This window comes from Glandiceps talaboti, chromosome 6 (assembly GCF_964340395.1).
Source record: "Glandiceps talaboti chromosome 6, keGlaTala1.1, whole genome shotgun sequence".
NCBI classification, from domain to species: domain Eukaryota; kingdom Metazoa; phylum Hemichordata; class Enteropneusta; family Spengelidae; genus Glandiceps; species Glandiceps talaboti.
Genome location: NC_135554.1, coordinates 8,280,729 through 8,345,474, shown reverse-complemented (window position 1 = coordinate 8,345,474; position 64,746 = coordinate 8,280,729). Strand labels below are relative to the sequence as shown.

Sequence of the window (64,746 nt, the reverse complement as noted above, 5' to 3'; positions counted from 1 at the left end):
AAGGGTTTTTGTTGTTTTTCTTTTGTTTAGCCTATGGATTGTCCGTACTCAGTGTAGCAAACTTTTGCACTTTCATTCAAGGGAATGTTATTCTGACGAATGATTCAGCGCATTCTTAAACAACCCCCTTTGTTCCTTATTTACACGTCGCCATTTTTCTCAATGCATACAATGACTTTATTGCTAGTTTTGTCTCGAACAAGAAGTCTGGTGTATCCCAGCAAATTCCGCCTGAGACTATTTCGACCAGAACCGTTCTTTTAGAATACTACATTTTTTATTCAAATATAATAATAAGACCATTTAACATTTCTCAATGGTGTTATGGGTGGAAGGCCCAGATGATGTCAAATTTATGAATGTAATGGCAACCACGCTTGAGAATGTATGCAATGAAGAAAATGGATCACAACTTCTGAATGATGCGTATGACGTCTTAAACAAAGCCACAATTCTTCCTGTCAACGGCAAGAATAATTTCCTGTATGCCAAATTTTGTGATGACCTATCAGTTCCCAAGGCTGCTGTCTGTGATTTTGATGCCTTATTACCAAAGAAGCACGAGAAAGCTATCCTGGAAACATTCAAGAGCCAAGGTGTAACTATGGAACTAGGCAAATATGCTCAAAAGCTGGACACAGCCAGTGCAGCAAAATATTTGCCAAACGATGAAGACACATTTGAAGAATTAAAGTCTTGCCGTACCATTGAACAACTACTCAATTTTTATGAAGAACACAATCTATATGCATGGAGTTGTACTGGTCGCGGTGATATTGAGAGTGTCATAACACTTGTGGAAAACTGTAGCAAAGGGAAGATTGCGGATTCGAGTTATGAAGATATGGTTGATATATGTACCAAGTTAATCTTGAATGAAGCTGATAAAATGAAAAGATTCATCAAGTTCGTTGCAAAATTTCAGCGACGTATATAGACGAGGAAGAACGCATTTTCCCAAGTTGAGAGACTAAAGGCCGTTTGTACAATGTAAAACAGTTCTGTCATCTTGGTGATTCAGGAGAAAATGAAGAATTGATCCTGATGTATGACCGATTGACACAATGTTAAAACGAGAATTGTTCGATACAACCGAATACTAGTATATATAGCCAAGCTCCTTTATTCGCAACAACTTGTGTGACCAATTCACACACTCTACATTGCGAACATTACGAACTTACACCCAGAGTCCCAAGAACCAGACTTAAATAACCCATGGCAATCGATCGGACATTCAGCTATATACAGTTGCTATTCTTTTAGATATCAGTTGTTATCTGAACTCCAGCAAGTATTTGAACCTAAAAAAAACCCCTGAAGATCTACTATATCAAGACTGTTTATTTTAATATACTCATGCTATCTGTATAGCTTGTAAACAATTACATATAGTGCTGTAGATCTAGAAATCAGTATAATATTGTATCGTATCGCAGCACACTTTCACCCCTGGAAACTGATTTTAGATTACTGACTTAAACCTGTTGGCAAATCAACTCATCTTTAAATGTTATCTTTCTGTGGACTTACTTAATATTAGGCTTCCCCTTTTGATCACGAGATGTTAAATGTACAGAGTTCTTTTAGGTATGATGAAAGTATACTCCACCGCCTTTTGAAATTATTTGGAAAACAAATATATTCGCATTCAAGGTAAAAGTATTTTTCTCAAAGACATTATTGATTTTGGAATTGTATATATATCAGATATTTTCACCAGAAATAGTAAAATTGTTGATTTTGGAATTGTATATATTTCAGATATTTTCACCAGAAATAGTAAAATTAAGAATTGGGGGACTAAAGCGCCTCACTTATCATTTCGTGCGCCTTAAAGCAAAGGGACCATAGTCAAGAGTCTGGCAACAAGACTAGGGAGGACCTTGATTGGGACTTCATTTATACTTTACCATTCAAACTTTCTATTTGTAGATACGCTTTGTGAATGTCAATGGAACGTAAGCCACCACATTCTATATATAAACTCAATGCTTTTCAAGATGAAGTCATCGTGAATACAGACTCTTGTACATCTTGTCATAGAACATCTGAGACTTTGGTCCACCTTTTTGTTGACTGTGAATTTATGAAAGCCATCTGGACTGACCTAGTAAACACTTTCCTTGGGTATTTTTTTATTGTCCGAGGAACCCTTCATCCGAGCAAATTATTTTAGGTGAGAAAACCTGGTCCAATTTAATGAATAATATTGTTATTATCTATAAAAAAAAGTATGTTTATAAGACCAAATGTTTAACATGTTAAAAGTAGAGGTTAAACAAGTACAGAAATTAGAACATTTTATTTCAGTGAGAAAGGGCACAATGCCTATTTACCTGGCTAAACCATAGCCCCTACACGTGTAGGCTAAATCATAGCCCCTACACGTGTAGGTCTATCACTAAATGGGGAGAATTTAAATATACTTTACCCTTTGTTTGTTCTATTGTAATTTTCCTCTCTGTAGTAGATATGACAAAGTTCAATTGTTTTGCCTGCTTTTGTTCGTTAGAGTGTTGTTATCCAATAAAGTTAATATATAAAAAAAACCTTCCAGTGTAACTCTTTTCTGTTTTCAATTGCATTAATTAATTATAGAATTGTTTGATAAGTCTATCTATTGGTTTGACTAATTGTAATGCTGTATATAATAAACATAGTTCTTTCCCTTGTTTAAAATCTTGGTATAAGTTCAATTCTTCATTGTTGTGCAAGTCAGAGTTCTTCTCCTTTCATTGAGGGACCGGTCATTTTCTTCAGCCGGGGGGGGGGGGTTAGTGGAATTTTCCATCGGGCCGTTAAAAAGTCACTGACCCCCCTATCTGTAAAACCGAAAACAGGCTAACGCCCATCATTTAATTCTAAAGCATGATATATATACCATATATCATATTCACATGACAGTTAATTTTTGATCGTGACTCAGTGTGGACTGCTTGACAGTCTTGCAAATACTTTATTATATCTCGGAATAGCACTTTCATATAGGTATTGACTACACAGAGTAAATATATTCCAAAAGGAGTTTAATATCATATTGACAGTGAAAGTGAAAGGTAGGGGTAAAGCTTGAGAAGGGATTATGTACACCTCTCATGGGGGGTCGGAGGGGCTCTCCCCATAGAAGTCCTGGAGGATTTTTACTCTTAAAAGTCAATTTTGAGACTATTCAGACACTTACAGACAATCGTTTCCATGCTTTACAACACAACACAACACAACACAACACAACACAACACAACACAACACAACACCAACATAGGGTTGAAATATTTTTGAATAAAGTTTTTTAGCACCTTGACAGTAAGAGGTAGGGGGAGGAACTTGAGACTGGGATATGTTCATCTGTTGTGGGGGACCTAGGGGGTCTGCCCGTAGAAGCCCTTTGTTTTTTTACTCTGAAAAGTCAATTTTGAGACTATTCAGACAATCATTTCCAAGACAGCAATAACATGTAAAAAGCAACTACATATTTATAGGGTTGAAACATTTTTGAAATGTAGTTTGGTACAGTAAGAGGTAGGGGGAAGAGCTTGAAACTGAGATATGTTCATCTCTTGTGGGGGTCCTCGGGGGTCTTCCCCTAGGGGTTTTACTATGAAAAGTCAATTTTGAGACTATTTAGACACTTTCAGACAATAATTTCCAAGCTTTTCAAGACAGCACCGACATGTAAAAAGCAACTACATAGGGTGGAAATATTTTTGAAATGTAGGTTGATAGCATCTTCACAGTAAGCGGGAGGGGAAGAGTTGAGACTGGGATATGTCCATCCCAGCACCATCAAGTATCAGAAACTATTCTTTATAACTTATAAAAAAACATAGGGTTGAAATAGGTTCTTAAAAAGTTAAATGGTATCAATATAGTAAAGGTCTACACATCTAATGGTAGTATCATTGTTAGGGGAGTTAAAGCAATTTTCGACTAGCTTGGCAAACATTTCACATCTTCAAAAAGACAATATCATCTCAGATTAGCATAGGGTGAAAATATTTAACAAAGGTTTAATAAAATGCCAAAGGTCCTTTCCATTCAGAACCCCCCCCCCTCCACCTCCACCCATCTACCCTATCCCAAAACGCATACCTCCTGTTCTCCTTGCTATAGGGCGTCAACCACTGTCAATTCACGTATTAACATATCAAAACATACACATGAACAGTGTACATCACAAGTCAGTCCAGTCTGTTTTAATGCCCAAATTAATAATGCTTTATTGTTAACGGATACAAGTATTTTGTACAGCAGTGTTTTCAACAATACACATTTTGGTTTTGTACAGTGTTAACCTCTTACAGTTTCTGAGCACAACATTTCCAATCACCTCCCCCTACTCTATTTACTTTTTTTTGTAACCTTGGAATCCTCAATATTGGTGATTTTGCTCATCAGCGTGTTGGAAGAGTGGTTTTAGCTGCTCATCTGTTGTCTTCTCACTCTGCTGTACTAGATCCCTACTACCAGCAGTGACTCCCCAGCTGTCTGGTTTGGACAAACTGGCAGAATATGGCCGACCAGAGCCAGGGTTCAGATTCTCCCAGTAACTGCGACGTGCTCTGAATATCAAACAGAATGGAAACATTATCAAACTACTCTTGTTTTTTTTTGTACGTAGTTGGAGACTGAGACAGTAAGGTATGCTTGACAATGTGTCTTTCAGCCAGCTGGCTGATAGGTTAGCACAATACCCATCTCGCAGACTACTTGAGACCATCATCTCATGAGACACTTCTTAGAACAAGCAGGCAAGATTATTTACTACAAAACGCTATTTTGGATTACTATGACAATTTCACACCTAAAGTGCGGTAAACAGTAAAATGTAGTTGTGAGAGAGCTTTGGTAATCTTAATGGATTGAAAGATAGGTGTTGCTCCACCCTCAAGGGTTTGACCGATGCATGAGGGCGCCCCAGGATGCTGTACCTTAAATTTCTATACTAGTCTCTGCTACCTGAGTAAACTATCAGGCCTTCATCCACAACAGAGTTACTGTATGTAACAGTCTACAATTGCAATAGACACTGCAATTTCTACATATAGCTAAATAGACACTGTAGTTCCATAGACTCACTATTTACAGTTCGTTGATTGAATTTCACACATTAATTTTGATAAATCGTTAAAAAAATATTTCTCATAAAAAAATTCAACGAACTCCTGGATAAAATTATCAATATTTAGCAAGATAGCAAATATAAAAATGTGCAAGGTAATTTGCCACACCGACATTACATTTCACAAGTGTTCTTACCTTGCTCTAACCCATGGTTTGGTATGTATTCTAAGACCATCTCCCCACTGACCGTGCTTCTTAGAACCCTCGGGCAAGAAACCTCTTTCTGGTGCCAGTTCTTCAGAGATGGCTCTAATGTGATAAGGTTCAAATCCACAACATCCACCAATATAACGGACACCCATGCAGTAAGCCTGGCGCGCGTAGTCTTGAATTTCCCATCGGGTGCAGACACGTGGTTCCAAAGCTGTAGAAAGATCATTTTGAAAAAATATGACACTTAAAAAAATCAGACATTTAACCGTGATAAAGCCTAAACAAGTCATGTAATATCCTTTGAAGTGGTCTCTATACCACTATAACCAATCGCCTCGTAATATCAATTCTTATAAATTACCGAGGACACACAGGGTTTAAATGTGGTGTTTTCACATGGGCCATAGACTGTAAAATACACTTGTCTTCTGCTCTCACCGGCCTCATGCACTCTCCTCTATGGGAGAGGTTGACCGATGTGTGAGGGCGCCATGTCACAACGTACACACATGTACCTAACAAACTGCATGGGCTGCTGTTTTTGGCAGATTACTCTAAACTGTCAATAATACACAATTCTACTACTATATCATGGGCGAAGCTCTATAACATTTCCACTGTATGGTGGAGATAGGAATGTCCTACATTACCAGTTTTTTGGCGCCTCAATACAATTCTAGAATCAAAAGGACTGCCTTGGGTGATACACTAAGGCATAATTTAATACAAAGTAAGGGTACTAGACATATATGCATGTAATCAACAAATGATGAAACTCAACCCATTAAATGGGATAATGAAATACTATTTTGTGCTGCAAGCGATGAAACTTAACTCTCAAATGGAAACAACTACATGAAACTATGGGATTGGATTACCTGCAAATTAATAAACAATGTAATTGACCGAATGGAAACTGTGAAAGATCGATGGACCCAAGTTTAATTAGCAAAATTACAAAATTCAACTCACCAAATGGGAACTCAGGTAGATCGATGAAACCCTGTCTACTGGCGTCGGGAGTACGGTATCCCAATGGTTGGATCATAAGGTGAGGTTTGAGACCGGTCTCACGCAAAGCGTCTCTCATTTTAAGGATAGCGGCTAAGCTTTCAGTTGGGCCAAAATGACAATTGACTCCAACAATATCAGCTCCTGAAATTCAGAGACGATGACACAGAATTGTCATGGATACCTATAAACAGCTGCCAAATATGTGTCATCATGCCTTAACACAAGCAGAAGTCTAAAGTGTCTTTCGCAATAATTTGTGAAAAATATTTCAATACTGACAATTCTTTCAACCCCTCAATAGGCAATGATTATACACCCTCAACGCTAGCACAGACACATCCCCAGACACACAGCCCAAACACACACCCATACACATACACAACCACACATGGAAAGATTCCACCACCAAAGCAAGTTTTAAGAGACATCCTTGTAAAAATATGTTTGATGTATCAATTTCTTACCAGCTTGGGCCATCCTGACGGCACATTCACCAGTTGAGACACCATGCAAATCTCCATCAGGTCCAATACATAGTGAACAAGCCACTGGTTTGCCTGACTCCTTACATACTTCAATAGCCCACTCAGCTTCTTCTACATGCTCAAAATACTACAACAAAAGACATTCTTCAGATGATTATTCTATAAATTTTATCTATTTTCCAAATTTTAACAGGAATTATTGGCCTCAAAATTAAAAAAATATCTCAACAAAAGACAAACAAGGTGAGATTCTTACCTCAGCGATCACGAAATCAACATCATTAGAAATAAATACGTCCATTTGTTTACGGAATTCCACCTGTGTAAGTTCTTTTCCCTTGCCACTCAGGTAGGCAGGGGTCTGTGACACTCCTCCAGCCACTAAAGCACCTCCCTCTGATGCAACTTCTCTGGCTATTAAGCATGCATAGTTGTTCACAGCGCCACCCTACAGAAATCAAAGTAATACTTTCTTTGTGTCTGCTTTTCTCCAAATTGTGTCTTCTTTTTAAAATTGAAAGTAAAAGTTGAAGTTTTATTGTTTAGGGTGGTCAGTAAAACTGATGTTTTCCTCCAAGGTTGGCCAAGGTAAATATGCTTCCTTCCCCTAGGTAAGTATATACGATGTACTCAATTGCACAAACTATCTATAGTTCCCCTAGGCAAGTAGGTTAAATGTACTGGAAGAGTTAAACTCCTATAGATATGTATATGGTATGCTAATTCCCCTAGGTACATAGCTAAAATATGTTAGTTCCCCTAGGTACATAGATAAACCATATGCTAGTTCCCCTGGGTACTTAGATCAAACATGCTAGTTCCCCTAGGTACATAGACAAAACATATCTTAGTTCCCCTAGGTACATAGATAAAGCATATGGTAGTAAGTCAAGGTATATGGGTTGTTAAAACGTACTTCATATTTTATACACTGTTGAAAAAAAACCCCTATAAATATCAATAGTTGAAAGCACAATACTGGTACTTCCGCAAATAAATGAATTCAAAATGTTCTTAGTAAAACATGTGGATATTTACTACCAGCATTTATATCGCTAAAGTCATCGTACTGGTTTCTGGTGGTATATACACGAATGATTGCATCTACTCACTGCACTAGATGTTATCATACTGGTGCCAACACTAAGTACATACACGAATGATCGCATCTACTCACTGCACTAGATGTTATCATACTGGTGCCAACACTAAGTACATCCATGTATGTTGGCACCTACTCATTACACTAGATTAATTGCTAATTAGCCTCTCCTCAAGGAGAGTATCAATCTGCTAAGAGAGTGCTCTATACCGCAGTGGCAGAGCGTAATAGTTTTGGTAGTACTGGAACTCTTTCTTGGTTGTAACTCGGAGTTTGTGCGATCATTAGACTGATGATCGCACAATGCGTGAAACTCCGAGTTACAACCAATAAATAGTTCCAGTACTACCAAAACTATATATATATATATATATATATATATATATATATACATACATACATACATACATACATACATACATACATACATATACATATGTAGGGTTTGGAATTAACAATAGTTCAGGGCACATACACTACAAAACATCATATCTAGACTACCAAGTTTATATTAGGTGGTAGTCGTGCAGTTAGATCAATGAAAATCAATAGAAATTTTCCAGAAGCTAGCTGAAACAATTCACTGGGCTTAATCTGGCTACCAGGTAAACTTACGGACATTCTTTCGGTGTCGATGTTACCCCTGTTTTCAAGCTTGTCATCACTGCCATAGAAGGTGAAGGTTTGCATAACATCGGAGCCTGCACGTAAAAACTCACGATGCAGTTGAAGAACTGTAAGACAAGATACAATGTATACCTATCAGCCCTTTACATCTCTGAAATGTATATCTACTCTCCCAGTGAGGAAGTAAATAGTTGAACTGGTGAAAAAGTGACAAATGAAAATTGCAACAAACAAACTTGTCTAAAAAAGTGGAATTCACTGAGGATTACACTTTGTATTTCGTGTTATTGTCATGCAAATTGTTTTGTTTGACAGCGTGAATGGAGAGGTGCTGTACATACCACATCCACTTTTTTTTACCAGTTTTATGGTTACCAATTCTAATAGAAACCTTTATGAGTACCCAATAACAAAACTCTCAGGAAAAAAGACACCTTTGGAAAACCTATTGATATAAAAGTTAATCTATTGAAAGTGGCCCTGTTGAAAATAAATTTATACAGGAATGATCAATGAAAGTATGCTTAATAGAAATTGAAAATACCATTGAAATGTATTATTTGCTGTCATTAATTAAGTCCAATTGTTTCATTGAGGTCTTCTCATTTGTCAAATTTTGTTTTCAACATGTCAACACATGTACGAAACTAATTCATGCTATTGTTCTTACTCGCATGTTTATTACTTGCGCTAGTTTTCTTTTCAATATACTCAACCATATCTTACATAAACCCATCCCCCACCTTTTGTACTGTTTTATTGGGTACATTGAAACCACAACAAAGGAACTTCCTCCAGGTGAATAGCATATGGGTTTCTCTCATCCTTAACACATACATGTGCAGTTCGAGTTCACTTTGATTGGCCGACAACCCTTTTCTCTTACCTACTCTAACAAATCATACAACAAACTCATAGCTTTGTCTTATATAATCCTGTGCTAGCTATGTTATCACATGTAACCAATCTGTCTTTTAGGACCACAGCCCTAATAAAAGTTCAGATCACTTACCAGTGAAACGATTGCTAATTTTCCTCAGGTTGAGCAACCTGTCATTACTTACTTACTTACTTACTTACTTACTTACTTACATACATTTTTAGACAAAAGCAAAAGCAAAAAAATCTCCACGAAATGAAAATATCACAAGTCATTATAGGAAGTATAGAAACATTTTAACAAAACGTTTGAAACAAAGCAAAGAAACTGTTTAAAAAAAAAAAATTTACTAAGTCACAGGGCAACTTGAGTTTATATTCAACTTTGTTCTACTTATTTATATCCGATTGAATAAAGATTCACAACAATTACTTAGGTTTACTTAGGTGTATTCCGAACGCAGGCTTTCCAGCCTATAGATATGTTCAGATACGACTGGTCTGGATTCTACTCTGATTGAATTTATTAGCCTCGCGGTTTGTGAAGGAGTATTTGCTGATGTCATATTGTGCATACTGATTTGAGAGCTTGAGGGAATGCCCACGGGTTCTATCTGATGTGTTCATTACTTTTGGTGCATATATACTTGATCAAACCTATTTGCACAATATCACAATGGCACGATACTCACTGGAGAGGGCTTAGAAACAATATCTCCTTTAATTAAAATTAACGACCCATTTAAAATCCAACTGGGGCAATCGGACGGAACTGGATATACAAGTTCCTGTCTATTTTGATTAAATAAGCAAAGTTAACTTACAATTCCTCCAAAAAACACATATCTTACCTGCTTCTGGGTTCTCTACAGTTGCTTCAGGTGTCCAAGGACCAGCTTTCACATACCCTCTCTTTTCTAAGGCAAACACAAAGCCACCATCTCCGACCACAACCTCACCATTATCCAAGCGTTCGAGGATCCCTCTGGGCTAAATGCAATTTAGAACAAGTGATTTTTAACTCATTTTTTACTTATTCATGAACAATAAGAACTTTTTTCAGTAAAAAAAAATATCGCCATACATACCCTATCTCCACGACTCATTGTGTAGGTTCTGCTCTGCTAGGAAGCTATAGAAGAAATTGATCAGTTTCAGATAACCTTGGGGGTATTTATAGTATGTATGCCAGGGGGTGCTACACTAACCTTGTCAATGTTTCACATTTCAAGGACAACCACAGCCAGCTGCCAGGTATAAGATATATCACTATGCACCACACACCATGACACCGGACATGAACACTGGACATATTCATGCTAATCAGGAACACCGGACATATTTTGCATAGGCCACCTCAGCACTGTCAATCACAGAAAACACTGTTGGAAACATCTGGACAGTGTATATGCAAATATGTCCGGTGTTCCTGAATAGCATGAATAATGATACTCTGCACTTTACCAACTTTTTTTTTTAAGTTTTAAAGTTTTAAAGTTCACATTTCGCTCACGTCTTCCTCAGTCAGTCCTTTGTAAAGGGTTTTCGGCTAGAGCTAGGTTTCCATACGTGGTTCGTGGTATCCGCTTCGGCACGGAAATTGTGCTATCGTAAATGAGTTGTTTGCTCTCTCGTCAAATATTTTAAAGAATCTTGGTAAATGGTTTATTGTCAATCAAAATGGGTATATTTCAAAGAAAGTTTTCTTTCTGTTTGAGTACACGGCGTAGTGTCTGAGACCGTACGCCGTTTTTCGTAACTGACACAATTCCGCATTCAGCGTGGTAGCGAAAACAAGGCGCTCATATACTAGATAAAATATGCTAATTTGGTACCCTCCGTTCAAGCAGTTTCATGTACAATATCTTACCCACAACTCTCTCTGATTGGTATGCTTGGAGGTTCCTTATTTTATAACTTCTTCAATAACCCATATTTCTCAACATAAGCATAATAATCACATTTGATTAATATGTAACAAAAGTACGCTTAGGAAAATAAAGTTCTAAATTTTGTATAAAAATTACACTGTACTTTGAATAAAACACTTTTCAATGTCAAAGTATCACTAACTTAGGTAGTCAGTTTGTTTGGAGAGTTTAAACATGTAAATTTATATTGTTATACCTATTCAAATAAATCTATATCTTTGGCAGAGTCATAACTAGGTACATATATTAGTTTCCATATCAAAAGTCTAGAAAAAAATAAATAGTGGAACATGGTGAAAAATGACGTTCCTTAATTAGTATGATTAGTGAAAAAAATAGTATTCATGAAATATCACTTGTTCAAAAACCAATGCAAGTAACATGTGTCTATGGGTAGGTCTGAAGGCATGAAATACTTTGGACTGTATGATTGTACAAACATTCCTATTGAATTTAAACAGACTTAATGTGTGTAATTTAATCACGAAGTAATTGTAATCTATCCTACGGAACTTGCTGTTATTTTGAATGGCAACAGTTTCACGTCCTATCCTGGACGCTTCCTCAAGTCGATTGATGATCTGATGACAGATGGTTGGTGACACCTGACAGAGTAGGATTATCATGTGATGGTGAAAACCGTCGAGGAATTTTACTAATCACAGTGTTGTACGCGCCTGCCAAGTTATGACGCAGTATCCCTCCCCTGTAAGAGAAGGCTCCTCCCGTTTAACAACAGCAAGTCCAGTAGGAATGATTATAATTACTTCGTTATTAACTTTATACCTGGATGATTGAAAACATTCATAGACCCACTTTTTTGTGTGTTTATAAACTTTTTATTCGAGTCCCAAAAAGGAGAAAGAAAAGGTTACAAATACTGTACCCACAAACCCTTAACACAAGACCAGCCATTCGATTTGCCTTAGAGACAATAGTTTGTATATGATGACCCCAAGATCTTTCATTGTCTCGACCCTATCACTTTTACAGTATTGTTCCCCATCATCCCCTTTCATCATTGAATATCTCCATTGTTAGATAAACATGCATGTTAAACAAGTGTTAATTAGTGAAATTAACATGTAAAACAATACATTAGTAAGCCTACTTATTTGTTGTTCATAAATAGTTATTGACGCTCGATTTTGAGTGTACTTTTCAATCATCAAACCATTCCAAAGTAATGCAGATTACATGTAATGTACAATAAGTATACATTTTTTTAAATACCACTGTGAGTAGTATGTCTGACAATAGGTATTGTAGTACTTGAATACATCCCTTTCATCATCAAATACCTCCCTAGATAACTATGCATAATAAAACAATATAGATAAAACAAAGGTATTAATATTTAATAGAAATGATAGATTATTAAAACATCAATTGGATATCGAGATCGTACATAGCTATAAGTATCTAGGGATAGAATTTCAACCCAATGGTAAATTTGATCTAGCAAACGACAAACTTTAAAAAAGGCAACAAATGCGTTCGACTCTATTAGAAAATTAATCACTTCTTCCACTAATATAAACATTCCAACATGGATCAAAATTTTTGATCACGTTATTAGACCCATACTAACATATGGCTGTGAATTTTTTGTAGCAGAGAAATACACTGATAAAAACACCAATAGAGAAACTAAACTTCAAATTATGGAAAATGTTATGCCAAGTTAACTCATGTGCAACAAATTTAGTGGTATTAAAGGAGGGGAAGTAGGTAGGCAACCACTGTCAAATTTTGTTAATAATACGATGGTGAAATACTGCCATAGAATGTGTCCGAAAAAAGAAAACAACTGATGAGGCTATCAAATATAACATAGTTAACAAAATAGCCTGCATACTCCTCTACAAACCATAAGTGTATCTGAGAACATAGAAAATTACTGGAATAATAGAAACAGACATAACATGAATAACATAATAGATCAATCAGAAAGAATGAATTTCAACCCGAAATTCGATCTGTCTGTTTGGAGAGACATAGGGGTAGCTGACTGCCTTTCTTTCTGTCTGCTTGTTCGGGTTGATTCAAACAGAAAGAACGAATTGCAACCCGAAATTCAGTCTTTCTGATTGAAAACACATAGGAGTTTTAACCCTAACCCTAACCGGTCATGCCTTGTGTCATTCTACTGCGCATGCGCAGGTCTAATATGGGGGGGGGGGGAAATTGTAATGCAATCAGAAAGAACGAATTTCAACCCGAAATTCGGTCTTTCTGATCGAAAACACATAGGGGTTTTAACCCTACCCCTAACCGGTCATGCCTTGTGCCATTCCACTGCGCATGTGCAGGTCTAATATCGGTTCTGGGTCTGACAACGTTGACTGCACACCCGTACCACAGCTTGTTGCTAGTGCCCCCCCCTCCCCCCCCAGGGTACGGATTGAGACGCCATGCAACGAAGTTTTGCAAGCAGAACTATTCAACATTGTGATTTTTTGTATGGTTGAAATGTTTCATCGAAAGACAACATCTGTATCTTCGAACAAAGTGTTACACTGAAATTTTAAAAGAACATTCTCTTTTGAACCTAGTATAACCGTCGCCTCAGCTAAGAATTGGGCACAGGTGTGACAAGGCTAAGCCCAACTTGTGATTGTACCAGTATGATGTAATGTTACAACGCTGAATTTGGTAGCTGCAACGTTGACCCGTATTCAGCGGTAAACTTTGGACTCGCCCGGATAGCAATCTGAGAGGTACCGATTTCACGAAACAGTGCTCTGTAAAAAGAAGAAACTCACAAGGACACAAATATTACTTTTGTGTTGAATGACTTATACGATTTGCAGCATAGGGAGCTATTCGCCTCAGTTCCAGTCAATTACAGTTAATTGTCAAAGTTCTTTCAAGTAATTTCAGCTCAGCTCACAATTTCTCAAGAACCCGCTGGTATCGCTCTTCACTTCAGTCGCCAACTCACTTAATCTCCGGAATAGCGAATTCCACAGCTACTTCAAACGCATACGTCATCAACATTTTTATTTAAAACATCGTTCATTCCGTATTACAAATATGGTTAACAAACAAATTGTTTACAACAAAAGATTCTCTCTTAACCTTATTTAGTAAATGTTTATTAATATAATTAATTCAATTCAGCAATAGCCAGTTTATTGACCCGTGCTAAATAATTCTAGCTAGACAGCTGTTGATTCAATTGGGACACAATTTATCACTCTAAGATGACATGTGACCTCTACTCATTAGGATAGAATAACATTACTTGACCCGGCTCTGTCTCATTAATCAATGTGACCTTATCACTTGTGTCTTTTGTCAACAGAGGAATTATCAAATCTTAAATGTTTATTTTGTGACTCGTAACACCATTCCCCCCGTCAAAATATGTTTTGTCCCCAAAACACGTAACCAGCCTAATTGTAAGAGAAGCTAATTTAGGTTACAAAATATTGGGAAAAGCGAAAGTGATGGTACCAAAAGATGAAGGTCACATACTGTCAAAGAGATTATTGAGGACAGACGAGCCCGTATAGTTTATATCATGCATCAAGTCAAGTAAAGTTTGATAAATATAAAGTAAAGAAGGAATTTTTTTTTTTTTTTTTTTTTTTTTTTTTTTTTTTTTTAAGGTAAAAACCTGATAATCCGTAAAAATTTGGAAAGTCGGAAATGTGAAGATAGCTTAAATGCCAAAGAAATGGTAAAAGGGTTTGTTGAGATGTCGTGAGACAAAGGTTTTGTAATATCGATCAAAATTTGTTCACAAAATTCACTTATTTAGCTTAATTAACTTAATTATCTTAAATAATTCTTAATTATAAAAGGCAAAAAGAGTTGCAAAATTGTTCTTAATTGAAAATTTAAATCGTCAAAATGTTTCATGTGAACTTGTAAAAGTTCAAAACTGTCCGAGAGTCTAAGAGTTCAAATTCATTTCAACAATTAGAGTTGAAAATGTTAAGAGTTCAAAAGTTTGTGTCTTCATATAATAATATTGAGGAACTGAAAAGAAACGTCAATATGATGACGTGAAAGTTGAAAGTAGCTCAACAACTTTGTTCCTTAAAGACATTTAAAAGTTAAAGTATTGAGATCACAACTGTCTCTCAATTTTCAGTGTGAAAGTTATCTCAATGTTCAGAGACTAAAAGTCCTTAATTAAATCTAATTAGACGTCAAAATAAAATAGGTACCATTAAAACAATTAATTGTTCATTAAATTTGATAATTGTTAACCATCAAAATTCCAGCGATTGTTCCTTAAATTGTAAACCATGTCAAGTTCAAGGGGTCACATTTCGGAATAGAGTTTTGAGGTTGAAGTGGAGTCGCAGTTGCACTAGTCTGTCGGCTAATGTCGTTACCGTTGCTAGCGTGGATGTCTGTCGTCACACCACTTAATCTACTGTTTACGAGTCTAGCATCTTCATGAATGAAGGGGCCCTGTAAAGGGTTGTCATGAATTGTGCAACTAGGCAAAGAGGTCATGTCCTTACTAGAATCACACAGAGGATGATCTGAAATAGTAGGCAATATCGGGATGACATGCATTTCATGATCAATTGGACTGGCCTCAGAAGCCGTTGTCTTAACCATCAGTTTGCGCCAATATTGTTTAATGGCACGTAGGCAGTACTTATAAGTAATCATAAATATGATACAGAGAGCAAAAATACATATTGCCTCAACAATATATTTAATATAATCGGTGTTATGTGGAGGTTCAAATGGTTTTGTAGGGGATGGGTTTGTAGATATGAACCAAGAAATTTCCTGCGCTTCAACTCTTTTGGCCAATAAGATTTGCAACGCTATACTAAAATTTCTCATTTTCCACATCAGATATATGGACAATGCCAAGTTAACACACGATAATGCTAGGGTCACCCAAATTGAATTTGGAAACATTGTAAATACTGATGGATCATCATTAAAGTTTATGTTCTCCTGCCGAAATTGATCCATAGGAGTAAGAAAGACTTTGGAATTATCACGAAGCATAGTGGCAGCACGATTCAAATCAATTTTGATATCGTTTTCTGTGCTTAAAGTTTGTTTCCACTCAGTCTCTAATATTTGTACATCTGGCAATTGAACTGATGTAGGATTGTCGCTTAAGGTAGATAATTTCAAAGTAGGAAGGGCTGTACTATATAAAGACATAAGAACCGGAATATTCAAAGTATGACTATATACGATATCATGATCTTGTTGGCAACTATTTCCCAAGGTATCTATGTAGTATTTTTTTGAGAATAGTAAACAACCGCAAGGTATCGTGATCACACAAAAATGACACTTTTCAATTTTCTGCAATATTGCATCATTACAAGAAAGATGCCAATCTGATGAATAACCCTGAATTAATACTTGCGAATTTCGCAGCACCTGGGCTCTTTGAATGCCTGTGTGACGAACAATTATTTGAGGATTACACCATTTCAAGACTTTAGAATGTTGATTCAATAATACTGCACGAGCACATGATGGTAAGTCTGGTTTCAAAATTGTAAGTGGTTGACAAATAAGAATGGATAAACCTTGACATGTTTGAAATTCAGCTGTTGACATTTCTAGAAAATAATCTCCATTTCGCTGTATTGCAAAATAATTTGGCAAGTTATTTAAGACAGTAACAGATTGTGAAATCGCAGTTCCGTTTGTATTTTGTGCTACTGATGGAAAGGAAGGAATTGGCAAATGAATTACCTTAAATACATCGAAAATCAATGAATGACGACATAAAGGTACTGGAATATTGATGTAAATATTGTGGCCGTTTCTATAAAAAGTAGCTCCTTTTTGACGGTGATAATATGATGCGGTTTCGTGACACAAATGATATTGTGAATATTTTTTCTGAAAGTTGTCTTGTAACTTTTGCAGTGAATTTTCTAAAAGTTTGGAAGAGACAAATTCTGGTGGTAAATAGCCTTCCAGCAAGGTTTGCATACCAATTAAACGTTCTGTAGCCTTGGCTATTAAAACATCCAATGTACGTGATCTATCATCCAGAGCATTTAAAAGTAACATATAACGATGAAATTGATCATTTGAAAGATGATAACTATGGTCCTGTCGCTGTGTTTGTAATCGGAGTCGTTCAATGTCTGCTACTGCAAGAGTCAATTGTTCTACCGTTGAAAAAGTGTTATTGACAGAAGACCACAAATTGTCAATTCGTCGATTTGTAATCTTGAGTACGGAACTCAGGTCAGCACTAAAATGACGTAATCCTGTACGTTGATTTGCTAGTTCTTGTTCAACTGATGAAATATGACGTGCTAAAATCGAGACATCTTTCGTTGTTGCTGTTCCAAATAGAGTTTTAGAAATTTGCCCAATTATTGGCAAAATTGACCTGGTCTTTCGTTCTGAATTATAACCATTATCAAATCCCTTATTTCCATACTTGAATGATGAAAGTCGATCTAGTTCATTTAAGTAATGACGTAACTCTTTCAGCTTGTACTTTATGCGATAGTTTAACGTCTTGATGGAAGCAGAGAATTCATCACACATAGCATCAGTAATATTTAAAAGACACACCTGTTTATGCTGAAATGTTGATGTAACTTTCACAATCTCGTGTATATCCAGCCATGGAACCGCTATAGTGAGTGACCAACTGCTAGCAGAAGCTTCAATGACTGCTACCTTTTCGAAAATCACACCATAATTTAGACGTTGTACATCATCTGTGGCCATGAAGTCATAATCCGAGTCACTTTTTGCATATAATAATGGAAAAAGCATGACATAGAAGAAGACTGTTGCCTTTAGCATTGTAAACAGAAATGTTCTCCGGTCCATGGTGATCGATGAAGTGAGCTAATCAATGTTATCATTTAATGATGTGACCACGTAAGATATTTAAGAAATATTTACTTGTGTGATTTTGAAAGCGAGGCTGAGGATAGTCAGAAGTTATTTTACCATATAAGGTCAGAGCATGACGGATATGGAGATAACAATCTATGTGAGGTATACGAAGAATTTGAGAGATGTTCGAAATTCTAGTCAATAGTGTTTATTGTCCTTTGTGAGGAAATAAATATGTGTCATCAATTGGTGGAAATAAATATGCGTTATAATATGGTGTAACATATATGTTTTCCAAAGATGTTAAATTTAAGCAATCACAATTTTCACCATGATCTTCAGAATTTTCATATTCAGTGAATCTGCCACATTGGCTATTGTAGAACTTATAAGTGTAACGATGTGGTTCATCCGGATTTGTAGGAAAAGTTGTAGCGGTAAAAATATCATGTGAATCTAATATGGCTTGTTGGATTCTTTTGGGGAGAGGTAATTGTGATACAAGACGGCCGGCGTCACGTTTTGATTGTGACAATTTGATGGTACCTCCATAAAACTTTGGATTTCTTCCTAAAGAAATACAGTCTCTTATCTTAAAGACACATAAAGCAAACAAGTCATCTGGTTGGTTAAAATATGGAATTAGGGGTTCAAAATATGATTGTAATGATTCAGCTTTAAGCATGGAATTGAAAAGAGCCTGTGATAATTTTGTGCGCGCCTGCACACACGACATGACATATATTAATACTTCATGTGCTTTACGGAATTTTTCATCATGATTTCCAAAAGTACCTAAACTTCGATAATTATAGCACATGAATAATGCATAACAAAGCACGTCAATTCTCAGCGAATGCCAAGGAGTATTATATTTTGAAAAATAAGCTAAGATAACCTTCAAACTATTTAGCTTGGAGTGCTCTATAGCCGTGGCGGTGACATATGTCTTCCAATGAAGATAAGGATTTGAAGGGAAATGTAAATTATAATTTTTTAAAGCATATTCGACTAAATTTGCGTGGTCATTGATAATACCTTGATATGTTACTTTATCCATATTATAAAGATACTTAATATTCCGTGGGCTGATTTCAACACTATCCTCGAAAATGGGTGTGTAGTCTTCATTTGCAGGAGTTGCAGCTATACGTTGTAAACGTAAGAATTCTAAATCAGCTGGGTCGCAATGTTGACGTAAAGCTTCATAAAATGAATCCTCTCGTAGAAGACAATTACAATCCAGAGCTTCCATTGCCCATATTCCGTGTTCCTCGTTAAGCCAAATAGTCATTTTGAAACCTCAGTATATTTAAACAGGAAGTGTTCATTCAAAGTAATGTTATCGAAATGGAAGTGCATTGCAAGTTGGAACACTAGTGACATGTATAAAATATTTACCGTACATTAGTCAAAAGTTTGTAGCCCAATATGGTAATGAAATGTGACATTGTTTTGTGACACCAGTGACAAATGAGAAAGTACAATTGGAGGACCTATTTCTTGTGATTAAAACTAGTTGTTTTTTGAGTGGTCACTTAAGAAGTACCCTTGTGGCCCCTAACACACATCGTCTGGCCAGACTGTTCAATTATTCACACAATCACAGCTGTATTTATATCTAATTCCTTATTAGGTATAACTTGCAGAATCAATCATGAGGGTTTTCTAAATGACCACTCTTAAACATGAACTTTAAATAATGTGATTGACTCATACGGTAAACATTTTTTTGATATTTGATGACCAAATATAAGAAATTTATACATGCTATATGGTAATATTTGTTGTAAAGGATTGCAGTGATCAAACAGGTGGTTTACTGTGTCATTGTCTTTGAGTGACCTTAAGTGTATACTTAAAGATGACGTTTATAAGTTCGTGAACCTGATATAAAAACAGGATGGTCCTTGAGAATGTTTAGTGCTAATTGATTCAAGTTTTCAACAGGTTCCCAACTATTAAACTCTGATGAATAACCTTCCCATTTAATTAAATACTGTAGTTTACCATTTTTGTACCTACCACGGATGATTTTTTGAACGTTATAAAACGTTTGATCATTTTCAGCGGTTAATGTATTTGTAATTGCATCAGAACTGTCATCAGTCTGATTTTGGTGGGTATACCGTTTTTCCCGTCTTAACTCAGCTCTATTGCGGATATTTTTTCTCCACGATTGTCCTCTAGGACTGTTGGTGTGTTGATTTGAAGTTGTTTCCGAACACGAATAATATTCAGTTTCTGAGTTCATGTGGTAGTCCGTCATAGTTGTTTGTCTTCTATTATTTTTATCAGTGTTTGATGTGATATTATTGTTGTTAGTGGCAGAGTTGCTATTATCCCTGAGAGGAGCTTCGCTGGCTGTTAATGTAGTTGTATTATTGTTATCACTTAGGAATTGTGGAGGTCTTAAGCGTGCATGCTTTAAACGATTTGCATGGATTAGCTTAGGATATTTCTTATCACCTGTTATGTATTCCAACTTGAAATTTACTGGTGAAATTTGTTCGATTATTCGAAATGGCCCACGAAAAGGGTGGTGAAATTTAGGTGTTCGACCCAATTTGACTGCTGGGTGATGTAGATATACGACATCACCCACTTTGAATCTGTGATCATGTGCTTTTTTTGCATCAAAATATGTTTTCATTTTGTGTTGAGCTTTCTGGATATTTTTTTTTGCGAGTGATATTGCAAGATTTCTAGCATGAGCTAATTCATCTAAATGATACTGAATATTGCGTGATTTACCCAATCTTGGCAAAATTTCAGCATCAACTGGTAATCGTGGTTCTGTGCCAAATAGGGCACAGAATGGTGTGATTCCAGTTGCTTCATGTGGGGTTGCCCTATATGCAAATAGAACAGATTGGAGAAATGTGTCCCAGTCTGAACTTTGACAGTTTACATATATGCTAAGCATATTTATTATTGATTTGTTTAAGCATTCAACACTTCCGTTCGTACTTGGCATATAAGGTGAGCTGCGTTGCTTAATAACATCAAAATATCGACATAATTCCGTTACAATTTGAGACATAAAGGAAGAACCTTGGTCTGACAACAATGAATTTGGAAATCCAAATTGACAGAAGATGTGTTCGAACAATATTCGAGAAACTGTTTCGGCTTTGCAATTTGCTGTTGGGAAAGCCCAACAAAATTTGGTAAGGTATTCTGTGATTACCAAAATATAACTATTTCCAGATTTTGTAGTGGGCAACTTTCCCACAAAATCAATTCCTATCTTGTCAAATAAACCATTTACTGGTATAGGAAGTAATTTTTGACGATATCGAATACCTCGTTTCCGTGAGTGACAGAAGACACAGGATGCCACGTAAACTGTCACGTCTTTGATTAAGGTGTCCCAATAATAACGTAATCTGATAGCCTGTAACGTTCGTGAGGTACCCAAGTGTCCTGCTGTGACGTCATCATGAACCCTCCTTAATATGTATAGTTGTAAGGATTTCGGAATTACTAACTGTCGAATACAGTTATGAGCTTTAGCTGACTTACCTGTAGGGGACCAGTAATGATATAATATACCATTCAAAATGGTAAAATTGTCACTGCTTTGTATTATCTTCTGTGCATGCTTCGAGTCTGAAGGTAACTCGCCATCATTGGTTAAATAATTAATCATTGGTAATAAGTGTTTGTCCTGACGTTGTAAATTGTAGAGTTTATTAATGCCAGTATGTGTATTATCAATCTCACTATGATCGGTTAGTGTGTCATTGGAGTCGATTGATTGAGTGGATGCATTACACAGCTGGTCAGTCATGATATCAGTTTCAGACGAGTCGTATAGATGTCTGATGTCTGTAAGGATATCTTCTTGCGTGTTGAGTTGTAAATTGGCTATCTCTGGAATGTTAGAAATTTCATTCATTGTTAGCTGTGACTGATTGTGTGTATAATTTATGTCATCAGAATTAGTATTGTCGGTGTCTGTCGGTGTAATTTCGGAGTTTTGATATTTTTCAGGTGGATATTCGCGGCGCGACAAACTGTCCGCATGTGGAATTTTTGCTCCAGGTCTGAAAAGAATGTTGTAATTGTAACCTTGTACTTTGAGTACCCACCTGGCTAGCCTGCCGCTTGGAGTTTTCATTTTGAATAGGTAGATCAAATTTGCATGATCTGTAATGATTGTGAATTTGTTTCCTCTCAAGTAAATATCACATTGTGTTAATGCATGTATTACCGCGAGACATTCACGTTCTGTACAGGTGTAATTTCGTTGTGCTGGATTTAGAGTACGACCACCATAAGAAATGACTCTTTCTATGCCATCTTGAACTTGGGCTAAAATGAATCCTACACTGTATGCTGACGCGTCCGTATATAATAGAAATTCCTCATTAAAACGTGGGAACGCCAATATTGGTTTTGATGTCAACGCCTTTTTTAACGTATCAAAAGCCTGTTGACAGTCATTAGTCCATATGAATTTTGCACTCTTTGCAAGCAATTTGTGTAGAGGATTTGCTATTTTTGAATAGTTATGAATAAATCGTCTGTAATATCCTGCGCAACCTAAGAACGATTGAAGTTGTGATACTTTCGTTGGTACGGGAAATTTTAATATTGCGTCGACCTTTTTTGGGTCAGTTGAGATGCCATTTTCGTTCAAGATATGACCTAGGAATTTAACTTCCCTTTTTCCAAATATACATTTTCGCGGGCTTAATTTCAAATTTGCATTTATTAACCTACCTAGAACAATGTCAAGGTTTTGAAGGTGTTGTCGAAACGTTGTTGCAAATATTAAAATATCGTCCACGTAACAAATACATATTTTATATTGTAATTGATTTAAAATAAATTCTATACTGCGTTGAAAGCTACTACTTGAGTTACGTAATCCTTGTGGAAGTGTCTTGAACTCAAACTTTCCATCATGAGTAACAAATGCCGTCTTATGTGAATCTTTTTCATCAAGGGCAATTTGCCAAAATCCACTAGTCATATCAAGTGTAGAAAAATATTTGGGACTTTGGGCCCCGATCATTTCTAAACTATCTGAAATATTTGGGAGCGGATGATTGTAAATTATTGTCACCTTATTTAATTCACGATAGTCAATCACAAGACGCCATGAGCCTGAAGGTTTTTTGACCAAAAGTACAGGTGCACTAAATGGGGATTTGCTACGTCGAATTATATTTTGTCTTAAAAGGTCATTTGTTTGTCTCGAAATTTCCTCACGCTTGTCAGGGGATACTCTATAGGGTGCCTTTGGTTTCACTTTGGCATTAGGTTCTAAATCAATAGTATGTTTAATAATATCACAATAACCCAAAGTATTTGAATTATCTACGAATGCTTGCCTATTTCTCCATAGTACTTCTTGTAAGTCATTAATTTGGCTATTTGTCAAGTTAGAGCATTGCCCAGTGAAGTCAAATAATGAATGAAATTCTTCCCGTTCTAAAGAGGGATTTGTCTGAGAAGGGTGTGTCTTATTATTTAAATATGTGTCCGTCATGTCAAAGTCATGTAAAGTGGTTCCGTCTGGGAGTGGTCTGAAAGTGCCCAATCGAATATGCCTACCTAATATGGCCTCATTGTTAGATGTGTTGATCAACCTGATTGGAACTGAACCCTCATAAGTAGATGCTAATACTCGTGCAACTTGAATGCCTAAGTAATGTAGTGACGTCATGTTGGTAGTGGTTCCTATTAGTCCATTCGGAAATGAGCCCCTTAGCTTAGCCGAAATTATGCATTCACACCTAGGGGGTATGACATATTTTTTAGCTGGTCTCAAGACTGCATTGGCATGGATGAATAATTTCTTGTGTGCAAAATCAATTATTGCTTTGTGCTGCTCTAAAAATTCCATTCCTAAGATCAAATCTCTATCTATGTCCTTAACCAAATGCACTGGAACATTGATTAGTTGATTTTCAATACGTATTGGAATTTTTACATAGCCTTGAATAGGAATCTGCTGATTGTTTGGTAATTCTATACATTTGTATTTAGGTCTTTTAATTTTGAACTTTTTTAGCTGTGGAATTTTTTCAAATAGTTTTGTGGAAACTACGTTTATTGTAGCTCCAGAGTCGATCAAAGCCGAAATTGCAGTATTGAAAATTTTAATAGTGATCAAATTGTTAGATTGTACCTTTAAATCAGCAGATTTTACAGAATTTAATTTGGGCGTGTGAGACATATTAGGCTCTTTGGATTTGATATTTCTCACACTCCTTAATCGTTTTTTGAATAAAAACGACTATAGGTAGGTCTTGGACAATTTCTAGCTATGTGACCTATTTGACCACATGAATAACAACCTCTGTTATTTCTTTCTGGGCAGGATGGGGCCATATGACCTGAACGATTGCAATTTCTACATATTTGTCTGCCAGACATAATTTCTCTTCCGCCATATCTTGGGCGATTTTTATCAAAATTATTTTGACGGTCATACATAGGCCTGTTTGTATTGAAATTTGGCCGGCCTACTGCAAAATAATTGCCCTGATTTTGACGAAATTGAAGATTTCTTTGTGTCTGAGGGTAATATCCCGCCCGATTGTCAGAAAATGTTTGAGACTGTACCTGTTGTTGCAATTCTTCATTTCGACGAGTGAGCAATTCATTTTTTTGTCGTAATTGTGTAGTGAGCTCCACCATGTCGTCATGCAATTCTTGATCAATCCTGTTCTTGGGCAACTTCAATGTTGTGTTTCTGGATGTCAGCTGGCTGTCGTGGTTTGGTAGTTGAGATATGATTTCTGCTGTCTTGGCTGCTGAAAACGCATTTTCAAAGTCATTTGGTTCCCGGGATAAAGTTGCTATCTTGATTTCATGACGCAAACCCTGTAAAAATAAACTTAAAATTTCTGGGGCCGTGCGCATTGCTTTAGCACATTTTTCCCGTAATCGGCTGGAATAGTCATCCACAGATTCATTTTGTCGTTGTTTTATCAAACTTAATTGCTGATCAACGAGCCATCTTGGTTGAATACGATGAAATCTTGCAATAAATAAAGGCCGCAATTCATTCCAATTTTGTGCCTGATTTTCGTCCAAGTCTACATACCATCTTTCAGCAACATCTCTTATCAATAATATAAAGTATTGAACTTTTTGATCGTCATTTAAGTTCTTTAATACAGCAAATGCATCAAATTTATTCAACCATCGTTCTGGTGATTCATCTTCTTTGCCATAATAGTAAGGCGGTTTCTCATCACTCATCTGGACTCTTCCTATTCTGTTATTCACATCTTGTATTAGATTTTGAATGTTATGAATAGGGTCAGCTTGATTATTTTGTTCCAAATTTTGTGCAATTGGAATATTTGGTTGTAGGTTGTGATCAATTGGTACAATTGGTATTATGTCTTGATCAATCTGTAAATTGTTCTCCAAGTTTGCCATTTGTGCAAGAGGAATTTGTGGTATGTCTGGCTGTCTCAGTATACGGCCCGATCGTAGTAGCATATAATGTCTTATAAAGTACTTACGTTTTGCGATTGTACTTTTTTACCTGTTGATTCTTTGAATAGCACTGTCCAGCCCGGATTTTACACCAGTGTTACAACGCTGAATTTGGTAGCTGCAACGTTGACCCGTATTCAGCGGTAAACTTTGGACTCGCCCGGATAGCAATCTGAGAGGTACCGATTTCACGAAACAGTGCTCTGTAAAAAGAAGAAACTCACAAGGACACAAATATTACTTTTGTGTTGAATGACTTATACGATTTGCAGCATAGGGAGCTATTCGCCTCAGTTCCAGTCAATTACAGTTAATTGTCAAAGTTCTTTCAAGTAATTTCAGCTCAGCTCACAATTTCTCAAGAACCCGCTGGTATCGCTCTTCACTTCAGTCGCCAACTCACTTAATCTCCGGAATAGCGAATTCCACAGCTACTTCAAACGCATACGTCATCAACATTTTTATTTAAAACATCGTTCATTCCGTATTACAAATATGGTTAACAAACAAATTGTTTACAACAAAAGATTCTCTCTTAACCTTATTTAGTAAATGTTTATTAATATAATTAATTCAATTCAGCAATAGCCAGTTTATTGACCCGTGCTAAATAATTCTAGCTAGACAGCTGTTGATTCAATTGGGACACAATTTATCACTCTAAGATGACATGTGACCTCTACTCATTAGGATAGAATAACATTACTTGACCCGGCTCTGTCTCATTAATCAATGTGACCTTATCACTTGTGTCTTTTGTCAACAGAGGAATTATCAAATCTTAAATGTTTATTTTGTGACTCGTAACAGTAACGTGTATGGACAAAACAATGTATTTGTTCCCACTCTATTGTCTATTGTGTTGTCAATCGCTTTCTTTAGTGGTCTGAGCGTCAGGTTTATTCTATTTATTTCATTGAAGTGTAACCCGGCCGAACAAGCAAACAAAAAGAAAGGCAAATAGCTACCCCTATGACTTTTCAATCAAACAGATCGAATTTCGGTTAGAAATTCGGTTTTCAGAAAAAACGAATTTCGGGTTAAAATTAGTTCTTTATGATTGACTAGCAACCCGAACAGGCAGACAGAAAGAAAGGCAGTGAACCACCCCTGTGTGGGGCACTAGCAACAAGCTGTGGTACGGGTGTGCAGTCAACGTTGTCAGACCCAGAACCCATATTAGACCTGCACATGCGCAGTGGAATGGCACAAGGCATGACCGGTTAGGGGTAGGGTTAAAACCCCTGTGTCTCTTCAAACAGACAGACCGAATTTCGAGTTGAAATTCGTTCTTTCTGATTGACGAGCAACCCGAACAAGCAGACAGAAAGAAAGAAAGGCAGTGAACTACCCCTATGTGTTTTCAATCAGAAAGACCTAATTTCGGGTTGAAATTCATTCTTTCTGATTGATTAGCAACATGAACAAGCACACAGAAAGAAAGGCAGTGAACTACCTCTGTGTCTCTTCAAACAGACAGTCAGACCGAATTTCGGGTTGAAATTCATTCTTTCTGATTGACTAGCCGAACAGGCAGACAGAAAGAAAGACAGTGAACTACCCCTGTGTCTCTTCAAACAGACAGACCGAATTTCGAGTTGAAATTCGTTCTTTCTGATTGACGAGCAACCCGAACAAGCAGACAGAAAGAAAGGCAGTTAATTTTGGGTTGAAATTCGTTCTTTCTGATTGAAAAGCAACCCGAACAAGCAGAAAGCCTTCGAAAGATTTATTACTACCCCTATGTCTGTCCAGTCAGGCAGACCGAATTTCGGCCTGGAATTCTTTCTGTCTGATTGCAAATCAACCAGAACAAGCAGACAGAAAGAAATCAACCCGATTTCTGACTGTGTTTCTGTCCCTTTTTGGAATGTTTATATTAGTGGAAGAAGTGATTAATTTTCTAACATATAGAGTAGAACGCCTTTGTTGCCTTTTTATAAAGTTTGCTCTTTGCTCAATCAAACTTACCATTGGGTTAAAATTTTATCCCTACATACTTATAACTATGTACGATCTCGGTATCCAATTGATGTTTTAATGATCTATTATTTCCATTAAATATTAATACCTTTGTTTTATCTATATTGTTTTATTATGCATAGTTATCTAACAAGGGAGGTATTTGATGATGAAAGGGATGTATTCAAGTACTACAATACCTATTGTCAGACATACTACTCACAGTGGTATTCAAAAATATGTATACTTATTGTACATTACATGTAATATGCATTACTATTGTTTAGCTTACTTTGGAGTGGTTTGATGATTGAAAAGTTCACTTAAAATCGAACGTCAATAACTATTTATGAACAGAAAATATGTAGGATTACTAATATATTGTTTCATATTTTAATTACACAAATTAACACTTGTTTAACATGTACGTTTATCAAACAAGGGAAATATTTAATAATGACAGGAAGGTAGTCAAGTACTCACATGGGCGTTCATAAAAATGTATACTTATTGTCAGTTACATGTAATCTGTAACCTTAACTAAAGTGATTAAATTACACACATTAAGTCTGTTTAAATTCAATAGGAATGTTTGTACAATCATATAGTGACTCAAAAGTAATTCATGACCTTCAGACCTACCTATAGACATTACTTGCTTTTCTGTTCATTACTTGCATTGGTTTTTGAACAAATGATATTTCTGCAATCATGTGGAGGTTCAACCTAAATTTCCGCTAGACTGACTAAACTATACACTTCGAAGACGAGTGGTGACAAAACACTTATCATTATCACATTATTTCATGTCAAATAAAATATCCTATACTATACTATACTATACTATACTATACTATACTATACTATACTATACTATACTATACTATACTATACTATACTGTACTATACTATACTATACTATACTGTACGTACTATAGTATACTATACTATACTATACTGTACTATACTATACTATACTATAGTATACTATAGTATACTATAGTATACTATACTGTACTGTACTATACTATACTATACTATACTATACTATACTATACTATACTATACTGTACTATACTATACTATACTATACTGTACGTACTATAGTATACTATACTATACTGTACTATACTATACTATAGTATACTATACTATACTATACTATACTGTACTGTACTATACTATACTATACTATACTATACTATACTATACTATACTATAGTATAGTATACTATACTATACTGTACGTACTATACTATACTATACTATACTATACTATACTATACTATACTATACTATACTATACTATACTATACTATACTATACTATACTATACTGTACTGTACTATACTATACTATACTATACTATACTATACTGTACTATTGTATAGTATACTATACTATACTATACTGTACTGTACTGTACTGTACTGTACCGTACCGTACCATACCATACTATACTATACCATACTATACTATACTATACTATACTATACTATACTATACTATACTATACTATACTATACTATACTATACTATACTATGAACTCTTGGCACAGTAGTACTTGGAACTTAACAGACTTGGTATGTACTGCAGGTTTTCATGTTTATGACACTTATGAAGCTAAAGTTGTGGGACACGCATATGATTCTCACATCAAATGAATTTAACAGTGGGGTTAAGTACATGCTCGATATGATAAAATCACAGGTAAAGCTATGGCCACTCTACTCAATGCTCAGAACTTCCTGTTTGCGGTTATTACGATTGCAAGATTTCTTGCTGTGCAGGCTTCTATAACTTGTGACAGATAACTCATGTTTAGCAAGTGATACAGGAATGCCAATAGCAACAATCTTTATCTCTAAGTTTGAATGGCTATCAGTCATCCATATAACAAAAGTGCAAAATACTAAAATTAAAAGCTCCTTTCGATTCAACCCCACCACCCATCTTCCCTATCCCAACACACATACCTGTTCTCCTTGCTATAGGGGGGGGGGGGATCAACCACTCTCAATCAACATATTGACATATCACAACATACACTTGAACAGTGCAAGTCACAAGTCTGTTTTAAAACCCCAAATAATAATGCTTTATTTTTAACAGATACAAGTATATTGTAGAGTAGTATTATTAACAAAAATACACATTTTGTATGGCAGTGACTCTAGAGGATTATCTGAATATTATCACGACAGCAAAGTTTAAATTATGAGGCATTTTAATTTGAATTCTTTTACTATAAATAGATTGGCAACAATGTGGAAAGCTTAACAGCAGCATTATCTACACACAACATGTACATTCCATAGAATAACACATGACTAAAGGTTGCCATATTCTGTCTATTGCCACTGCATTGAACTTTAGTCGAAATTTGCCAGATTGCAGGATGAAACTTTGAGACAATCAACTCAATATGATTTTACACTGAACTTGGATGTTACTGGAAACGAGACAAACCTACCGGAACAATGACACAGTATGCATTCGGAGAAAGAAAAATACAATTTTCTGTGCAACACCGAAGGGTAGAAACAAACACATTGAGCAAATTGACACTGCATATGGAAGTGTATACCACAATTATGTACTAAAGAGAAGTCCACAAGTCTCTGTGGCCATCATTTCGCGAGGAATGCAAAATCGATGTTTTAAATTTCTTCTTCAAATACATTGTATACAAAATGATTGTGAACCCTTTAGTTTTGTACAGTGTCAACCTCTTGCAGTTTCTGAGCACAACATTTTCAAACAACTCCCTACTCTAGTACAGTATTATTAATTGTTTTTGTAGCCTTGGAATCCTCAACTTTGATGATTTTAATACTCTTGAGAGTGTTGGAAGAGTGTTTTTAGCTGCTCATCTGTTGTCTTCTCACTCTGCTGTACTAGATCCTTACTACCAACAGTAACTCCCCAGCTGTCTGGTTTGGACAAACTGGTAGAATATGGCCGACCAGTGCCAGGGTTCAGCTTCTCCCAGTAACTGCGACGTGCTCTGAATATCAAACAGAATGCAAACGTTATCAAACCACTCTTGTCTTTTGTACGTAGTTGGAGACTGAGACTAAGATATGCTTGACAATGTGTCTTTCAGCCAGCTGGCTGATAGGGTAGCACAATACCTATCTTGCAGACTACTCGAGACTATCATGCCATAAGACACTTCTTAGAACAAGCGCAGGCAAGATTATTTACTACACAACACTACTTTCGATTACTATGACAATTTCACACCTAAACTGCATGCATTAAACAGTAAAATGTAGTTGTGAGAGAGCTTTGGTAGTCTTAGATTTAAAGATATGTAAGCGTAGCTCCACCCTCAATGGTCATGAAAGGGTTTGACTGATGCATGAGGGCGCCCCAACAGGGTGTACCTTACGCTACTGCTAGTGGTCTGAGGTTAGGGTATATACTAGTCTCTGCTACCTGAGTAAGAGCTTCATCCACATCAGAGTTACTGTATGTAACAGTCTACAATTGCAATAGACACTTACAATTTCTACATAGCTACACGTAGTTGATCAAAATGGGTAGCATATTTCAAACAGACATTTCAAACAATAATTTTGACAAATCACTTTTATTTTCTCATAAAAAAAAATTCATGGAGATATTTATAAATTTATCAGATTTGGACAATGAACTCCAAGATAAAATTATCAATATTTATTAAGATGACAAAATGAAGATGAAGCTCTTACTCAGGTAGCAGAGACTAATATAGATCCTAACCTCAGACCACGAGCAGCAGTGTAAGGTACACCCTGTTGGGGCGCCCTCATGCATACGTCAAACCCTTTCATGACCATTGAGGGTGGCGCTTCGCTTACATATCTTTCAATCTAAGACTACCAGAGCTCTCTCACAACTACATTTTACTGTTTAATATTAGCATTTTAGGTGTGAAATTGTCACAGTAATTGAAAGTAGTGTTGTGTAGTAAATAATCTTGCCTGTTTGTTCTAAGAAGTGTCTTATGGCATGATAGTCTCGACTTTCTTTGAATTATCAAAATGTGCATGCTAATTTAATTGCCACGCCGACATTGCATTTCACAATTGTTCATACCTTGCTCTAACCCATGGTTTGGTATGTAGTCTAAGACCATCACCCCACTGACCGTGCTTCTTAGAACCCTCGGGCAAGAAACCTCTTTCTGGTGCCAGTTCTTCAGAGATGGCTCTAATGTGATACGGTTCAAATCCACAACATCCACCAATGTAACGGACACCCATGTCGTAAGCCTCACGGGCGTATCTCTGAATTTCCCAACGGGTGCAGACACGTGGTTCCAAAGCTGTAGAAAGATCATTTTGAAAAATATGACACTAAAAAATAACTTGCAGTCAAATTAAGATGAAATGATTCATAACAGATATTACCATGATAAAAAACTAAACAAGTCGTATAAGGTGACCTTTGGCATTGTCTCTAACGTCATAAAATCAAGCCTCTCATAAATCACAATGGACACAGGGTTTAAGTGTGGTGTTTCTTCATGGGCCATAGACTGTAAGATACGTCGTGTCTTCTGCTCTCACCTCTCCTCTCTGGGAGGGGGTTGTGTGAGGGCGCCTTGTCACAACGTACCTTACAGACTACATGGGCTGCTGCTTTTGGCACATTTACTCCAAACTATCAAACTATCAACAATACAGGTACATTTCACATTTTCACTACCCACAGAAGGTCCTGGACCAGTATCTAATCATTCTGACAAGTATTAAAGCCTTGTTATTATTCAATATTTTACTACAAATTTAGTTTGGATGCCAACGTGGTTTCTAACTAAACCACGGAGGTGTAAATTATAATGGTATCATATTGGAACGAGACTAATATTTTACAGACTTGCATTACACTAAAGCTTGTAGATGTTGTCTGATTTCTGGTATACCTCTACCTCCAACACTTTTAAGCCCCATTTACTATTTGGTAATCCTTGCTTGATTTTTCAAGGTGGATATCTGTCACACATTATGGCTTTTGGTTCTCTTACACAATACATTTCCAAATGTAAGAAGTGTTCAATGTAGTTTAATCATTATATCAGTTTTATGACCATTCAACTTGTGTGCTATCTTACGATAGCTCTGGGACCACTGGCTCAATTGCCCACTGTACAATGCAACACCGGAAGTGGAGAATATAGCACCCTCTAGTGTTGATTACTGGAATGGGGGAATAACATACACTATGGCATACCAAACACTGCATGTCCCTTGCAAATTGATGTTCCAGTAAATGGTTGGGACCACAAATCTACCCATCAATATTACTAAGTATTGTATAGCCCTGGTTTGGGTTATAATATGGAAACAAAAATGTCAATTCCAGCATCTGATTGTATATTTATTTAAGGAGAGATATGGGGCATATGCAGCTAGGAATTTTAGTATATGAGTATTTTAGTATATGTCATCAGCCCCTTGATTCTTTGGCAAATAATTATATATTTGTGATATTAGATTGTTAAATGTTTTTTTGTGTCCAAATTTGTTTGTTGTTTTTTGTTTGTGAGCTATGGACAAGACATTATCACTTAGTGTTTTTTTTGTTTGGCATAATTATTTTCTGAAAAGGTCTAACATGAACTCGAAAAATGTACAATTGAAACTTAAAAATTTCTATCTGAAGACCAACTATGTAATTATGTATCATGATTGGCATTTTTGAAAATGAAAGTGATTCTAGCATTGATTGCACAATAGATTTTTTGGCATGATTGAAAGCCAAAAACATCTATTGCGCAGACCAGAAATGATGCCAGGATAGAATTAAATAAAATTAATTCGGATTAATATTCTTCTAAAACTCGTGCTGAAAAAAATGTCCTGGACAACCTATGTCCGACCACTAACTTCTTATAATGTAGGTCTTTGCAATTGAGAGTAGAAAGCGTTTTTCATACTTGTTCCACATGCACATGCACCATGTCGAATATTCTTCTGTGCATATGACTTTAGTGTAATTTATCCCAGTCAGGTTACCAAAAAATTATCGCAATTTGGATAGTTATCCCAAACTAGTTAAATGCATGTGAGCACACAGACACAGACACAGACAAAGACACATACATACATACACACATACATCCATACATACATGCATACATGCATATATGCATGCATGCATGCATACATACATACATACATACATACATACATACATACATACATACATACATACATACAGACATATACAGACACACGGACACAAGCAAATATCAGGATAAATATCCAGGTCGATATTCCTGACAGGGTTGAGTGTGTCGCTGTAGGTGCAAATTTCTTTCATCATTTTTTTATCTGTAACTTGAGACTTGTGATATTACAATTTACAATTTTTGTGGTAATGACGTTTCATGACTTTAATGAATACATAAATACATACTTGGAGACACACAGAGACACAGACACACAGAGACACAGAGACACAGACACACAGACAGACACACAGACACACACAGACACAGACACAGACAGACAGACAGACAGACACACACACACACACACACACATATATATATATATATATATATATATATATATATATATATATATATATATATATCGGTGAGTATCAATCTGCTAAGACAGTGCTCTATACCGCAGTGGCAGAGTCATTTGACAAGGATTTTACAAAATAATAATAATCTTATTTGGGTCAGATATAATTTAGGAAATTGTACTCATACATTGTAAAACAGTCATGGAGAGAGCTATTGTATGTTTAAATTGATTTGTTTTTATCCGTTTATACCTGTATTTCTTTGTTTTTTTGTGCTCTCAACCTACTGTAACTATAATGTGTATTTATTGATGACTTATAAGTCCATTGGTTGGGCAATTCTTTGAGTTGCAAGTCACATTAATAAATGAACTACTACTGCTACTACAACGACGACGACGACGAAAACTACTTCTATTACTACATGGGTGAACCTCTATAACATTTCCACTGTATGGTGGAGATAGGAATGCCCTACATTACTAGTTTTGTGGAGCCTATCCAAAGGACTGCCTTGGGTGATATACTAAAGCATAATTTAATACAAAGGATACTAGACAGATACACATGTAATCTACAAATTAATGAAATGCCATTTTGTACATGTGCGCCAAGTGATGAAACTTGACTCTCAAATGGAAACTAAATGAAACTGAGTTTGGATTACATGCAAAATTATGAAACAATGTAATACTAGACCAAATGGAAACTGCGAGAGATCGATGGACCTAAATTTAGTTTGCAAAATTTACCTCAACTGATGAAATGTGAATTAACTCAGTAAGATCAATAAAACCCTATTCATTTATTTATTTATCTAGTACATATAGGGATTACAAAAGCAAAAACAATAAATAACAAAATTAAACTGAATTACCTAGCAACTAATAGCAAAGCACACACTAAACTAGAAAACAAATGAGTACCAGATCATTACAAAAATACTGTTGTATGCAATCTGAACAATGAAACTTTGAGGTGGACTTGACTCATTGAATTGCTGTATATTAATATATTGGCTTGGAGCTATGGAAATATTTCTTTATCAGTTATAATTTCTTTGAACTTTATTTCCTACTGGAAGGGTGTTAAAATTGTTTTATTTTATTTTCAGATTCTTTCACAAGTTCTTCTAATTCTCTTCCTATGTATATGCCAGGCTTTAAATGTCAACACATAAAATGGGAACTCATGTTTAGTGTACTCTACATACGGTGTGCAACAAATTACGATATTCAACTCACCAAATGGGAACTCAGGTAGATCAATGAAACCCTGTTTAGAGGCATCAGGAGTACGGTACCCCAATGGCTGGATCATAAGGTGAGCTTGGAGGCCAGCAGCTTTCAAAGCCTCTTTCATTTTATGGACGGTTGCTAAACTTATAGTTGGGTCAAAATGACAATTGACTCCCACAATATCAGCTCCTGAAATGCAAAACAAATGACACAGAATTGTTATTGTGGATACAGCTCCAAATATGTGTCATCGGGCCTTCATTTAAGAGACATCCTTGTAAATATGTTTACTTGTATCAATTCCTTACCAGCTTTGACCATCCTGACAGCACATTCGCCAGTTGAAACACCATGCAAATCTCCATCAGGTCCAATACATAGTGAACAAGCCACTGGTTTGCTTATCTCCTTACATACTTCAATAGCCCACTCAGCTTCTTCTACATGCTCAAAATACTACAACAAAAGACATTTTACAGATATTTATCCTATAAATTTTATCTATTTTCCAAATTTTAACAGAAATTGTTGGCCTCAAAATAAAAAATATCTCAACAAAAGACAAACAAGGTGAGATTCTTACCTCAGCGATCATGAAATCGACATCATTATCCTTGAATACTTTTATTTGTTTACGGAATTCTCCCTGTGTATGCTCTTTTCCCTTGCCACTCAGGTAGGTAGGGGTCTGGGACACATCTCCAGCCACTAGAGCACCTCCCTCGGATGCAACTCCTCTGGCTATTAAGCATGCCTCATTGTTCACAGCGCCACCCTACAGAAAACAAAATATTACTCTATGTCTGCTTTCCTCCAAAGTGTGTTTTATTTTTAAAATGTAAAAATTGAATTATTGTTCAGGGTGGCCAGTAAAATGCTCTGTTGACCTCCAAAGTTAGCCAAAGTAGATATGCTTTCTTCCCCTAGGTAAGTATATATGATATACTCCATTGCACAAAATACATGTAGTTCCCTTAGTTAAGTAGGTTAAATGTACTGGAAGAGTTAAGATCTATAGACAAGTATATTATAATATGCTAGTTCCCCCAGGTACTATTAGATAAAACGTATGCTAGTTCCCCTAGGTACATAGATAAAACATATGCTAGTTGTCCTAGATACATAGTTAAATATATGGTAGTTCTTCTAGGTACATAGATAAAACGTATGCTAGTTAAGGTATATAGCTAGTTTCATGTCCATACATACCAGTAGTTTGTTAAAATGTACTTTATACACTGTTGCAAAGCCCCTATAAATATCAATAGTTAAAAGCACAATACTGGTACTTCCACAAAATAAATGAATTCAGAATGTTCTTAGTAAAAATGTAGATATTTACTACCAGCATTATTGTTAATGTCATCATGCTAGTGCCAATACTTTTTGTATACACTAGATTAATTGCTAAGCCTCTCCTCAAGGGCTAAATCATAAATGAGATTAAACTCATGATTTGGGAAATGTGTATTTCATATTTCAGTGCATGCTCATATACATTTATCATATAACACTTAAAAAGATAAAATTATGTAATGCCCCTCTCCCTGCCCTTAAATAGAGGGATAAATCACGTCATTCTGAATGGCAGATGACACAGATTTGTGATATTTAACAGGAGAAGCCACAAATCTTCCAATCACTAATTGGTACTTTAGCAAGAAACCAACAAGAACTTTTAAAATCAATATCAATACCATGAATCTGACTATTTCAGCAGGCTGTACTGTTCACCCAAGGGCATTTAAACATGTCAAATATGTTTAGGAAGTCAATAACTCATTTGCATAACTATTAATATGCAAATTACACTTGGGGAGAACAATAGGATGTGAAGTGTCTGTTATGTACACTGGAGAACACTGTGATTACTGTGTGATACATACTTAGTATTATATCTTGGCCTATTTACATCGCGATCTGTAATTTTGTTTTGTTGTCTCACTAAGGACCTCTTATAACACTATCAATGGCAACTGATTTGTGTGGTATGTAAATCATATGCTTAAACTGATTGGTTTGAAAAACCACAAACTGATTGGTTACATTGAGGAGCAATAACGTACGTCAGCCTAATTGACTATATTCAAATGAAGTCAATATGTAAATGTACCCTTATTGAGAAAAACACATGAGACATAATTTACAAACATCAAATATAATGTAAATATCTACAAATCTGGTAACTGCCATTGGGGGGCTTGGCTAAATTCATAATTTGCTGTTTACAGCATCAAAAGCTGTCAGTGCAGTGAGACGGCAAGCAAAACACAGATCACAATGTACACAAGCTAAATCATATCAATAAAGCAAACATACAAATTCAAATACATGAATTTGAGTACATCCTTTTAGCATAGATAAGAATTTCAAATCATCTGATTTTAAGTTTGTATTCTCTATGCGGCTGACTGCAACTTACGGTCATTCTTTTGGAGTCAATGTTACCCCTGTTTTCAAGCTTGTCATCACTAGCATAGATGGTGAAGGTTTGCATCACATCAGAGCCTGCACGTAAAAACTCACGATGCAGTTGACGAACTGTAAGACAAGGTGCAATGTATATCTATCAGTCCATTACATCTCTGAAATGTACATCTACTCTAACCCCAGTGACAAATTAAACAGTTGAACTATTGAGAAATGAAAAATGAAAATTGCAGCAAACAAGTTTGTCTTAAAATGTGGCCTTCACCGAGGATCAAATTTTGTATTGCATCCTACTGTCATGCAAATTGCATTGTTTGAGAGTGTGAAGGGAGAGGCGCTCTACCTACTACATCCACTTTTTAAAAAAACAGTTTTATAGTTATCAATTTTGATAGAAATCTTTACGAGTAGCCAATAATAACACTTTCAGGAAAAAAAGAACTTTACACTGCAATGATCTATTGCCATTGAAAAGTATTAGTATTATTTTTGTCATTAATTAAGTCTAATGATTTAATTGAAGTCTTCTCATTTGTCTAATGTTTTCAACATGTCATCAACAAATGTACAAAACTAATTCATGCTAGTTTTCTTACTCTCATGCTTATTACACATCATAGTTTTCTTTGCAATACTTAACTATATCTTATACAATTGTATAAACCCAACCCTCATCATTGTAAGGTGTCAATGGGAGCATTGAAACCATAACAAAGGAACCCCCCCCCCCCGATGAATAATAGCATCCCTAACACATGTCTTAGGACATTAACTTTGATTGGACGACAGCCCTTACCTCTTATCTACTCTACCAAATCATACTTCTTAACTCATAGAGTCATAGCTTTGTCTATACCTGAATCAATAATTGCAGAATATCACAATGACATGAAGCTCACTGGAGATTGCTTAGAAACAATTAATATCTTGTTTATTTAAAATTAATGACCCATTTAAAACATACTGGAACAATGAGACAGAAATGGGTATACAAGTTCGTGTCTATTTTCACAAATAAGCACAAAGAACACATATCTTACCTGCTTCTGGGTTCTCCACAGTTGCTTCAGGTGTCCACGGACCAGCTTTCACATACCCTCTCTTTTCTAGGGCAAACACAAAGCCACCATCTCCGACCACAATCTCACCATTTTCCAAGCGTTCAAGGATCCCTTTGTGCTTAATGCAATTAAGAAGAAATGATTTTTTAAACTCATTTTTGACTTATTCATGAAAAACAAAAACTTCTTTCAATTAAAATAAAATCACCAAACATGTTCCCCATTTTTTGATTTACCCAAAGAAACTCAAATTGGAGTTGTGTATCGACATTGGCAATATTCAAATTCAAGTAACATCTGTCAATCATAATAGATAGACACCGTCAATGGCCCCCATTATTTCAAGGACAATCACAGCCAGCCGCCAGGTATAAGATATAGTATCACCACCCACCATGTACCAATGCACCATTCATGAACACCTACAATACATATTTGCATATGCACTGTTCAGATGTTTCTGACTGCTTTTCTGATACTTTCTGTGATTAATAGGTACTGATTTGGCCCGATTGCAGTGTTCATTGCTTACGAAATGATACTCTGCACTTTACCAACTTTTTTGTTTTGAAGTTCACGTTTCACTTACTTTTTACTCAGCCAATGCTTTGTAGCATTACACTAACATAACAGTTAATGATAACAAATGCCCGAAACACTCCAAGTTTGGAACACGAAAGTGAAAGTGGAAAATCCCTACATCATTTATCTTTAGTAACGATAAAAAGATTAAATTTTGACGACAAGCCTTCTCAGTAATAAGGCCAGGAGAGACCACTTTTGAGACAATTTACTGACATGTGTGTTCAGTGAGTTGGCAGGGTACGCCACCATGTGATTCGCAGTTTACTAGCATGCATGTCGACTGAACATAATCGGTTGGTACAAAATGCAGGTACAAGCCAGGTCAGGTCAGGCCAGTTCAGGTAATGACTGAATATTTTTTTTATTCACATTCAGATCCAAAGATGTGAATTGGTGTAGAATTTTGATTAGTTGTCAGGTTATTTTTTCTCAACAATTCACCATCATATATGCAGTTATCTTTGTTTTCAAAATCGGCACGCAATTAGTGTCTTCTGTTCACAGTTTTTGATCTAGGCCACGCCATTGTGCAATTTGTGCACACAAATCATGATCGGTGCGCTTTTGATCTGTGTGCACGATTTCAGGTGCAAGAAATTTCCTGGTTGATGTACATGTGCTCGGTCTGAGCTCGGAAAAAAGCCCAGTCCCTGCTGAGTGCCAGGCAATGGCAGACAGTTTAGCTGTAGTATTTATTACCCATCCATCTATGTGAGTCCGTTGGTATGAGAATAACGTGAGTTGTCACAATGGAATGTGGGTAATATATGCACTATGGTAAAACCGTTAGAGCATGTGCAGACAACCACGTTGTTTTGTTGACATTACTAATTGGGGGTTTACGGAGCGGAGCTGGGGATCGATGCTATGTATAACATGAAACTGCTGACATGGCACACCGGCAATGTATACCCTCTGGTTTTTGCGACAGTCTATCAATGTTACTGCAACAAATGAGGCAGTTGAAGAACCTGTAATTTAGGAACCCATATCTGAACGTCATGAGGCGGACAAGAAAACAAATCAGAGTCGTAATATTACCCAGGTACATATGTATAACGTTAAGAGCATGTGTTCAACGGCAAAGCTGAGCTACGAACACATGAACATTAAACATGTGCAATCAATTTCAACTGACAAGTTCACAATTATTTGAAAATGATCTCCAAGAAATGAACTCTGATTACTTGCATGTAATCGTCACTTGTGTTTTCATTTCGCATTATACATGTATTTTGTTGATTTTCCTTTCGTCTTGAATTTCCCACCTGGGCCCCATGTAACATTGATCGTGATTATCCTCATCCAGCTTGGTGTACAGGACTCAATTCTGACACCGACCCTAAACAAGGGAGAGAGGAAGGGACAGGATCAGAATCAGGATCGAGTCTTGACTTAATCCATCTACAAGCTGGACTAGGTCATCCCTAATCCAATGTACAAATGGTAAGTGTCCAGTTGTAATCTAATATTACGAACGGTAATTCTTGGAACGTTAGGACTTTCTTAAAACTTTTGAGTGTCAATCGACAATATCATAGCATCGATCGCTACAGTGTATGACCTCAGTACTTCCCTATTCCCAAAGCGTCATAATGACCGTAATGGCAATTAACGGTGAAATTTTCATGTACTACGCTCTTATCCTTCAATATCTATTTAAAAAAAACATGTTTTTTTTTCTTTGTTTCAGCAGCCACATTTTAATCCTGCCAAATTTAAAGTGTATATTTGTAATATTGTGATTGAGATGGATACAGCTGCCCGTAAACCTATCCTTTCACAAAAGTCTTTTTTCATGAAAACCTCATTTTCCAAATTTTATTTTCACGTACTCTAAATTGATAGGCAATACTGTAATTTATTTTTCAATGACAGACTCAATATTTTTTGATTAGATGAAAGCTGATGTGAACCATAAGAATTACATAATATGATGTTTGCTTTAGGCAAATTATATTGATAACAAAATTTCAAATGTCAAACTTCTCTCTCTTTTTAGGAGATGGCTGACCATGAGGCACTGACTGCATTTTGAAGATGAGGGCAAGGTTTACCGTACCTGTAAGAAAACCAAGGAAAATCAATTTAATTATTAGTGAGAGGTTGCAGAAATTATAAGATTCAACTCTACCATACATGCAAATGATAAAGACCACCAGAATTCTGTAAAAGAGTGCAAGTGAAGTACTTTAAACAAGCTTCATTAAAAGTTTAGGAAAATTTGATCCTGGCAGAATTGGCACTTTTTGTGATAATGTTGTACATACTATTACAACTTTAATATACGCAAATGTTATTGCTTGTAGCAATAAAGAATTCTGAGAAATACTTACCCGTCTTTTGTTTGTTCTCTTGCAGCCCGTCATCCATTGATATTGTTGGTAAATTTCAACAACTAATATGGTTAGCATAACTTACATTTCAGTATTCCAGTATTCACACAATTGAGGTACACATAATATCTAGCTTTCCTAATGATATGTCTTTATCAGCAATTTAATATTATCTTCTCACTTTTGGACACCTAAATATGGGCTAAAATTTGGTCCATTTTTCATGCCCCCCCTTTTTTTTGAATGGTCCCCTTTTTGATAAGCATGGGGCCCCTCATGGCCCCCATTTTTACGCGTCCTAGATCAAAGACTGTGTTCAAGGAATTACATTTTTCACATAAATTTCACAATTATTCTTGTATGTACTGGGTGCATTCAAGAGTAAAGACATTTTGGCAACTGCAGAATGCTGCACTTGAAAAACAAAAAAGATGGCAGACACTCATATGGGAAAGTAGTCACATTTCGTGTAGTTTCAGTATTTATTGATAACACAGGACAATTTGCAGAGCTAAAATATACCAAATATGTTTAGGACAAGAATGTACAAATACAAAAATGGCTTGGCTGAATGAAGTGACAATTACTTGCTCGTTCAAGAATAAAATGTTTTGGGACATTAATCCCCAAAGTTGTCTAGTTCCATGACGGACAGTATACACACTTTTACTGTCTAGTCAAGGTCCCAACGAAAGGTGTCAAGTGTGTTTGAACGTCATGGTGAGCGAAAAACGAATGGTGCATGCCAGTAGTAATCCATCACAAATTGACATTAATACATTTGATACAGCTGTTTTGACCATGTTTTGACTATTGCGGGATTTTGGCACGTAATAATGATATGCAAATGTCAAACTCCTCCTCCAGTTTGTTTAAAATAAGATCACATGGGGACGCGAGGATGTCATCATGTTTATATGAACTCTGTTGGAGGGAGCACAGAATTATGTGCAATTGTTGGGGACCTTGACTAGACGGTAAAAGTGTGTATACTGTCCGTCATGGAACTAGAATATCCCGAAGATAAATATAAACAATCTAGCAGGTGACTGTTTCACAACTGGAAATCTGTCTCCCTTTAACTCAGAGGGTAAACCTTTGCAAACATTGATAACCAGATTTAAACTGAATGCCTCCCGTAAGGGAATCACTAATTATGCAAATAACCCATTAAAATAAAAATAAAAAGTATGGTAACAGGCTTTGTTTTTGGACAAACGTGCTTTCTTAAGTTAATGTATGTGCCAAATTATACGGAATTTGAAGAGTGCATGATACTGCTTAATTACTGAATATAGTTCATTATTCAAAATACTCATTAAAGGTAAAAGTTGTAGCAACAAACTTCATAGGACAGGTGCGTATTATTATGGTTGATATAAGTATAATATTTTACGAAATTTGAAGCTTGCATTTTTAAGATACAACGTAGTTACCTAAAATCATTAATTATGCACATTTTTCATTAAAACTGTACGCTATAGCACCAAAGTTTATAGGACGTACCTGCTTTGTTGTGGTTAACATTATGTACTAATTTGTATTGAAATTGAAGCATGCAGTCTTAAGATATAGCCTAATTACCGAAAATCATTAATTATGCAAATTATTCATTAACACCGTAAGGTATATCAACTAACTTTATAGGAAATACACAATTTGTTATAGTTAATGTATGTACTGAATTGTATTGAAATCAAAGTATGCAATCGTAAGATATAACCTAATTACCTAAAATCATTAATTATGCAAATTTTTCATTAAAACTAAACTATCTCAAAAATTTTATATGACATATCCGCTTTGTTATGGTTACCATATGTACTAATTTGTATTGAAATTGAAGCATGCAGTCTTAAGATATAGCCTAATTACCGAAAATCATTAATTATGCAAATTATTCATTAACACTGTAAGGTACATCAACTAACTTTATAGGACATGTGCGATTGTTATTGTTAACATGTGCACTGAATTGTATTGAAATTGAAGTATGTGTTCTTATGATATAGCCTAATTACCGAAAATCATTAATTATGCAAATTATTCATTAACACTGTAAGGTACATCAACTAACTTTATAGGACATGTGTGTTTTCTTATGGTTAACGTATGTACTAAATTATGTTGAATATGAAGCATGCATTCTTAAGATATAGCCTAATTACCAAAAATAATTAATTATGCAAATTATTCGTTAACGCTGTGAGGTACATCATCAAATTTTATAGGACAAATGTATGTTGTTATGACGAATATGCTAAATTATATTGAAATTGAAGTATGCAGTCTTAAGATATTGCTTAATTATTTGATTTCATTAATATGCAAATTTCTCTAATTAAACATTAACCGATTTGGCTGAAAACCTAATCAGGTCTAGCTACCCTAAATATTATATATTCCAAATTTCATTACAATTGAGCCAGCCGAATTTTAGAAAATGATGACACAGACAGACAGACAGACAGACGGACAGACACACAGACAGACATTTGTATTTTAATACCTCTCGTACCCTTATGGGGGGTGAAAATCATGAAAAATAATGTATGGGAAGGTGAAATTTGCCATGAAAACCAATATATATTGCAAATAAAAACAGATGGTGGATTTTTGGATCCGAATGTGAATGTGAATCCAAAAATAATATTCAGTCCATATCTATCTGACCTGGCGGCCTGGCCTGGCTTGAACTGTATCAGGTCCTGTGTTTTGTACCGACCAATAATACACCATGAAAGGAAAGTTATAACACCATGACAACTTTGTACAAATCGTCTTGATTCAAACACTCACCTGTTTAGCCTTCTTTGCATCTGAAGCCATAGTTTTGGAGGTGTAAATTGTCCGATCAAACTCCGGCAATTAAATAGTCACCCTTGTACAAGCGTGGAGAGTCAGATCGTAGCACCTTCATTTGCATACAAGTTGCAACCTATCCTTCGGGGCCGTTGGCGTTACACTTTGAATGGCTGCTCTCGGGCCGTATGTTAGGGTATTTTCATCTCATTGTAACTTTCACCAGAATCCAGCATTTTAGATAGTGTAAAAGCGTAAACCTCAACTGATAATTTTTTCTTTCGTGCCAGTAAAATAAATGTAGGAATACTGATTTTTCGCCGATGGCTCGGTTTTTCGCTCATTGTTTCCTTGATACGAACTGGAAAGTTGATAAATTTAACACACACAAAAAAGTGGATTCTTATGTGCTTCAAACGACCTTGGTAAAAAATAGCAAGGTCACAAAGTAACGAATTTTAGTTAGAAAGCGGATCTTAGAAAGCGGCTGATTTGACCCGGAAGTTGAAGCTGGCCTCGTTTGACCGGGCGATCTTACATACATATATACATATTTACAATATCTTACCCACAACTCTCTCTGATTGGTATGCTTGGCGGTTCCTTATTTTATAACTTCTTCAATAACCCATATTTCTTAACATATGCATAGTAATTACGTTTAATTAATATGTATAAAAAGTGCCTTAGGAAATCAAAAATCAAAACCTTAAGTGGCGGCTGGGGAGAAATTACTTTGAAATCTTTTTCGCAGTCACTGAAGTTCCTTCCAGGGGTAAGCTTACCAGACGAGCTGCAAACGAGAACAGGCTAACCCGACTAGCGACTGATAGAAAGGTACTGAACTGGGTTAAAGTTCACAATAAAGTTACCTCGCCTAATTACCTAATTACGGTCGGCCATATTTGGTTTAAAAAATCAATATGTGTAGCTTAGAACCCGTCATGACGTGGATACCTAATTCATGAGGGTACTTTTATATTGGAGTTTGATTAGGAAATATATTGCTTAAAATAATCTTAAAACGTTTTAGTTTGGGTTAGATAAAAGTAAGGGGAGAATGATACAATATCATTCCCAGAACGTTCTTGTTTTGAATGATTCAGAATGAATTAATAAGTTTGTTATACCCATTCTCCTCACGATTACGGAGAATTGTGAACTTTAATTTAAGCTTTAAGAGTCAACATTAGAGCTTCTAAAGATAGACCATTTAGGACCCCCATGTGAGGTGGATATATCGTCATCTCAAGCTCTTCCTCTACCTTTTAGTTTCAAGATGTCATTAATTTAAACAAAAACAAAATCGAAACCCATGTAGTTGCTAATTGCATGTTGTTGATGGCTTGTAAAGTTTGGATAAGGCCAAAAAATGGACTGAATAGCCTACATTGGTTTTTAGGAATCATGAAACCTCCAGAACCACTAGGGGAGACCATTTCCCAAACAGTTTTATACTTTATCAATGGACGGTTCCTTTCATGGATTAACGGTATGCAGACACTTTCTTTGTGACAAAAGTGTCCTGTTAACTGAAAAGCGTCTACTAAATGAAATTGAGTTCCGGGAAGAGTCGGAAAAGAGTATAACTGTGTAAAGTTTGAAATTCTAAACCGAAATAGAAGCAGGCATATACATATTTATATGATTTAGCCAACGATCTTGGATGCCATCTCTGATGGGGGGGGGGGGGGGTACTCAAAAGTCACCCATGGCAGATAGTCCCCTCTTAAAAAAAACCTGTTGACCAACTGTACGTGCCAAGTTTGGCACTTTATTTCAACGTCTCGTGATTTTTCAGAAATCTCTGTCATCAATACTTTGCACCTCATCCGATTATAAACGCGCAGTCAATGATTTCAAAGTAAAACTTCTCACTTCACAAAAATGTTAAAGACATACATGTCAAAACTAAACTGAAGTCCTCTGCCTCTAAAAGCAAGGCTGCAAAAAGCCTGGCTGATCACATTCTGATCGAAATACTTGCATCTCTGCTGGATGAACAAAATTAAATTTTAAACCAAACAAATGCGGGAACACTGTGTCGTTAGACAGAACTGCGACTGATGAAGGACCCCAACAGCCGGTCAGAAACGTCTTAAAAGAAGGGTCAACTAGGAATCGACCCGGGGACGTATCGCCAATGTCTTCCCTGCTAACCTACCTTTATACCACGGTTAATAATCTTGACAAACCGGTCGCGTGGCTTGCTGACCTTTTATACAAATGGAGTATTCCCGAACAAAATAATCAAGTTTAACCAGCCTTGGAAATACTTCCACTTATTAACAAACTTGATCTAACAAACCATAGTTGGTTATATGGTAAACGCAATGTCATACACGCTTTTAATATTGATGGTGTTCGGAGTCCCCTTCTCCCCTTTTTACTATATACAATTTAAGGAATGCATTTACTTATGCATATCTCATTTGAATATTCATAGGATTGTCTAAACCTAATCAGTTCTAGTTAGTACCCTAAACAAAGAATGAGACACAGACAGACACAGACAGGCACACACATACACATCACTAGCACATAACGTTCTCTTATGGAAGCTAAAAAATCACACAGTGACAAGGACTGAAGTAACGCAAGCTTTATTATTGGTACTTTCGACACGTTGAAACTTTGCACTTGTTAAAGTTATGCATTGCTGTAAGGTAATAGTGTACATTCTTAGAGACCAAGAAGGTAATGGTGTTACATTATTACTCTCATCCAGAAATATCTGGAAACATCTCACCCATGTCAAACACTCGTTACATAACAGCCACACAAATCGGATTCATCATGTAGAGCGTAGGTGGCGTGTTGTATCTGTGCACCGTTTTATTTTATGAACGTGACCATATTATGTTTGGATGACGATATCTTTGAAATATTAACGTTTATAATTTGGTTAAAACGTAATTGTTTGTTCTGGTTTAGATTGGATGTAAATCGTAGTCTCGCAAACTCGAATATGAATCCGTGGGTACGGCTGCTATCACGATACTTCAATGTTTTTTGTACACACAAGCAAATAATAAACTACCAAGTTTAGGAATAACTTGAACAAAAGATGCAACTGTTTTGAAATACACTGGTTGGCGTATGACCTTACTTTAATATAACAATCATTTTAGCATTACTTGAATTAGTACGAGCAACATCTTCACATTACTGTCGTAGCTGAGTTGTTAACTTTTAGAATGCGGCCAACCAGTATATTAGGAACCTTCTGTAATTACTGGGGGAAGGAAGGGCCGAAGAAAATCAAGCCCGGTCTGCGCTACAAAATATGACCCTCAGCATTTTACGTTGTGCTAAAAAGTAACCCTCCCTCAATTCCTTTCACTAAAATATATGACCCTCCTCTTTTTGAAATATTTCAGGGAAAGAAACATTGTTAACACAACCTCCCTATGGATTAGTTGTCAGGAGGTCCTAGGTTCGAATCCCACTAGAGACTGTGATTTTTGTCTGTATATAACCCCACCACATTGATAGTTTAAATGCATTTGTTGCTTCCTATTATTATCGTAGAGAGTTTGAGTTTGCATGAAATCAATTCTTGAATCTAATTCCCTTATCTGAAGGCCAGAACGCCCAATGAGTAGATTAATGCTCAACTGACAACTCCAGGACCTAGGGCAACGTTTGTACTCCACCACATTATCCCCAATATCTTACAATACTGTTCCCCATTTACTTCTGCATTTCATTGGTATGTTATGATATGGTGGGGGCGATGGGATCATGCCAAAATCACAAAATAATGCAAAGGTAGTTGAAAAATAAGTCAAATTTAAATGTCGCTGTCCCCTAATTTCCATTTTCGAAAATATGGCCCTCCCTAAGTAACAGTCTCTAAAAAGTCACCCACCACCTAACCCCCATGTAATTACTGAATTCTCCCTTACTACAGTGGGGTAGTATTATAGATTTCTTTGTACAACAATAGTGCAAATATTTGTGCATAGACATATATTTAACATCGATACATTTCAAGTGCGATCCCCTCTTGACTTTCATCAATTCAAGTATTTACTTGTACAACACTCAATCGTAAACAAACTATCTGCCAATGTAGCTTGACCATATTTTGATGTGGTTTCGCATTTACTTCCTGACATCTGACGTATCAGTTACAGTGAGGTGCCAAGAGTGTAATGCTGATACATGTACACTTCCAGCAATTACACCATATCTTAATAAACATTCTCGAGGGTAAAACAATCGTGCTTAGTAGTGACCACACATTTCTTCAAAAAGTTAATCAGACAAATATTATGAATGTGAAGGTTTGATGTACTAGTGTACTGAAATATCAAAGGGTGTTAACAAAAGCATTCAGTAATTAAGTTGGAACACGCCGTGTTTCTTTTACTAGCAGTTAGATTTAAAGTCCAAATCTGCAATCATCTGCATGCAGACAACACCTGTCAAAATGTAATAAGCTATTCAAGTACATGTACTGCAATAAACGTTGTGAACAACATGTAAATTTACTCTATGCTTTTGAAGGACACCCCTGAAAGTCTAGTGATGTAGACAACTATTAATAATACTTACACGACATCAATACTACTGTCGCAATACTGGGACGATACCAACTACACAAACTCTACAAAGACTGATAAATCTAACTCTTTTCTTAGAAGAGTGACACACAATCGAAGAGTCGATTATATCAAACTTATATTGGTCATACAGGTATTATGAATGTGAATGTTTGATATACTAGCACTGAAGTGTTTACAGTAGTTGGGATTTACCTCATTCTCTACTGTACCTAGTCATACGTGCAGCTATATACATGGGCAATTACAATGCACTTGCTACAAAAGCGAAAGGTTTTAGATTTTATCAATTCTCTAACTATCGATTATTCTTGACATAAATGTTATAAGGTGGATATCAGTGGATGACAGTATCAAAGTCCACCGCCACCACCACCACCACCACCACCACCACCACCAAAACAACAACAACAACAACAACAACAACAATAATAATAATAATAATAATAATAAAAACAACATGAATAAGTAACCACTCCATTAGCTACTTTTAGGTGTCATAACATCATTTTTCTAAGATTTGAGAATGTGTTTCTTCATCTGCAGTTTATCGAGCGGTGTCTCAAATCTTGTCGTACGACTTAAACTGTCAACCAATTCATTTACTCGCTCGAGTCGATGTTCTATCTCGGCAAACGAATTCTCAACCATGTCTCCATCCTTTTTATTGCTTGTTTTCGCTGAAACATATTTTAAAAAATCATGAATTAATTTGAGTGGATTTAGTCACTTAAAAATGATGATCTTAGCCGAGTGGTGTCGTCATTGTAATTCATTTTCCAGACTCAATGGAATTGGTAATAACGATATCTTTGACTCATTTGTCTTAACATCAGACTGGCTATGATAACAAAATTCGTAACATTTCTGAGGTAGAGTAAGCCCAGGGTCTCTACCATTATTAAAACATCTTGATTCATTTCCATATGAAAGTGCGTGACTCTAGTATTTGTTTTAAACGAAAGAAAGAAATTTGGAGCTTCAATATCTTCCTTTAAAGGATACTTGCAATCTCTATTTTCCAATACATACCATGGTATTCGGTGGCCGTTCGGTATTGGATTTTAAAATTAATTAATCTTATTACACCACTTTGATCCCTCTTTCAAAATACATTGCCAAGAGTTTCATTTCTGAATGAGAGGCTCATATTACATTAAGGGACCGGTCAGTTTCTTCGGCCGGGGGGGGGGGTTGAGGGATGGTTTTGGGGTCACCCTGTTTTTGAAATTGGCAGGGGGGGGGGTATGCTGTTTTGAAAATTGTGGATGGGGGGGGGGGTCATTGTGTTTAGGATTGTGATAGAACCAACAAATCCCTTTCTACAATGGCATATAGCTTTGTCTGAAATGTGGTACATGTAAATATTTGTTCTTGTCCCTGTTTCTTACATCAATTCTTACATCAATATTACGCCGCGTAAGAGTTCAAACATAAGTATACATGTGCGTATACATGTATTATCTAGCTAGCACACTAGTTTACAGAACATGTCATGTAAATGCTTGGCTGTTTCATAATCATTGCTTCACTTATATTGGATTTTGGGGCAAAGTGAACTTGGACATTTCGTAATGGTAATCTTCACAGATAGTTTATAAAAGTTAATCTAAATTGTTCTACTCTAACTTCAGTATGAACTCGGAAGGGATTAATGCACTTTCTATTTCGGACACTACATGCCATCGGCAATACAAATCACCACATCTCATCAGATTCCAGTTTCTATTATACTCTAGGTAAGAATAAATAATGATCTCTAACATACCAGCGCCTTTACTATACATACAAAATTAATGCCCCTATACCAATATGTTACGGGCCCACTTTTATGTGACATTGGTAACCCATTTAAAACGACTACATTTACGTTAGCTTTTCAAAGCTTGGAAATATTACCTTAAAGGCTATGAAATACCTAAAGATTGCCTTAATAGAAAAAAACCCTCCAGATCTGCCAGGGGGAAAACCCCAAGGACTTCCCAATCCCCAGAGGTCACTCATGTATTCAACCAACAATCAGATGCACCAACCAATTTACTGTCATAATGATATTAAACTTTTCTTAAATATTTTCACCCTATGCTAATTCGAGATAATATTGCCTGTTAAAGATGTGAAATGTTTGCCAAGATAGTATAAAATTGCCTTAAAACTCCAAATCTTCCCTACCAATGACACTGCCATTAGATGGGCTGATCTTTATTATAATGATGCCATTTTACTTTAAAAGAACATATTTCATCTCTGTGTAAGTAATAAAGAATAGTTCCTGATACTTGATGATGCTGTCTAGTAAATCTTGGAGGTTATTGCCTGAAAGGGTTTGAATAGCCTAAAATTGGCTTTCAGAGTACAAATCCACCAGGGCTTCTAGGGCGAGACCACCTAGGACCCCCTCCCCCGCATGAGGTGACACATCCCACAGTCAAGCTCTTCACCTACTTCTTACTGTCAAGATGCTACAAAACTATATTTCAAAAAATATGCCAATCCTATGTATATTTGCTTTTTATATGTTGGTGCTGTCTTGTAAATCATGGAAATTATTGTCTGAAAGTGTCTGAATAGTCTCAAAATTGACTTTTCAGAGTACAAAACCTCCAGGAGGGCTTCTAGGAGGAGACCCCCTATGACCCCCCCCACATGAGGTGGACACACCCGTCTCAAGCTCTTCCCTCTACCTCTTACTGTCGAGATGCTATCAAACTATATTTCAAAAATATTTCATCCCTATGTAGTTGCTTTTTACATGTTGACGCTGTCTTGTAAAACTTAGAAAGTATTGTCTTAAAGTGTCTGACTACTCTCAACATTGACTTTGGACCCGTTCCATGAGAGTTTAATAACATCTTGACATTGAAAGGTAGGGGGAACGCTTGAGAAGGGAATATATACATTTTTTGAATATATTTACCCTATACAATAAGTATATGATAGTCCTATCCCGGGATATTATAAAATATTTGCAAGACGGTCAAGCAGTTCACACTGAGTCACGATGAAAAAATACCTGTCATGTGAATATGATATAAGGAGCAGGGGGTATCATGTTTTAAAATTAAGTGATAGGGGTCAGCCTGTTTTCGGTTTAGGGGGTCAGTGACTTTTTGTCGGCCTGCTAGAAGAATCCATCGACCCCCTCCCCTCCCCCAGGCTGGAGAAACTAATCGGTCCCAACGCCGTATGCTATACGTTTTCACTCTGTTCTGAGTACAATCATACTAGTTGGTTTTCTATACAACTCACCTCTGATTAGGCCAACATTGACAGCCATGTCCTTCAGTCGTTCCAAAAGGTAGTCTAACATCTCGAAGTAGTTCTCCAGTTTGTCATTTTCGGCTCTGGCCCTTGAAAATGCATCGTTGATGATCACAATTAATATGTTAATTATTACAACCAAGTTGATCATGGCGAAGATAACAATAAAAGGTAAAGCGAATCTCATGCTGTAAGACCCTTCCATGTCATCAAATTTTGCGAATTTACCGACAGATATGGTGTACAGTCCTCGGAGGGTATCCACAATGGTTTTGAACCTTTCGTGATGGGAATGATACAGCAGATAGCTGGACAGTGTGAACGTGGTCAGAAATATAAACATAACACATGTATAGCTGAGTAGACTGCATTTTGCTTCACTCAATGTCATGGATAGTAACTTCATTCTACGGTTAAATCGGAGTAGTTTCAGGAACCTTAGAATGGCGAAGTAAACTTGCAATCCCATGAGGTGAATCAATGTGTCGTTCAAGACAGCTATCTCTTGCAAGTTTCCACCATTTCCTAAATTATAAAAAGAATTTGACAACAGTCATTATCACAAACGTATAATTATGGATTTATTAGCTAATACATCCATGTTATAATCATGTCCCTAAATATTTGTGTGGAGAAAATCGCGAGCTCCATCCGGGCAATAATTTTCCGCAACACGGACCAACACCCTTTGCCCTAATAAGGTCATCTGCTGCGGGAATTTTGGACGACTTTCTTTGCTAAGCGCGTTGCTATGCATTTTGCAAAACTTGTTGGTGTCCTGTACTACGTGTACGTGGTCGCGTGCTATCATGGCGGACGTGGAAGTCGACGATATTCAACAGTGGGTCTAGTATTATCTTAAACAGTGAACGTGTTCTATTTGGCGACTGTGGTGAAATTACATTAAGTATTGGTATTAAGAAGCTTTGGATTCGATCAATGGTTTACAAATAGTGAAGATAGACGGTCCGCTCCTACGATAATGAACGGTACTATTGGAAGCATATTGATAGTGCGCCTCGGACAAAATAATGGAGTTTTACCCGACACTGTCCCATTATTTTCAGTCAATGTCCTCTGACATGTCCTATAACAAAGTTTTACTTCGGATTCGACGTGTTTTTTATGTTTTTCACCAGAAAGTCAACCTTGTTATCTACAGCTCTGTTATGTAACCCATTACTCATTATCATGTTAATTACAAAATTCACTGTGAAATCTCATCCCGCACTTCTCGGGCCAAATAATTCGATGTTGTCCCAAAACGTTCAGTGTGAAATCCACGCAAAAAAGGACTCACTCTGTAACAAAATGACAATCCCAAATCGAGCATTATTTCCGTTTTTCCCATCCGTAGTTCTGTTATAAACCCAGGTGCACATACGCATTGTATAAAAGTCAATGAACAAATTCCATATGGAGACCTGCTTTCTCATCAAGTTACTTTGTAGTGAAGTGCTTATAGAACCTGTCTTTGGATAGATAGGTACAGAACTAGAGGTACTGTGTTCGATACCCACGTAGGTAAGGGCGATTTTTTACACACAGTTTACAGAATGACAGGTGCAGAATTAGATGCGGTAGCACATGTTGATTACATTTTAACAGTGTCAAGGTAGGGGTAGTGCCATAGAAATGATTAACAAGCTACGGACAGTTTCTTTCATGACTTTAAAATGATAGCCGACAGTTTCTTTCATAGATTAACGGTAGGCGGACACTTCCATTGTGTAAAAGTGTCCCGTTAACTGAAAAAGTGTCCGCTAAATGAAATTAAGAGCACAGTTGAAACAATGGCGGAAGAGTCGGAAAGGAGTATAACTGTATAATTTCAAACGCCCACAACAGTAGGAAAATGTACGTTTGTTATAAAGATCAGACGATAGTCAGCGGCTGAAGTATAGTGTTTCCACTGTGTGATTTTTGATGATATCAGTTTCACCAAGACCTGTTTCACGCCCGGCTTCACAATGTTTTTGATTGCATACTTGCTGTTGTTCCATTGTGACATGCTTGCATGTATGCCTTTCATCATGGCAATAGAAATACTCTACCGTTTACAACATTTTACATAACGATCTGTTGCAGTCAAATAATCGTCAATTTTATTAAATGCCAAACCTTTGTAGTGTAAGTTTGTGTCGGATGTTTTTTTTGGTGCATTGGCAGATGTGTTGTTTGTTTTGTGTGACTCAAATGATGCGTATGTGCGATGCTTGCGTACATGCAATGAGCTCGAGACATAACATACCGAAATCAGTCCGCTGGGCAATGTATGGTATGTGGATGGGCATAATACATGGTATGAGAAATGGGCATACATCGAGATTTACTAGGGCGATTTATTTTCAGTATAATGTCCCTTACCATCTCTAAAAATGTCCAAATTATTGGTTGCAAACGGATTTCAGAACTTCAAGAGGTATACGATAAAACCTTCACGACCCTGATATGGGTTTTGCGGACCTCATCAGTTGTACGGCTTATGGGCACTCCCTAAAGTTGGACCCTTCTGCCGTACAAACTCAGTCTGCAAAACCCACATCCAGGCTGTAAAGAAAATATTATATTCTACGTCACGACAACTCGTGTTTTACTTTCATTGTATGAATTTTTGTCAAGTTTCAATATTTTTAAAATTGATAATTGATAATAGTTCTTACATGCTTTTATGAATTCACACTTTAAAAAAAATATATATATATGAAATGGAATGCCACATTCAAGTAGGATTTATTTAGCATTCGATATAATGACAAACATACAAAGACTATTTGATAACATTGTGATGTAAACAATATCTGAATTTGGAAACGTTTCTTCTTAGCTCATATTTCACACTGAACAGTTACTTTTATGTAATTTACATGAATGATCTAATCAACAAAATTTAGAAGTTGCTCAAATAATGGACACTGTACGACCTAGTCAAAATAAACTAATTTGACAATTTTCTCCTTCAATATGAAAGAGTACAGGTAATATAGAATCTACAAAACATACCCAGAAAAATCATTTCTCCTCAACGGTTGGTGCTGAGGTTGACTTACCATGCAAAGACCCTTTGAGAGCCGCAGTCGAGTGAACATCATAGACAACCATGAAAACCAATGATGCGAATGTTATCAATGTCATCACAAGGTCAAAGTAGTTCCATGGCAACTGGAAGAAAATCAGTCGTTGCTTCACAATTCTCCGCAATAAGGATACTAACAGGACAATGCCGAATATACCAAACAGAACCCAGCAGACAAATATCAAGATGGCGTCACCGTCATATATCATACTGTCACTGAATATTCGGTTGAGTAGACGGAACGAGTGCTGAATTGTAGTACACTCCGCACCACCGGCCTGAAGGAATTCAACCAGGTATATGACAGTCATGAAGAGTTCACTTCCTGGACTGTAGAGATCAAACTCAACCAGAACAACACTCGTGTACTTGTCAATCCATGAGTTCTCTAGCAGCTCTGCCCACGTCGAATCCGTCGTAGGCTGTACTGGGACAACGTAACCATCGATGTCATAATAACCATGTTTTCCCCAAACAGAAGTTCCTGCTAAAGTAGAATGGTCCTGATATTGCCATGGAGCGCTGGACGCGTTGGTGTCAACGTTCCCGTCGATTTTCTTAGTCTGCCAACCAATATCAAAGTCAATAGTTTCTGTGTCTCCAAACAATTTGCAATCTGTGTGAAAATCAGTTTCACAAACACCTGAATAAAGGAAGCCATCAATATAATGTAAATATTATTGTTCTGTTTTTGACACTTCAAGAGACCCTATATGAATGTGAGAAATGATTAGGTATTGCTTTTGGATTTGTAAAATAACGGTAAATGACTTTCTTGAAAAAAGAACATTGTTGGACAGCACTGACAAAGTCCGTGCTCTTAATTCATTTATTGACCAGATTTAAATTGAATGCCTCCCGTAAGTGAATCACTAATTATGCAAATAACTCATTAAACTAAAAAAATTATGGTAACAGGCTTTGTTTTTTGGACAAACGTGCTTTCTTAGGTTAATGTATGTAAGAGTGTATGATGCTGCTTAATTACTGAATATCGTTCATTATTCAAATACTCATTAAAGGAAAAAGTTGTAGCAACAAACTTCAAAGGACAGGTGCGTATTATTATGGTTGATGTACGTATCATATTATACGAAATTTGAAGCTTGCATTTTTAAGATACAACCTAGTTACCTAAAATAATTAATTATGCAAATTTTTCATTAAAACTAAGCTATATAAAAGATATTATAGGACATATCCGCTTTGTTATGGTTAACGTATGTACTAAATTGTATTGAAATTGAAGTATGCAGTCTTAAGATATAACCCAATTACCGAAAATCATTAATTATGCAAATTATTCATTAACACTGTAAGGTACATCAACTAACTTTATAGGACATACACAATTTGTTATGGTTAATGTATGTACTGAATTGTATTGAAATTGAAGTATGCAGTTGTAAGATATAGCCTAATTACCAAGAATCATTAATTATGCAATTTATTCATTAACACTGAAAGGTACACCAACAAGCTTTACAGGACATATGTGATTGTTATGGTTAACGTGTGTACTGAATTATATTGGAATCGAAGTATGTATTCTTAAGATATAGCCTAATTACCGAAAATCATTAATTATGCAAATTATTCATTAACACTGTACGGTGCATCAACAAACTTGATAGGACATATGTGTTTTCTTATGGTTAACGTAGGTACTAAATTATGTTGAATTTGAAGTATGTATTCTTAAGATATAGCCTAATTACCAAAAATAATTAATTATGCAAATTATTCATTAACGTTGTAAGATACATCAACGGATTTTATAGGACAAATGTATGTTGTTATGTTTAACGAATATGCTAAATTATATTGAAATTGAAGTATGCAGTCTTAAGATATTAGTTGATTTCATTAATATGCAAATTTCTCTAATTAAACATTAACAGATCTGGATCAAAACCTAATCAGGTCTAGCTATTACACTAAAGATTATATATCCCAAATGTCATTACAATTGAGCCAGCCGATTTTTAGAAAATGATGACACAGACAGACAGACAGACAGACAGACAGACAGACAGACAGACACACATACATACACACAGACACACAGACACACCTTCCCCTTTTAATACCTCCCGTACCCTTACGGGAGGTAAAAATAAATGAATAAGTAAATAATAAATAAATAAATAAATAAATAAATAAATAAATAAATAAATAACAAGTAAATGAATACATGTGTAAAAAGTGTGCCTCTGACATATATTATATGTTCCGCAGTGTAAAGTCTTTTTTAGATGGACGTATATATATATATTTGTGTGAGAGGGGTGATAGAGATAGACACAGGAGACAGTGTTTGCTATTTGAACTTACTACGGAATGAAACTTTATTCACATATGTACAGAGGAATATAAGGATCAGTTACACTTTGATGAGGAGGTGGTATGTGGATGTTTAAGTCATTAAAACTACTTGGTAATTGAATGTTTATTTGTGGATACTACAACTACTGTAACCTATTCACCATATTTTTTTAAAACAATACTACATTCCCATTTCAATATAATAGAACCCGATGTCCAGTGTCGCAACTATCTGATTGTTTGACTATCTGATATTATGTTCTTACCTTTCTTATGTCTTTGTTGTCGTATTCTGGCTGTGCCTAAATAAAAGAGTGAACCGGTGAATTTGGTAATACTGGTTCCATTTTCATCTGTTGGTCTGATATTTGGGAGGAACGCGGTGTCCATCCACTTCCAATAGTCGTCTGGTGTCCTGATCTGTGATATGATGAAACAGATTGTACTAGTGATCGATGTGTTTAGCTGTTATAACTCTGATATGACAAATCGATATCATTCTCCAATTATTAACAAATAGTAAAATAATAACTCTTTGAGTGTGTTATGAAATTTTGGGAAGACGATTAGCGATTTGTTTGTTTTTTCATCCATCGCAGAACCAGTGGCGCGAAAACACGAGTTGTCGTGACGTAGAATATAATATTTTCTGTTAATCATATCGTTGCTTCTGCATGACTATAATGTAATTTATCGGTTAGAGGTTTCTTTGACAACCAAGCGAACATACATATCTATATTCCAACAATAAAGTACGAAGGTCATTCGGGCACTTGAAGAATAGCTTAGGAAGCCTTCACTATTTACAGGGGGAGGGCCGGAGGAATGGGGGGGGGGGTGAGTGACAATTTACAAACCTGTTCTTGGGGGAGGGTCATACTTTGCATTACAATATGCGGGGGGGGGGGGTCACATTTTACGTAGTCTTGTGACCAACTTGAAGATTCAATTATTGTCAATTTGTTTTGTGTGTTTTGAGATGTAAAGTGAGATGAGCACCCAACATTTATTTTTACGAACACTTTACATGCCAAAATACCAAAATAAAAATACATATATTGTAAGAAAATTGTTTACTAAAATGAAGCATTTTGTTGTGTGTGCCATCTCATCTATCACTCACACTGTCCGTGAATGTTGTTGTTAAAATATGATGGTGATGGTGATGATGATGATGATGATGATGATGATGATGATGATGATAATGAATTAGTTTTGAATGTCATAGAGAACATGGACAGTAATACATGTAGTGACTGAAGTAGTAACAGTGAGTCAGCTGGTTAGAGCATGGGCATCATCGCACAATAAAGCTAAGATTGTGAATATATAAAATAACAAAATGAAAATAGAATTTGAAAACGAAACAAAAAAATTCCAGTCTTTTCCTATTGTAGATGTAGATTTATGTGTAATGCATGTGATGTGTGGGTTCGAGAAATATATCGTGTCAAAATGAACGTTGGTGGCTCACTTCTGTAGCGAGAGTGTCGAATGATACATTGTTGCAATTGGTTGCTAAGGGCGCGGACGCGCTCACTCATGTCACCTTCTCTGCACACTATAATATATTCTTCATATGAATATGAGAGCGCTTCCTCGTCCTTCCTAGCAACGCAACAAAATATCGATCGTCTGTTCGCGATCGCGCTGGCTCGCGCTCGCGCTTCGTTTTGAAAGTGCGCCACCAACGTCGATGTAAGGTAAACCAGGAAGCTATCGTGTAACGGCGGTGGTACGGGGACATGGTGTTGTTCTACAGTGAGACAGACTAGATTTTCTGGGGTTTCAAGTGTTTGTATTGATATTCTCGTTGAATCTGAACATTATTACATCAAAGGAAGGAGGTGAACACTGAAAATACACATCAGTAAGCTTTATTGCAAAAATACAGTCACAATCGTCCGCTCACTTCAAACCTGTCAGTTTCACGCACATACGTTGTTTACGCGTATTTGTATTACATACTATTGTTATTAGATTTAAATATTCATAATCTTAGCTTTATTGTTCCATGATGCCCATGGTTAGAGTGACACTGATAATGGCAATACTGATGGTCAAGGTGATGATGTTGACAATGATATCAGGGAACCTTTACAAGTGGCCAGATCAGGCAGAGTGTGTACAACATAGAAAGCACATTTTAGATACTACCTAGATTGTGTATAATTATGAGAAAGGTCACTAACCATTTTTTTTACTGTCTGTCACTTTATATGTACAAATATTGCTTTCTAATACAGTGTCAAAATCATTTAATTTGTATGTATACATATAATGGGAATATTGATTAACGTCCAGTCATGGTGAGGGTCATGTTTAACAAAATGGGACAAAGGGGAGGGGCATTTTTTACAAATGGAGAATGGGGGGAGGGTCATGTTTTTCTTAACAGCCCATGTGTGATTTTCCCCCGGCCCTCTCCCCCTAGTAATTAGGGAAGGCTCCCTTAATCATCTTTCAATCCCAAGCTCTCGCATTTGTGATCTTATCAGTACAGCCATAGGGTAACTGTTTTGTTCTGTACCACCATTTTCTAAAGCTCAGCCAGACAATATTATTTATTTCACAACAAGGCTTTAATCCTAATACAAAGTGGGCCTTCAAAGATTGTTATGGATTACAAGATCGACATCAATTTCAGTCCATCTGTACATAAGATAAACACGTGCAAATCTACACCTGTGTGACATCAAAGAGGACAAATCACCCCTGTGCTACCGAACTTTTCTCTTTCAATTATATATTGACCTGTTACTGTCATTCTATGCTACGATCAAGTTAGCGTAATAATTACGTGCTATCAAAACTGGGAAATACTTTCATATTTTATCCTTAGGTTGTACGAGTCTGATGTACTTTTTTGTAATTATTTCATTGTATGAAAAGTCACATCGCTGACAGTGTATGATTCACTAAATAGAAAATATACATGCCTTGTGGAATGGGAATGCCTTTGAATTGGTAAACACGTTCCTCACGTGGTTGTTCAGATTGTAAGACGATGGATCTCTGACGTAGAAACACAGCTTTAAGGACACTCCGACCAACAAAGAATAAAACAAGATACCATACAGTACAATCACCATCTGTTTCTCTCGGGTTCTTCTCATACGTATCTTTTCCACTTCATTTAAACTTAATGGTCCATAGCTATTGTCTTTCTCGGTTCCTGTGAAGTATACAATAAATAACAAATGGTGCATGACGGTCATTGTGATAATTTGACTGTTCGACAGACTGATGCGTGTATACTCGCCTATGTATGTATGTATGTATGTATGTATGTATGTATGTATGTATGTATGTATGTATGTATGTATGTATGTATGTATGTATGTGTGTGTGTGTGTGTGTGCGTGTATGTATGTATGTATGTATGTATGTATGTATGTATGTATGTATGTATGCGTGCATGTATGTATGTATGTATGTATGTATGTGTGTGTGTGTGTCTGTCTGTCTGTCTGTCTGTCTGTCTGTCTGTCTGTCTGTCTGTCTGTCTGTCTGTCTGTCTGTCTGTCTGTCTTTACAGCTGTTTCAATATAATAATTTATTCAACACGAAACGGGATAAGTGGTATTGTTGACGACCATGTTATCATTCAATTCCAAGCAGTGTTCTCATTTGCTTTATATATGGCTTGTCCTCTGTTATTAGAACAGTCTCCAAAGTTCCCCCTAAATAAATGCACTGAAAAAGGTTTTAAAAAATGTACATGCCTGACACTTGCCGTGTTGTTTCGACCATGTCTTCTGCATTCTCTTCTTGTATTGCATGTTTAGCCGCGTCCTTGTAGAGGGAATTTTTCTGTCTCATCAGTGCTAAGACGTACGCGATGATGACAACCTGTGAAAGTATATATCAGAACAGGTGATTTATTAGTATAGAGCCTTCAGTAATTACAAAGGGAGAGTGGCACATGAGCTGAGGGGGGGGGGGTAGTGGAAAAATGCCTTTGAAAACTAATGTAGTGTGCTCTTAGGGAGCCTTCAGTAATTACAAGGGGAGGGCGAGGAAAATCAGGCTCGTGCTGTTGAATAAGATGTGATACTCCTTCGACATGCTAAAGAGTGGCCCTCTCCCCATTTCTTTCTGTACAATATAACCCTTCCACACTATGAAAGTAGTTCAAAACCAAGTTAAAGGCTGTCAAATATGTAAAAGGACCCGAGTCCCTGAATCAATGGTATGGACTTAATCCCATCGCTACTATCATTTTAAAGTCATTCAATTTGGTGATTTCCACTACTAAGTGACTGACTCCTAATTCCCCAAGGTCTCTCCCCTTATAAATACTGAAGGCATCCTGGAGCTCTTGAATACCAATCTTCTATTAATCTTGAGTTCTAAGAACTATACCACAGGGAGATATAGATGTTAAAACATGTAGTTTTTGTTGAAAAATTTGAACAGGGGGAGGGTCATGTTTTAGAGAAAGGAAATTCGGGGAGGGTCACATTTTGGCACAACACGGGGGGGGGGGGGTTAAGATGTTATGCTACACACGGAGATTGATTCCCCCCTCCAACGCTTTCTCCTGTAATTGCTAAAGGCGTTCTTACTATATGTGGTCTTATTTCTACATACGGACACACAAGGATATAACTGGTTTTCAGTTGCACCTCAAACAACATTGCTATAGATTTTAAATGGTGATATTGCAAAAGCGCATGATTGACTGAAAGGAAATGTAAAATCTAGCTACCTATACCCCCACACGCACGCTGAGACAGACATGCAGACATACATACATACATACATACATACATACATACATACATACATACATACATACATACATACATTATACGTACGTACGTACGTACGTACGTACGTACCTACATATTTGCACACAATACATACATACATACATACATACACACACATACATACATACATACATACATACATACATACATACATACATACATACATACATACATACATTCCTGCATGCATGCATGCATGCATACATACTTACATACATGGCAATAAAATACAAAATACCTGTATTGGTTCAATGAACAATATAGATTCCAAAAACGATGTTATACACGATTTCAACCATTCCTTAGATTTGTCTGCTCCCCAATACATACTGTACATGATGACGATGACAGCCGACACACCAGTCACAAGAACAACTCCAATCCAACCAATAATAATAAACCACCATGGCAGCATGCATCTTTCATCTCTCTCAAAAGATATGGTAGTCTGGTCCATTTCATCCATAACAATGCCACCCATTGTTTTCCCGGTGCAACAATTCCTGCCTCCCGTTCTTCGACTCTTCCTGAAAATCTGTACGATTAGCAAGTTAACTGGGAGGATGATGAGGCTGCTCACGGTGCCGATATAGATTTCTTGCAAGGCAAACCGTATCGGTCCAAATGTTATCCAGGTGTAGTTTTCTTCCTTTGATTCTGAATCGGTCTTGTAAAACATTGCATTGGAAATCAGGTAGGCAAACAGCAATGACAGGCAGCATGACAGTCTCTGTACTCGGGTGAAGCGACTTGGTTGTGGCCTCAGGAACACAGAGAACCACAGGTGGTCGTCAGTAAAACCTTTGTGTCGCAATGACACGATCCTGTCTTCAAAGTTACACACGTCTTCCTTCCCAGCAACTGGTAGAACACGGTCGATTTTCCCATCATCTTTATCAACAGCAAGCCAACGATTGCACAAGAAACAATACCTGTAGTGCAGATTAAATAATTTAAACCGTGTTCTATCAATTGCATCAATTCGTTAATCACATAAATTCACATATTAAACATAGCGTAACATCACATCATCACCTGACATCACATCACATCACATCATGTCCATCATATATCATATCACAGCATATTTCGTATCGTCATACTGCCAATTTCAAGTTACCGTTCACTGGCTTTGTTTGATACAACCTACGTCTTGTACATTTAAATGGTTTATTTCATTATGGAAATAATTGCGATCAGCTTCTTATTGGTTTCCGCGTTGTTGTATCAAACACGGCCTGTGTACGGTAACTTCAAATGGGATATATATATATATATATATATATATATATATATATATATATATATATATATATATATATATATATATATATATATATATATATAGTTTTGCCCGCAAAACTATTACGCTCTGCCACTGCGGTATAGAGCACTGTCTTATAGCAGATTGATACTCACCGAGTTATATATATATATATATATATATATATATATATATATATATATATATATATATATATATATATATATATATATATATATATATATATATATATATATACTCGGTGAGAATCAATCTGCTAAGACAGTGCTCTATACCGCAGTGGCAGAGCGTAATAGTTTTGGTAGTACTACCAAAACTATATATATATATATATATATATATATATATATATATATATATATATATATATATATATATATATATATATATATATATATATCATGTATCATATTGACATAAGTTACATAATTAGAGATCAGATATTACAATTACAATAACACATTTTAAGATTTAATACATATATAATTAAGAACATAAACTGAGATCGTATCAAACCATATACAATGTCATTTATGCAATATTGCAATATCGTTTTCACGTTCATCAATGTGACACAATGTCACTATAATTGTGAATGTCAGATATGTCCTTATACATGGTGCTGTGCACGCATGATTCTGTGAAGTAGATATTTCAATTGAAGGGATTATGGTAAGAGTAAACAGATGGACATACATACATACATACATACATACATACATACATACATACATACATACATACATACATACATACGTACATACATACAAACAAACAAACAAATAAATAAATAAAAACAACACCAATTGGGTTATAGGTCAGTTATCCCAATGAAACTCCACAGCTAACATTCAGAAATAGCACATAAATTGATAAATTGTGAAAAAAGAAAGCAGAAGTAGTGTTTGTATTTACCATTTGCCTGCTTGC

The 64,746-nt window shown here is 36.2% G+C and overlaps 2 protein-coding genes across 2 annotated transcripts; both read right to left on the bottom strand.

The window, feature by feature from the left end:
- Positions 1-4,372: 4,372 nt before the first annotated feature.
- On the bottom strand, positions 4,373-18,113 carry LOC144436792 (betaine--homocysteine S-methyltransferase 1-like). Its single transcript, XM_078125654.1, has 8 exons — positions 17,010-18,113; positions 10,236-10,374; positions 8,494-8,612; positions 7,033-7,224; positions 6,756-6,903; positions 6,250-6,432; positions 5,260-5,488; positions 4,373-4,562 (listed from the first exon to the last, which is right to left on the bottom strand). Exons 1-8 carry the CDS (start codon positions 18,111-18,113, stop codon positions 4,373-4,375), a joined length of 2,304 nt encoding a protein of 767 aa, XP_077981780.1.
- Positions 18,114-29,753: 11,640 nt separating this feature from the next.
- Positions 29,754-44,607, bottom strand: LOC144436262 (betaine--homocysteine S-methyltransferase 1-like). The gene is made up of 8 exons (XM_078125006.1): positions 44,524-44,607; positions 38,783-38,921; positions 37,735-37,853; positions 35,896-36,087; positions 35,621-35,768; positions 35,319-35,501; positions 31,633-31,861; positions 29,754-30,556 (listed from the first exon to the last, which is right to left on the bottom strand). Exons 1-8 carry the CDS (start codon positions 44,551-44,553, stop codon positions 30,379-30,381), a joined length of 1,218 nt encoding a protein of 405 aa, XP_077981132.1. The 5' UTR covers positions 44,554-44,607; the 3' UTR covers positions 29,754-30,378.
- Between the last annotated feature and the right edge of the window lie 20,139 nt (positions 44,608-64,746).

Bases quoted from the DNA above. Each gene is read 5' to 3' on its own strand.
- LOC144436792 (XM_078125654.1), bottom strand. From the start codon at position 18,113: ATGGACCGGAGAACATTTCTGTTTACAATGCTAAAGGCAACAGTCTTC. The intron at 6,904-7,032 runs GTAAGAATCTCA...CTTTTGTTGTAG, and splicing joins TTGATTTCGTGATCGCTGAG to TATTTTGAGCATGTAGAAGA. The intron at 6,433-6,755 runs GTAAGAAATTGA...TCTGAATTTCAG, and splicing joins CGTCAGGATGGCCCAAGCTG to GAGCTGATATTGTTGGAGTC.
- LOC144436262 (XM_078125006.1), bottom strand. From the start codon at position 44,553: ATGGCTTCAGATGCAAAGAAGGCTAAACAG. The intron at 38,922-44,523 runs GTGAGTGTTTGA...AATTGCATTAAG, and splicing joins ATGCAAAGAAGGCTAAACAG to CACAAAGGGATCCTTGAACG. The intron at 30,557-31,632 runs GTATGAACAATT...TTTGATATTCAG, and splicing joins AAACCATGGGTTAGAGCAAG to AGCACGTCGCAGTTACTGGG.